The sequence below is a fragment of the Podarcis liolepis genome (assembly GCF_965112155.1).
Source record: "Podarcis liolepis genome assembly, chromosome: 4".
Taxonomy (NCBI): Eukaryota; Metazoa; Chordata; class Lepidosauria; order Squamata; family Lacertidae; genus Podarcis; species Podarcis liolepis.
Genome location: NC_139558.1, coordinates 7,528,373 through 7,600,461, shown reverse-complemented (window position 1 = coordinate 7,600,461; position 72,089 = coordinate 7,528,373). Strand labels below are relative to the sequence as shown.

At 41.8% G+C, this 72,089-nt stretch overlaps 4 long non-coding RNA genes across 5 annotated transcripts; 1 reads left to right on the top strand and 3 right to left on the bottom strand.

The window, feature by feature from the left end:
* Positions 1–3,509: 3,509 nt before the first annotated feature.
* LOC310705863 lies at positions 3,510–6,439 on the bottom strand. The gene is made up of 3 exons (XR_014525499.1): positions 6,315–6,439; positions 5,447–5,518; positions 3,510–3,717 (listed from the first exon to the last, which is right to left on the bottom strand). It is a non-coding gene; the product is annotated as an uncharacterized lncRNA (long non-coding RNA).
* Positions 6,440–37,981: 31,542 nt separating this feature from the next.
* LOC310706078 lies at positions 37,982–46,092 on the bottom strand. 2 transcript variants are annotated; one of them, XR_014525644.1, is made up of 5 exons: positions 45,988–46,092; positions 45,301–45,376; positions 45,021–45,161; positions 38,746–39,096; positions 37,982–38,175 (listed from the first exon to the last, which is right to left on the bottom strand). It is a non-coding gene; the product is annotated as an uncharacterized lncRNA (long non-coding RNA). The 2 variants fall into 2 exon arrangements; XR_014525645.1 differs by having other exon boundaries at positions 37,984–38,183.
* Positions 46,093–46,137: 45 nt separating this feature from the next.
* Positions 46,138–48,280, top strand: LOC310706063. Its single transcript, XR_014525621.1, has 2 exons — positions 46,138–46,340; positions 48,000–48,280. It is a non-coding gene; the product is annotated as an uncharacterized lncRNA (long non-coding RNA).
* An 8,064-nt stretch (positions 48,281–56,344) lies between these two features.
* Positions 56,345–61,000, bottom strand: LOC310706094. Its single transcript, XR_014525664.1, has 2 exons — positions 59,326–61,000; positions 56,345–56,924 (listed from the first exon to the last, which is right to left on the bottom strand). It is a non-coding gene; the product is annotated as an uncharacterized lncRNA (long non-coding RNA).
* Positions 61,001–72,089: the final 11,089 nt, after the last annotated feature.

Sequence of the window (72,089 nt, the reverse complement as noted above, 5' to 3'; positions counted from 1 at the left end):
ATTGCATGGTCAAAGTTGACAAATGTTCACATTCACTATTTTCACAGGTTGTTGTCATAAAGTGCAACGTTTTCTTCCCCTATGATAGTTATGTTCAAGTGAAAATCATTATTTTACTCAGTTATTTCTTCTTCTATCTTATGGAATTAAAAAAGCCACCCTGTATTAGTTCATCTCTAACTTATTTCTTTGTCCTCTTGCATTTCCATTTTACTCATTTGTTGTCCAAGGCTGGATCTAGACACATCAAAGAAGCATTTCAGAAAAACATGTTGTAAACTTTGTTGAGAAATCATGTTGGCAAAGATGAAAGTCCACATCGCCTTCTGCTGCCACAGTGTTAGAATGCATATAAAATGATTTTTCTTTCCCCATCTAGCTGAGTCCCGAGTTAAATTCTGACCTTGGTTTCCATCAGCATATTATTCACCAAGGCAATAACATTCCTTTAACTTTTCCATCACCACCATCAGAAAATTATTTCGTGCAATCAGTGTGCTGTATGCTATTTCCAACACGTGCATCCTTATCACTTTTGATCTGAGTTTTATTGCTCTTATTTTTGGCATCAAAGGGATAAATATAGCTGTTCAGTGGCTCATGTGATCTGTGGACTGGACAGCATCTAGCTGGTACAGCAATAGAAAACTTTCATCTTTCAGAATCCCCTCTATGTTTGTTTTGTTATCAACTCTGTCAAGCAACATTCTTTTTCTTGGTAGAAACCCCCTTGCAACACATAACATTATATTAATCAAGTCTTTACAATTTGTGATCCAACAGGCCAAACACAGACCACCATACATGTTTGTGGAAGGTAAGAAGAAGAGGGTATTTACTGAGCTCTTGATGGCTCCTGAGCCATTGACGGCTTAATGGATTACAAGATATGCATGCATTTGTGGGCACAGTTTGAGTCCAATGGGCCCTGAAGCTGTGGCTAGCAATCAGCTGATTGGCGGTTACAAGGGAGCTCCTTTGAAGCCAAGTAACATGTCAATCAAGGGCTTTGCAAACACCAACAATCAGCTGATCACTGAGACAAAGTGCTTTGGAGCCACTGCTGGAACAAGTAGGCATTGCTTAGCAAAAGTGGCATTGAGGGCCAAATGTGGAAGCCTGTCAGTCCTAATCAGGACATCATGCACCGCTGGCTTACCTTTTTTATCTCTTATCAATAACCTTTCCTTAGCACCTTGCTGCTTCAATAGAATTGGAACCAGATTTGGAGGTACCTCCTCAGGCAGAACATCTGAAAGTTCCTCACTAGCACTTTGCAGTAGTCTTTTGATCGAAAGGAAAACAAATGAGGCAAATTGAGAGGTTTTTGTTTGGGTGAAGCCAACTTTTTTAAAGGCCTGTGGAATTCCCATTCATTACTACAGTGAATGTTTTGTGCCATCTGTGTTACTTTGTAAGTCAAATGAATGTGGACTATGCAATGTCTGAGTTATCAGCAGAACACCAGTGATGCTCAGTAAAGGCTATCATCACCATCATCCATCCATCCATCCACCCGCCCATCCTCACCTTACATTATGAACTGCTCAAAATATTGAAAATCTGTGCCTTCAATTTGTATATGAAAGATTAACTTTAGGAAGCCAGATATTCTTCCTTCTGCATTCCAACATTATTATTTTTTTGCCTATCACACATCTTGTCTGGCAAAAACAAAGCAAAACAAAGCAAAAAAACCATTGGTACTTCTAAAATATTTTGGAAAGCCTTCAGGTGAAAACAGATTTGAATAGGATAATTAACCTTGACAGTAATTTCTTCATAGCTGAGCCAAATAGCAGTCGAAAAGATGAATTCAGTTTTCACAGAGTACTAGGTTCTGATGGGCTGGAAAGAGGCTATAATGTCTTCATGGGAAGAATATTTTCTCAAAACATTTTTAAACAAAGTACTAAGAAGTCTTCCAACATGTATCTTGTTAATCAATGGCCTGGAAATAAGCATGCGTCTCACAGAAAGTAAATTGGAAGAGAGGACTTGTTCTTCACAGTATGCTATTCAGGAAGCACTATTGAGATTATTTCTGAACCATCTTCAAAAAGTCAGAGCTACCCAGCTAGAGTTACAACAAGCACTTGAGATATCTGACATCATGTACACCACCATCTTTGATCTGCTGCCAGGCTGGATATGGCTTTAAAAGCAAAGAACAGATTTATGTAATCTGAAATATTCCTATCCCAAATAAAAGGCTTCTGCCAGTAGTACCAACACTATTAATTACACTCCGAGTCCCAGACTAGGAATATGGAAATGAATAGCGGTTTTGCTTCCAAAATGTCAAGAATAAAGCAGCCATGTGGGTTAATTAACACATTATAGCAATTAGAGTAAACACCTTCTATAAAATGTGGCTGTTGTGTTGTTCTCTCTATAATGTATTTGAGTCAATAGCCCTATCTCGATTTTCTCCTGAATTGACAAGGGGGGAAGTAGGGAAGAACTAGGTAGTTGCAGTGCCATCCCTGTTGGTGCCTCTGCTGCCCTCCACACACTTTTAAATTAATTAACCAATGTATTTATTTTACAAATCTACAAACTGTTTCACAGCCGTTAAAGCCATTGAAGCAGGGTACAGTATGATAACACGATATAACATGACCAAAGATTCCAGTTGCAAAACAGTAAAACCATGACTACAATTGTAAAACCATTATTCCATAAAATGGCTCCATCACAGTCCTGGAACAGCAGCGGTCTGCACCAGGGAGCTGGCTGCACTCACGGGTGCTCCCTGTGTGACTTGGCGCGCAAATTGTGCAGGGATCTAAATTGCACGGGAGCTTCCACAAACACAGCCGTCTCCTTGCTGCAGACGTTTGCCCTCCAATGCATTGAGGGTGACAAGAGCCTAGCATAATGATGGAATGGAGAGAGGGAAGATAGCAAACCCATCTCCACTCTCTTCCATGTGGTTGTCATCATGTGAGGGAATTGAATGTTCCAGCAGGGCCAGCTAGAATCATCCTTTTAATCAGGTATAGAGGTACATAGTGTACACACATAAAGGGAAGACAGCAAATATTATAAGAAACATTGGGAGTTCCCATGATATACAGAGACATGTTCTATACAGTGGTACCTCAGGTTATATAAGCTTCAGGTTACATACGCTTCAGGTTACAGACACCGCTAACCCAGAAATAGTGCTTCAGGTTAAGAACTTTGTTTCAGGATAAAAACAGAAATCATGTTTCAGCGGCGCAGCAGCAGCAGGAGGCCCCATTAGCTAAAGTGGTGCTTCAGGTTAAGAACAGTTTCAGGTTAAGAACAGACCTCTGGAACGAATTAAGTACTTAACCCGAGGTACCACTGTACATGTATCTGCTTACTTGTGGAATGTGTGCTCAGCTCTAACTTTCTAGACATGTAAATAGATGCAAGTGCTTATTTCTCGAGATGCCATGGCACAGTAGATTTCTGTCGACACCTGCTTTTCAAGTTTTCTCCAAAGGCCTTCCATCCACTTTTTTCAGAAAGGGACTCTGGGAATAATTAGCCAGGATGATTATGTCAGCTCAGCACAGTAACGACACGGAAAAATATGCCCGTAGTGAGATGTTTTAAAGACAGTTGTTTTCTTTGTCTGGTTTTCTAGTTTGTTTAGGGCTTAAAATTATCTCATTACCTGGCATAACCTGTTGTTGTTTTGCACAGTCCGTTTTATGATGCTGTCACCATTTGCATCTATATTTCCTGTATTCAAAATGGAAGTAAAATAAAAATGGAAGCAGGGAAGAGCAACTCCAGGAGATGTCTGAATGATTTACCACTAGGCATGGCTTCACTAAAATAAATCCCTTGGAAACAATGGTGTTTCTATGTACACTTAACAGTCTACATACTGAAGTGTCCATGGCCCACATGAATTCCCTCAAACTCTTGAATCTTTGGGGGATAGGCTCCACATGCCATTCTGTGGTCACGTTGCCTTGTTACAAAGGGAAAGGCTTTTCCTGCCCATTCTGGAAATACAGCTATGGAAACTCGTCTGACAAACTGCTTGTTTTGCTCTGTCCTTGGTTATATGCCAAAAGGTGGTGAAAACATTTTAAGTTGTAGTCAACTAAGTTTTACTTAGCACAGACCTATTGAATTCAACAAATGACTAAATTAGGTTAAATAATTTCAATGGGGCTATTCTGAATAAAAGCGAGATGAGTGCCGCAACTCCAGAGTCGTCCGTGACTGGACTTAATGGTCTTTATTCTGAATAAAACTCAGTTAGATACCATTCTCCACGTTTAGAACGCATTCTGGAGTGGTGTGGTTTTTCAAAATTGTGCTGTTTTCACTGTTTATAGCACTTTTTTGAAACAGGAATTCATTTACATACTTGTAACCATAGCTGTCAACGTTTTCCCTTTTTTAAGGGAAATGCCCTTATTCCGAATAGGATTCCTCGCAAGAAAAGGGGAAAATTGACAGCTATGCTTGTAACCAATCGTCAGTCATGAATGTCACTGAGTGGCCTTGGCCAAATTACCCCCAAGCATAACTTACTTAATGGGAAACCCGTTTTCTCCCCACACTCTCTACAATTTTCCAATCACACTTGGATTCATTAAGCAGCAACCATATTAACTATCTAAGACAGGGAGCAGTCACAGTTTCAAATGTGGGGGTGGATTGGTGTAAGCAAATCAATATCATGCACCCACCATCCAAAATTTAATTATAAATAAGTGTTGAAGATTAGACTGCTATGATTAAGAGATAGGGGAAGGCATGACTAATACCCAGACTTTGCAAATGGGCAAAAGTGACATAGTGCAGTTGCTTTGCTGTTGCAAATTTTTGGAAAAGGAAATCTCTCCTTGGTTAGTGCATTTTGCTTGAACATAATGGAAAACAACAGCTGCAGTGCTATAATTATGGGCATTTCAGCCATAAATCTATTCTTGAAAATGTTTCTCCAGTCACATTCCATTTTTATTCTCTATTTACTAGCCTTTTTATCTTCCTATTTTTCTTTTCGCAGCCCGAGATGTAAAACACAAGAGACCAAGTGCATTAAGCTCATTAATGTCAGCTAGGTTATAAACTAACAGATTCGAGGTTGATATGCTGACAGTGTAAGTTATGCAAAATACTTCAGTGCATTGAAAAGTATGTTTTAAGTATTTCTTTCAGTTGAAAATGCTCGGGTGGTATTTATCGTTTTGCAGTTCTCCTCTGCTTCTTTCTCTCTGTTTATAACAGCGTCAGTTTCAAAGCCAAAAAAGATCGTGGTTGTCATATTCTTTCAAATGGCTGATTGATTAAATTCTGAAGTCACTGAGCCCTCTGACAAGGTCACTTTGAGCTTGCTACATTTCTTTCAATGTGGCCATCAACCATTTGTACTTCAGAACATAATAAAAAGCTAGACAAGTAGCATGAAATACAGCTCAAGAATTAAGAACTTTATGCTCTGGTAGCTTACCTTGGAAACATCTGCACAACTGTGTGACCTCTGCTTTCAAAATTGAATATAATGACAGAGGATTAAATCCAGCTAGTTGTAAGAAGCAGATAGAAAACCAAGCATATTTTGTTCATCTGTTTACTCTTACACATTCTTCCAAAGAACTTGCCCCTATTTTTATTTTAAAAGGCAAGCCAATGGGGGAAACTACGCTGCGTTGTCAACATGGTCAATTCAATTGACATGTAACAGATTAGAAATCCAGGATAATTAATGCTACAATACTTTAATGGGCTTGAATTTGCAATCTGGTGCATCTAATGAACTTTTATGATTTATTTATTTCTGAAAAAGACATAAGGATAGAGGAAGTAGCCTTAAAACAGGTCCGATCTTGGTCCATCTAGGGTGCTTGATGACAGTAAAATATGCTCGATGGCAGTTGCTGAAGACTTAACAGACAATGTTGCTGGCATGAGCCTCTAAGTGGCTTTTACCTCATGCCAGATTTCCTAAACTCCTCCGGTGACAAATCCCAACTGTCTCTTTCACTGACAGTTGACTCCCAACTTGTCAGAACTTCCAGCCAATCAGAATCTGCTGTTATCCAGAACAATCAGGAAACATTGACATGATTCAAGCCCCACCTATAAATTCTCAAAGTAAACCACTTGGGAAGCATCTATATGAAGTGGTATAAATTATTATTTAAAAATAAAATAATAAATACACATTGCTTTGCGTTCTTCCTGTTCTGTAGCTGTCATTTATGCTTGATTCAGCCAGACAAGTCTAGCCACAGTCACAGACTGATGATTTTATTGCCTGGCCTTGAAGTCTAGAAGTGTCTTCTAGAAGCAGGGACTGGGATGATGATGATGATTACCTTGCTGCTCTCCTAGGAGGCAGCACAGAAGGGTTGATCAGTTCCACAAAGGCAACAGTCTGCACCATTTGGCACTTTGAGATCTCCAACCAGGCTTTGCAGAACTGAGGGAAACTACCCAAAGCCCTTCAGAGCCAGAATCCAGGTGTAAAGTCCTCCTCCGCAATGTGCATGCTAGTCTATGCAATATCTCTAGTAAGTTATTTATTTACTCATTATATCAATATCTTGCCCTTCCTTCCAGGGTGGCAAAGAAACAAATGATGAAATAAATATAATGATGATTAAAACACGAGGAAGGTATTCAGCAGACACCAAAGAGAGAACAGAGAGCTGCCACAACAACATGAAAGGCCTGATTCCTATAGTGTGCAGAATGGACCTTCTGATAAGAGGTGGCTGCAGGAGGCTTCACCTTCAGACCACCTTCAGAGTTGATTGGGTCTACAAGGGGTATCACAAGGGACACAGGTGGCGCTGTCTAAACCACTGAGCCTAGGGCTTGCCGATCAGAAGGTCAGCAGTTCGAATCCCCATGACGGGGTGAGCTCCCGTTGTTCGGTCCCTGCTCCTGCCAACCTAGCAGTTTGAAAGCACGTCAAATGCAAGTAGATAAATAGGTACCGCTCCGGCAGGAAGGTAAATGGCATTTCCGGGCGCTGCTCTGATTTGCCAGAAGCGGCTTAGTCATGCTGGCCACATGACCTGGAAGCTGTCTGCGAACAAACGCTGGCTCCCTCGGCCTATAGAGTGAGATGAACGCGCAACCCCAGAGTTGTCTGCGACTGGAACTAACGGTCAGGGATACCTTTACCTTTACCTTTCTTCCAGGTATCCTAGTCACAAGCTGTATAGGACTTTATATACCAATTAGCTGGGTAGCTAACTGTGCCATTATTTCATAACGTGGTGGTGGTTTCCTGTAACAGTGAGCAGTGGAGCTGCCACACTTCGCACGAGTTGCAGATCCCTGGATAAACCAAAAGGCAGCCCCACATAGAATGCATTGCTGTAATCCAACCTGGAGATTACCAGAGCACGGGCATTTGTGGTCAGACTATCCTGACTTGAACTGAGAAACATTTTACATTCTGACTACATGAAACTGCCCTCAGTGTACCATTGTGGATGCCAGATAAGCCTATACAATTGGGGATCTCTTCATGAGATCTTTATCAGGGAAGAGAAAGAGCTCTCGGGAATGCCTGCAATGGACACAGCATGAAATTATAGTGAAATAATCTTACTCATTTTTTCCCCTTTTGACAGATAATAGGCATTATTAGAGTCCCGAGACTCTCATCTTGCACCTGTGTGTGGTTTTTGAAAAAGAGAAAATTACTTCCCAGGGTTCCAAAAATAATTCTGCAAATGTGAGTTTAAGGCTGCAGTCCTAAGCACATGTATTATTGAATAGCTCCCATTTAATTCCCTGGGATTATTTCTGAATAGTCATGTGTGGGATTGCACAGCACATCTTTTATTTAGCTCCAGTGGGGATGTTTCCTTTCGGGAGTCTTTGTCTCTGCCCCACCCTTTCTCTCTCGATTTCTTTCCCTGAAAACTTCTGTCTCCCTTCCACCTATAAGACAACCATTAGAAAGGGCTTCCCAAGCTTTCCATAACCTGGGCCTATTATATATTTCTTAGAATAAGTGACAGAATTGGTTATAGACTGAAACATGCTCATTATTTTCTGTAATTTTCCTGAAAGTCTTCTAATGGCGTCTTTACATAGAAGACTCTGAGGGATTTATTCATCCTTGGGTGAGGGGAATAAAGGCAGTTATATAAAAAGAAAAGGTAAATATTTGATACTGCAGTTGGGAAGATTACAGTGTTCATGTTATATGTATACATTCCCTCAATTGACAGAAATGCTTTGGGTAGGCACTTCTCTGAGGTGCAGATCTGTAAACACAATTCTGAACACAACAGGACAAATGAGCATTTATGTTTATTGCTGGCAACTGGATGTTGCACTATATATTTCCACAAGACTGGGGCACAAAGTTAGTGGCATTTGTTGAAACATTCACTTAAGTGTCTTATTCTCCATTTTAAACATGAAATTTCAACAAATTCTCCGAGACAGTTCAGTATGTGGCTATATTCTGTTTTATAATACTGTTTTACTATTTTTATGTTGTATGTCTGTTATGATACTGCTTTACTGGTTTTATGCTGCATTATTTTTAATACTGCTCAGGCAATTTTAAACATTAGGCAGTTTAGGAAGGCTTTTTAAGAAGTACTAAAATAAAGGATGTCACATCACAAGACCCTTTAAACCCGAATGCCACATTCCCTTCCGGAAACTTTCTCAGGCACAGGCCAGATGCAAAAGCAGGCAGAACAGAGCCCTAGATCAGACATATCTCCATCAATTGCTACAGCTCTTCTAGGAGTTGATCAGGCATAAGATCCAGGCAACGTGGGGCGGTTGGCCTATGTGATTTGTGAAAACCAGTAATGGCTCGATTTCACGTTCTGTGCTGGTACTTGAATCTACCAATCCACAAAATCCATTTTTGCTCTCTGTCATATATTTTGTCTAAATAACCATTCTAATCATAACAATTGCATGGTTCTTGCTAATTCCACTAAGCAAGCTCATAATGGCATTTGTTGATTATGGCTAAATTCCTCAAGGTAATGCTGAGCTAAGAATGTGCACTGCAGACATCTATGGAACACACTCGTCTCCAGCATAGATCTATATATTAATAATTCTGTGAACACATATGTATGTAAAATATGGGTTATACAAGTCCATAAAAACCTTTAGGCTCAGACAGAGTAATCTGCTCATGCATTTTTACTACGTTTGCTACAGAATTGAACAACCTTTGTGTGAATCTAAATCCAGATTTCTGTTGAAGATTTCCCTGCATATATTTCTCTGCATATGATCCAAGGCAATGTTTTGCCAGAGGTAGTAACATTTTTTTTTGTAAATTACAATATTTGTAATGAAATTTATATGTGTACTGAAATAAAACATTTCTTTGAACAGATGTTTTTCAGGTGTTTTTCTGTTTTCTGTCCACATTGGGGGGGGGGATCACTGCTCACATATTAAACCACACACATACACAAGCTTTTCAGAATCTAGAGATTGTATAGTCCCCAAGTTAATGCACAGGACACAGTTAATAAGCCTGAGCCTTGGGATCAAGGCAGCTGCACAGTCCTTGAATTTTCCTGATTCAGTTCTAGGCACAGGTTCAGGGTAAATATGGTTTTCAGGGTGTCTTTCACTATTGGAGAAGAGAGGGTAGGCAGTTGGTACCTATTTTTTTCTCCATTCCACTCCAGAATCTGTGAGTCTTTAGTAGTAATACCAGCTCAGCTTACTCTCCAATCTGCTGCTGAATGCCAATTCAGCCCTTAATACAGGGGCCAGCAACCTTTTTCAGCAGGGGGCCGGTCCACTGTACCTCAGACCTTGTGGGGGGAAGGACTATATTTTGGGTGGGGGGAATGAATGAATTCCTGTGCCCCACAAATAACCCAGAGATGCATTTTAAATAAAAGGACACATTCTACTCATGTAAACACAAGCTGATTCCTGGACCATCCGCGGGCTGGATTTAGAAGGCAACTGGGCCGGATTCGGCCCCCGGGCCTTAGTTTGCCTACCCATGCTTTGATACAACATGACTCATCTGTGATTTCATCATGGATGAGGGGGCCAAGCTGGCATGCCTCACGGAGACCACCATGATACTTAGTGGTCCTTCCCCTGTTGCTGGAGGAAATCAAGGAGTTTTGCCTCAGGTTTAGCTGCAGAACACACATTTTACCTAGAGAAGGTTGCTCTCACACCTTGCATTAAAAAGGAGCTCAGGTTTTAGGAGCAGTGAAAGATAATTACCTGAAAAATGTAGAGTGACACAGCCACTGGCAAAGAGAAAGGGTGGGATTCACCAAAGAAACTACATCAGAATAAGTCCTGAGTGAGGACTTTCACTTGCTCAGCAGGGCTTCTCCATCCCCCCCCCCCCATGGCTCTTTGGGTCAGGGGAACCTCTAGAACACTGTATAGGGGGGGGGAGAGGATTGTTCCATCTGGCAAGCTGAAATGCTTGCACAAATGGAAGGTTCATAATAGAGCCACTTCTGAACCTAGGGAGGAGGTGGGGTTGCGGGCTTCACGCCCACCCCACGTGCGCGGGGGCTGGCTTCAGCCCCCGCGAGAATGAGGAACCCTGGCCGCGTCACCCACCCAGCCAGCCAATCGGGTAGCTGGGGGGTGGTGGCCTGCCCTATTTAGGGCCGGTGCGGCCGGGGCTTGCCCTCTTTTCACCGTGCCAGCCAGCTGATTTTCCCTCCCTCCCTCCCTTTAGGCAGGCTCCTGACTTTGCTATGGGCTTTGGTCGGTCACCGCAAGGGGCCTGGTAGGAATTTTTCCCAATTGGCAATTTCACCCGATCGGTTTTTCGCCTACCTTGTAGCAACTCGTCACAACTCCTCGGCATTGGCGGTTAGGCATTGGTAAGAAGGGGTTAAGAGGATGGGGGGAGGAAACGCCATCACTTCCTCCCAAAAGCTAAGGGTAGTCCATTAGAGGATTCGGGGGGGGGGGCATGGCCCTGTCCGAAACCTATGGAGGTGTGGGCCTAAGGCACGCCCCCGAGCGGTGACCCGGGGGAGCTCCTATGTGACGTGCCTCAGCAGGAGACTCCCCCCTTTGGTGTTAACCCATGCCGGTCTTCATGCAATCGGGCTGGAGCTGGTTAGTTGATAGGACCAATGCCTAAGCCAATACCTCTCATTCCTGAAATCAATAAAGTTGTGGCCTAATTCGCCCATTTAACCTTAATACTTGGTGTCCTATGTCATTATTTCTCCTTGCTGGGGGGGCGGGAACTCGCCACTCAATGCAACATTTAATTCCACCCAAAATATAGCTTGATGGATAAACAGCATGGATAAACTCAGTATAATGCAGTTCATTATCTTATATGCCTTTTGGCGTTCGTTTTGTGAATACGAGTGTGGGTGTTTTAAACAGAATCATATTGTTGCATCCAGTATCTGCATTCAGCCAGTGTTAACACTTTAAAGCCATCACTTCTAGGTTTACCAAGCAGATAATGCCATTAACCTGGGCAATTTAGCTCATGGTGCCCTTAAAATGAACAGCATTCCCTACTGTTGACTACTTCAGCAATTTATTTTCTACTAACCTGAACAAGATAAAAGCTCTCCACCTTTTAGCTATAAGCCCATTGGGACATGGTTCAACAAGATTCATTTGAAATAAATATCCACTGGTGTTGCTCATAATGTAAGCTAAACAATACACATTTTCACTTAATGTTATCGATTATCTTGGTGAGATGCATCTATTTAATTACCAATTATCATCTAAAGCAATGACTTCAGAGTGGGGTGTCATTGTGGGAGTGTTGTAGCACTGGTGAACTCAATCTCTCCTACAAATCTTGTTAATGTTTCTAATTAATGGTGGTGACCAGTTTCAGAACTGGGGGGAGAAAATTCTCATTCAGAAATCTCAGTCACATTACAAGCCAGGATCAAACCTCCTCTGAATTAACTTCCCTTTGAACAGGGCTATATGTTGATTTAACAGTACTGTTTCGTTTAACAGTAGGTTGCTCCTTATTTTTGATGTAAAAACTTTTCAGCCAGCCATAGATTTGCTGACTACACAAAGAGACTACTAATGACTAGTATATTTTAAGAACAGTCTAGTGGATATATTTTTAAATTTAAAAAATCCAGTGACTTTTATAAGTGTACAAATTGATTGTAAGGTTTGCAGGATCTCCCAGCTTGGAGATGCACATGTTAGAAAAAGCTTCAGCTTTTTCTATTCCTGCTGCTTCTGTACCTAAGAAAGGCCTAGAGTCTATTTCATAAAAGGCAGAAACTCTAGCCTAGGGTTGTAGGGAAATTCATTCAGTCTGCTTTCTGCAGCAGACCAACACGGAACCCCAATATTCCTAAACTTGTTTGTGGATCTGGACACAACTTCCAACTCACGTCTCTAGATTATGCAGTGCCATTTCATTATTCAAAAAGGGCACACAAATATGGATTTTACATAAAATATGAATACAAAATGTATCTTTTATGAAGGAATGCACTGAAAAGCACTGATAACGTATATTTTACATTAAAAGTTCATAAAAATGCATGCAATCTAAATATGGACTTTTGGGGAGTGCTTTCAGAAATCTGCAAAAATGGGATGGAAAAGACCTGTGATTGAGCACCAGCAAAACAGAAATGGACACAATCTATTTCTTCTCTCGCCTAGGAACAAAACACTGAAGAGAGTTAAGGCCTGTGTAGTTGCCTGAAGTTGACTTTTATAACCAGACAAGGGAAATCTATACCTTTTGTTTAATTGCATAAGAAAGGTTTTCTAATGTGATGATGCCATCTACTTTAATGTTTCAGATATAGTTACAATACGTTCTTCACAACACTGAATTCAAACAAAAATTCACCGTACTACCTGAATTCACCATACTACCTGATCCCAATAATGCTTGTGTAGAAGTCACTCAAAGTAAGCTTGTTGGAATTTACTTCTGAGTAAACATGCATGTTTTCCCAGTAGTGATATTTGGAAGTGAGTGCTGGACCATAAAGAGGGCTGATTGCTGAAGAATTGATGCTTTTGAATTATGGTGCTGGAGGAGACTCTTGAGATTCCTGTGGACTGCAAGAAGATCAAACCTCTCCATTCTGAAGGAAATCAGCCCTGAGTGCTCACTGGAAGGACAGATCCTGAAGCTGAGGCTCCAATACTTTGGCCACCTCATGAGAAGAGAAGACTCTCCGGAAAAGACTCTGATGTTGGGAAAGATGGAGGGCCCAAGGAGAAGGGGACGACAGAGGACGAGATGGTGGGACAGTGTTCTCGAAGCTACCAGCATGAGTTTGACCAAACTGCGGGAGGCAATGGAAGACAGGAGTGCCTAGCGTGCTCTGGTCCATGGAGTCACGAAGAGTCAGACACGACTAAATGACTAAAACAACAACAAACATGCATGTAAAGAATATGTGCTAGTTAAAGCACAGAAATATCATTACGTAGACTCTGAGCAGAATAATGCAAATGTTTTCACCTATTCTGAATTCATTAGCTCTAATATGTTCTTCCATTGCCAGGTATCCATCAGTGTGGTGGCTCAAATTAATTTAGGATGAAAAATGCTTCTACCCAGACAGCAATGAATCCAAAACCTGTATCAATCTCTCCTCCTCTGATTTCTCCTCTATTAAAAGGAGGAAGCCTAATGAACTCTGTGTAATTAAAAGCTCTCACAGCTTGACAACAACTAAGTCCACCCCATTGCTACTTACAGAGCTTTTTGGAAAATGATCAACCTTGAGGTAAAAAAAGAGAGAAGAAGACGAGGAGAGAAAGATGTTACTAGAACTACCAAGATCATAATTAAAGTTGCAGCCAGAACAACTGGGCACAATTGTTAATATGTGATACAAGTGAGAGAAACACTTTGCAGAGTCTGTTACTTGATGTAAGACCAAGTTCAAGCTATTGCTTTCAAGTTCTGATGTCTGCCTGCAGGAATGTGTGTGTGTGTGTGTTTAAAAAACTTTTATTTCCCTTGATTTATAAATAGACAACACCAAAACTCTTTCCAGAGGAAAGTAAAAGATGGTTCTGTTGAGTGTAGTTTGGGAAGGTTTCTCCAGTCTCTTGACAAATTATTTTAATGAGCTTTATAATGTGCCGTGTTTTAGAATGGGCTTTTTTTAATATATAAAGTTTAAGAGACTGAGCTGTGAACCAGAACATCCCTTCTGCCACGAAACTCATTCAGTGGCCTTAAGCAATATTCTTATCAACTTCAGGCTACTATCAATTCCACCTCCTATCTGCAATATGGAAACAATAGTTTTAATGCACAATGCAGAGTTTAGGTTAGTAACATTGAGACAATATATATGAAAACACTGAATACTCCATAAAGCTAGATGATGGAATGATTTATTATTATTGTTGTTGTTGTTCCAACTGGTCCTTAGGTATTACATTTTATTGATGCCAGCTATGTAGCTACCTAATATTATGAACCCGTCATGGCACAAATATTTACAATTATCTGGATTATAGAATGAATTTGACCGGCTTATATTGCATGAGTGATTTATGAATTAAGTGCTAACCTCTTCCCCCAAATTCTCCATTGGCTCAGAAGGATTACAAAGTTGTTCTTAGTGTGTGGACTATATGAGGCAGGATTTCTAACCTTCCACATTTAAGGTGGTGGTTTTGAAATAGCCTAAAATGACCCCTAATATGAACACATATCATGCGTTGGGCAATATATATCCCAGCCCCACTATATGTAGTGTAGCACATCCTTCAATCTGATTTGGGTATTCCATATCTCAGAACTTTTGCTTACCACTAAGCAGAGAACTAATGTCATTTGTCTGGAATATAAGAAGCTGCTTTAGGTAAAACTCATCATTGTTAACAGTGGTTGATGGGCTCCTAACTGGCAATGTAGGGGACTGAACCCTAGGGATGCAAACCATGTGCTCTGCTACCACTGAACCATTGCCATTCCGTATGAAAGACAAGGAACCCTACAAATACAATTAAAACCTTTAGGCTCCTGTTCTGCCCTATGGTATAAAAGCATAAGAAAATAATTTCACAAGGCATTAGCCAGAATCCAAAGGTATATCATCATAACCCTTTAAGTATCTAATTCCTAATATTGTATTCCACCAAGAGCAACACAATCAAATTGGAACACTCAATTACAAAGTGGAATATGCAATTCCATTAAATGAAAATCACTGCCATAGAGGCAGAAGCGTGGAGTGTCTGACAATCATAACAAGTTGCTCATTTCTACAGAACCACATGTGGTATTGGTTCTTTCAAAAGTAATATAAAGCAAAACAAAACAATTTTTGCACCCACATCAAATCTACCATCACCGTCATGCTTCTTTTAACGAAACTCTCTTAGAAATTCTGAAATCTTCATATTAACTAAAATTACTTAGAAACAGTGAACTGTTCCCCCCCTCCGCCCGCCACTACAATAAATCAGAAAACACCAGCTGAGGCAATTGCATGTCCTTCCTGGCTACAACCCAAGGCTGCAATAAATTCATCTGGATGCTTTCAAAGATGCAAGAGCTGCCTTAGATGGCAGGGATTAAAAAGTGTTTCTCAGCAGGTCATTCTCATATCTGATCATGGTGCAAAATAAAGACACTCAGGAGGAATACAGTAAAGGACTCCCCATCAAATATGAGACTTTATTCTGCAGTACTTTGATGTCTGGGCTTGTAGCACAGTTACCTAATGATGGATCACTGCCTGTTGCCTTCTGATTGCTATTTGATAGACCTCAACATGCACCCTTGCATTTCTCTCCATCTGTGTAATCACTGAAAGGGAGGAAGGCAGATCAGGCACCAGCAGGTTAGGAACTGGCCATGGTTCTGAAGGGCCCCTTACTGCCCGGGCCATACCACCATTTTCAGCAACAGACTGTACTGCTGTTTTTGAACAGCAGCCAAGCTCAGTTTCCTTCTGTAGTGGTCACCTTCCAGTTTAAGTCACCAAAATGTAATGCCCCACCTCACATATCTGTAGTCCAGATAAAGAAAAGTAAAGTGGCCCCTGACCATTAGGTCCAGTCGTGACTGAATCTGGGGTTGCGGTGCTCATCTCGCTTTATTGGCCGAGGGAGCCGGCGTTCGTCCGCAGACAGCTTCTGGGTCATGTGGCCAGCATGACTAAGCCGCTTCTGGTGAACCAGAGCAGCACACGGAAACACCGTTTACCTTCCCACTGGAGCGGTACCTATTTATCTACTTGCACTTTGTGCTTTCGAATTGCTAGGTTGGCAGGAGCTGGGACCGAGCAACAGGAGCTCACCTCGTCGCAGGGATTCAAACCGCCGACCTTCTGATCGGCAAGTCCTAGGCTCTGTGGTTTAACCCACAGCGCCACCTGCGTCTCTCGTAGTCCAGATAGGATTTACTAATACCTTGATATGTTAGATCACATTCAGTTTTTGCCAGTGCACTAAGGAGAAGTTCGTTTCTTCTGTTCTTCATTTGCCTATTTACATTTTTAGAAACCACTTTCCCAACAAACTATTTCCCAAAGTGTTTTTTTTTAATAAAAATATACACAAATAAATAATCTATAATACAAATTTTAAAACCAAGTTAATAGCAGGTGTTTCAAACAATACACATTACTAAAACTCACATTAGTTTATATTATCATACCCCCGCCCCCAAACTTACCCCACACACAACCAGACTAGAAGAGATGTTAAAAGCAACAGTAAAATTGTCAAGGGCATGTACAAAATTACACTAAAGAAGTTCACAACAGGATTAAGGTAACTTTTAGGTAAGACCCTCAAGTCTCTCTTTGTGTGTGTGTGTGTGTGTGTGTGTGTGTTTTTAAAAAAAAACCAAAGAAATACCTTAATAATTTTCTAAATCCAAATGATTACAGGCCCTTTGGGTAATGGTGTTCCACGATGAGAGTGCTGCCACTGAAAAGACCCTGCTTTTGAGCAAGAAACATATTTCCAAACGAATGCTTCCAAGTTTTCATAAACATAATTCATTTTCAAACTGTAAAATGTATTTTCCTATTTTTAAAAAAGTAGAACTATTTTGCAAGTGATATACTTGTCTAACTCAATGAAACAACAGGGCCCTATACAACAATAACATTTTAAAGATAATGCTAAATGTTACAGTAATAATTAGCAGCCTTCACTATTGCATGTAATATTTATTTTTCCTAAGTTCTAACCTTACCCTTATTGCCCTTCAAACAGTTTTGTTTCCTGAGCAGCTTTTGTTTGCACAATTAAGTTCACAAATATTCCAGAATCCCAGCTCTACCCATGCAATGACCTGTAACATTACAGAAGATTGAGTAAAATATGGGGGCAAGAATGAATAAACATTCTCTGCAATTATAGGACAGTAAATGGACCGTTGCTGATCAGTATTATGGCTATGTGAATTTCCAAAGTGTTTCATTTGATAGGTTTGCTAGAATGTCCACCAGATAAATACCTTGGGTGCACAAACAGCATTTGTTCAAGGAGTCCCTGAAGCACTGACTCACTATATATAAAAAGAAAGCAGCAAAAACAATTTGAAAATTGTCCTTGTGCGAAGAAGAACAGCTATTTTGACAGTTACAAAAAAGATCAGCATTTATATAGCACTTTAGAATCTTTAGTTCATTCACATGGGCTGCTTCATGGTAATCCTTTGTTGTTGTTTAGTCGTTTAGTCGTGTCCGACTCTTCGTGATCCTATGGACCAGAGCACACCAGGCACTTCTGTCTTCCCCTGCCTCCCGCAGCACTCAGGGCTGATTTCCTTAAGCATGGATAGGTTTGTTCTTCTTGCAGTCCATGGGACTCTCAAGAGTCTCCTCCAGCACCATAATTACATGGTAATCCTTACAACAACCCTATTAAGATAGGTGAGTCTGTTTCTCCTTGTGTTGCGGGTGAGGAACTGAGATAGCATGACTTTCTGAAAGAGAGTGACTTGCTTAAGGCTTGCTAGGGAGTTCACAGAGGAGAGAAGACCTGAAGCATGGATGTGCTGTTTCACAGGAGGCTCTTAACAAATTGTGCCTGGAGAGCAGCCAGCACTCCTATCAATGAACATTGGCACCTAAGAGGTATGGAGCCCCCTTGGGTGGGTGAGCCTCACTGCCACACCTTCCAGAGGAAGAAGGCAGGCAAGTGAGTGAGAGAAGGTGTCTCTTGGCCACCATTGCCTGCCCTGTGGCGTCAAGGAGACAAAAGGAGGGTGAGGAAGAGGGCAGAGGTTGCCTCTCCCCAAATCTAGAGCTGGCCCTGTTCCAACAAAGCAGGTCTCTTTCTTCAAGGAGCCTCACTTGTTATTTAGGACATTCCTAGTTATGTGGCCATTTTGGAGAAATACAGCTTGTATAGAAATGATGGCAAATCTATTCTAAGGCTTCCCTCAGGGTATTTGGAATCAATCCTGGAACTGATTTTCAAAGGGGTGGAATATGAATTGGTTCTGAGTTTCCAGACATGCTTTAGTTTCAAGGCTAGGTTTTGAATTTGTTTACTTGTTCATTCTCAGGGTTTTTTTAAAGTGTTATATAGCTAACTACACTAAAAGGCCAAACTAAAGGGCCTAACTTCACGACACTAAATGCAATGTTGCCATCAGGGTTTTGTTTTAATTTGTTTTAATTATTACTAGGAAGTGGAGGAAACTTTTATCAAGCCCACAACATGCAGAGAAATGATATTCCTCTTTTGTCAGCAGCCACGATTTCCATGGAAATTGCCCCCTCACTGCAGTTAGTGATAGGAAAAAAGGTCCCATTAGGTGCCAATGCAGCACCTATCCACCACCATTGTTAAATTAATCCCGTCAAAACTCACATCATCAGCAATGAACTTACTCCATATGTTGCAGTATCTGGCTGTTTAAGATCATTATATCTGCTCTACTGTATTCTTCTACCTAGAATCATAGAATCATAGAGTTGGAATAGACCACAAGGGCCATCAAGTCCAACCCCCTGCCAAGCAGGAAACACCATCAGAGCACTCCTGACATATGGTTGTCAAGCCTCTGCTTAAAGACCTCCAAAAAAGGAGACTCCACCACACTCCTTGGCAGCAAATTCCACTGTCGAACAGCTCTTACTGTCAGGAAGTTCTTCCTAATGTTGAGGTGGAATCTTCTTTCTTGTAGTTTGGATCCATTGCTCCGTGTCCGCTTCTCTGGAGCAGCAGAAAACAACCTTTCTCCCTCCTCTATATGACATCCTTTTATATATTTGAACATGGCTATCATATCACCCCTTAACCTCCTCTTCTCCAGGCTAAACATGCCCAGCTCCCTTAGCCGTTCCTCATAAGGCATCGTTTCCAGACCTTTGACCATTTTGGTTGCCCTCCTCTGGACACGTTCCAGTTTGTCAGTGTCCTTCTTGAACTGGGGTACCTGTTGTTATAATAGATTTATTCTAATATAAGAAGTGCTCATTATTCTCAAGAATCGGCTAGGAAGGAAGGCTATAATTATTTTTGTAGCGAGGGCTTGGATCTGAACTGATCAGCTGGTATCACATACCTGGCAGGCCACAAATAATTACAGCAACCTAATTTTGTCTGATAGGATGTTCTGTATTAAAGAAAGCAGAACACCCAACAATTGCATCGACTATTGTTGGGGTCGTCAATATGGTGACCATCACCTCCCTTGGAACTCCCAAGATTTCCTGCCCCACCTGATTGTTTCTAGATAGGGTAGTATTTCTCTCTGTGTATATTTTTATACACTGAGCTTCAGGAGAAAAACTCCAGTTTTCAGCTACCCAGCCTTTTAACTTTCTTCTCCCCAGAATCTCTCTCTATGCTCCAACACCACCTAAATCTGTCCCAGGATTGAACTGGAACTCCAATGGACAATGGCTATGCCTCCACCCTGACCCTCTGGTTAGGACTGGTATTACAAAGCATATCTTAGTGGGAACAGCTGAGTTAGGTGAAGCCCACCCATCTCAACTATTCAGGTCTCAGCAACACATGCTGTTGGTTACATTTCTCTGTTAGCATTTATTTATTTATTTATTTATTTATTTTATTTATATATCACCTTTATGTTCCAAAAAGGCTTTAAAAAGCCTGTTTCATCATCATTTTATCAATATTTTGTTATATGTATCTCAATTTCAATTTATGAGTTAAAGTCATTACCACATTATCTGCATATAGTTTAATTTTCTCACTTTTTATTGATTAGAACTATTTTATTTTTATTTTTTCTTGATTGCTCACACCAGCAAAATGGCAGATTAGGAAGGATGCTTTGAAGTAATGATGCTTTGCTCTACATGAATCTTTACTTTTTCAGCAGGGAAAATAATAGGAAAAAATTATTGGGGTATGCCTGTTGTTTTACTACTTCATTTTGGCCAAATGGCTTACCCCATCATTGCCTAATTCTGATACTTCATTTCATTTAATAGTTCTTCAATAGTCATTCTGAGTGGAACAACAACTATGATTATAGCAAGCAATTCTGCCTTGTTATCAAGAATAATGCCTATCCTCTTAAGTAAATTGTTTTGTCTCTAAGATAATACTTATTGCAATCTATCCTTTTATCCATGTATGATTTTACAAAACAGCTTACTATTCATATTTATAATATGGGTTAGTTAATTTGGAAGCCTACAAGTTAATCCTTTTTGCTGGTGTAATACTTTCCTCCCACTCTTTTATATCTAATTAATCAAAATGAATTTGTGAAAGCTCGGACAACCTGCAATTACTTGATTCTGAACTGCAATCATGTTTACAACATTCAGCACTGCCTTCTCATCCACCCTTGCCCATTCACCTAGCATCACGGTTCTCCCTTGGGTCTCAAGCCCAAAGCAACTCCGCCCACAATGGCATTAGCAACTGCTTTGTTCTTTCTCTTCTCCCCCTCCAATGAGTTCAGGTTACAAGCACAGTGATTCTACCCATTGCACCACCAGGCTGACGGAGTAGGACCTGTTCCCCCCACCCTGAAAAGTCCTTCCATTGTGCCACATAACATGCTTCTCACCCCCAGAGAGATGAACTTGGTGTCATTTAGGTACCATGGAAACACCATTTTCTTGTGATGTTTATAATGCTGCTAATTACTGTTTGGATTTTATTTTTTTTAATTGTTGTACAAATAACCCCATTTTCCTACTTATTCTGTTTTTGGTGTTTGTTTGTTTGTTTGTTTAAAAAATATATCGTATATATTTGTGTAAAAGTCAGTTAGAAATGTTTTAGGGAAATATGTAAGAAGCAAATGTACTAATTTTCAAAATAGTTTTTTGTTTTGTTTGATTGTGTTAATTGCGTTTGGTCTTGAATAACAGTTTTAAAACATGGCACCCTAATTAGTAGAGTAAAATACTTCTTTTTGGATCCTCTTCATTGACCTTTTGATGACTCCCTAGTGAATCACTCACCCGCTTTCGGCCTTTTTGTTAAAATTGTTATTGTATGTTGGTGGACTCCTAGAAAGGGTTTCTATGGCTGCAGTGCTATACACAATGCCCTGGGAGAATGACCCATTGAACTCAGTAAGCCATGTATAGGGCTCTTTAAAAGACACATGTGGGCATCAAGTACAAGCCTGCCAGTTCATATTCTGTGAAGCCCACCGTGAACTGCTGATAACAGGTTGTAAGAAAGTATTACACCAGTAGCAGTTGGTGGGTCACATTCCCCCTGGCTCAAGTCATCAATAGGATAGCAAAAGTTGCTTCAGTACAAAAGTATGTCGGAAACCACAATGAAATGGATCTAGAACATGAGGACATTGCCTGAACAACCTGTGTGTGTCCACCATGTGGAAGCCAATACTGTGGGGTGGGTATAGAGAAGTCACAATACAGTGATATTACATTGTTATGGGTAGATGAGTAGGGTTGAATCCCTTCATAGAGCCAAGCTTTTCATAGAAGGATCTTGAAATAATAACTACTCAAACTACATTTAGTTTTGATCTTGACCTCAAAAAAAAACAACAAAAACTTTTTATACTTTTTGCAGAAAATATTATTTTCCTTTCTCTGTTCCCTTAACTTTTTACTCAAGCAACTGACCAACTGATATCCATAATTTGCCATGGAATAATTCCTAAACCTGCCTTGTGCAGAAGGCAGTGTGTGTTTGCCTCATACTTGGTGGCTGCAGCACAAGATATTCATGAGAACTGGTGAAGGTTCCTCATTTTATAAGCACAGTGACACTTCTTAGTTTTGGCAGCGGCTGAGACAAGTTTGAGGATGACATTCTATTCAGAAGATAGATAGCGATGAACTTATCTTCAGAAGAATGCCAACCTTTCCTAACACCAATAGTTCAGTAATTTATATTTCCAGGAACCATAGCCAAAGGGCATTTTGGATTAATTTTTCTGTGTGTATCCAATGGTGCCCAATCTATTATTTATCCATAAAATAATCATTAATCATTGCAACTGTTTTTTATCAGAGATGTACCCCTCAGAATGCCCCAGGTAATTTCATCCAATTCTAGGCAGGTATTCACTCCATCACTGGCGGCTGAGACTGGATGCAGCAGGGTGCAAGTTGAAGACTGCATAAAGCAATGGCTTAGAAGATGGAAGAACTTGCAGTTTATTTTGGCTTTGCCCAAGGCTCATTCAACTATCTGCTTGAGTTCTGTTCTTGTTTCAGTGGAAGTCCAGCTGAGGCTGGTGAATATTTCTTTTTCGCTGAGGGAGGGGGAGAAAGCAAGCAAAGATCAGAGCCAAATGTCACACAGCCTCCTATTACAGGTCAGTGGGGTATTCACGGTCCATATTCATTGAGCTAACTGATATATGTAATTGCAAGAATGATGTTGGAAGGTTGTAGTTCAAATATAAAATGAGGTTTCGAACACTGCAAGCCCAAATTCTCTTGTTCTTTAAGTGTACCAGTGAAAATGTCTAAACAAATCAAACAGAAAGAAAGCAAAGAAGGTATGCAGGGAGTATACTGAGAGAGGCTGAATTCACAGTCTTTCTCTTTCCTCAACTTACTGCTGCGACTTACCAGCCTTAGAGCTGGTGTAATATCTTTCCCTTATTGAAATACCGTACTTTCCCGTGTATAAGACCAGTGGCGTAGCGTGGGGGGTGCAGGGGGGGCCGGCCGCACCGGGCGCAACATCTGGGGGTTAGGGTTAGGGGGCGCAAATTACTTGCCTTGCCCCGGGTGCTGACAACCCACGCTACGCCACTGTATAAGACGTCTCCATGTATAAGACACCCCCTATTTTGGGGGACTGGAATTTCAGAAAATGGGGGGAGATGGCAAAAAGTTGTTGAGCTTTATTTGTGGAGGATTGCCCAGAGTTTTGTTTGGGGTGGATTACCGGGGGTTGTTGAGTTTTTTTAAGGGGGGAATGCCGCAAATCACTCACGCAGAAGCTGCCAATCGCCCGCCCAATTGCCGCAGCACCAGCCAATCAACACCACCCACTGACGTAGCAACCAATAACACACACAATAGCCTCTAAAAGCCATGGCAGCAACCAATCAAACGTCCTACCTATGCACTACCCATGTATAAGACAACCACCACTTTTTAGCATGATTTTTAAGGAACAAAACCTAGTCTTGTACATGGAAAAGTACAGTAAATGGAAAAGAAACTTTTTCTCATGCATGCACACATGCACACGCACGCACACACACACAGGAACAGTAAAAGACATGCCTCCCCCACTTCCATCATACTAGCACAAGCCAGACAGGACACAGGAAAAGACAATTTGTCTACATTTGGTTATTTGTTCCGTTCCACCCACCCTCCCCCCCAAAAGTCACTTGCCCTAATAGTCACATATCAGTTTGCTGAAACTGGTGGACTTAAACATACCTAGATTTGTTTCGGAACTATAGTCTAATTAGTGTCTGGTGTTCAGCAGTGTTTCATTCATTGTGCTTTGTGAATTCTGAAAACTGCTATTTCTCTCTCCTTTACACAATAGCTAGCCATGTTTCCCATCTTTCAAGTTACTGTTGCTGTGAAACCAACAAGATTAAGGTATAACACTTGAACTCCATAAATAAATAAATAAATAAATAAAGAATTCTCCCTCCACATTTAATAGTAGGAGTTTTGTGAGTTCAAAGCATAAAGACTCTAGTATCCCAAGATACATCAAAGCAAATGAAATGTGTTCTTTGATCTTCAGAACTTACAGCTTGCTTATATTATGCAAGCGGATTCTTTAGTAGGGGGAAATGGTCTGTTTGACCAGTGATCACACAGTCGTTTCATGATACCTTTTAATTAGTTAGTTAATTATTTAATTACATGTCTACACCAGGTTCTCAAACCAACAGGGCATTTAAAGTACTGCACTATAAAATACAGCCATGAAAACCTCAACGAAGTCGAAATCCACTAAAGCAATAAGCAGCAGTAACAGCCAAGGAGCAAAGGACTATGCCATCTCTCCAGTGACTCAAAGACCTTTCAAGACGCAAATGTATTGCATAATCCTCTGCAGCAGCAGAAGGAATGTGGCCAGGTGGGCTCTGTCCTCCAAGTCTGTTCACAATCTACAGTGGGCAGTGTTGCGGACAGGTATTGGGCCATGCAAGTGATCCAGCAACGGGCAGGTAGAATCATCTGGCTGCTGACTATTAGCCAATGCCAGCAGACCTTGGGCAGGTGTTTGCCTGGTGGTGGCCAATAGGAACGCTTGGGCCTGCTCCCAAGAGTCATTAAATTGTGGCCTGCCCGGCCGTCTTCCCTGCTCTTCCATCCCTATTTTCTCTCCCAAACGATGTGGCTAAAATCATAATCTTGCTGTCCCTAACAAGCTGGGAGGAAGAAAGACTTCAATGGGAGGCACAACAGTTTTGCCTTTCTCAATGGTTCAAAAATGGAACAAAAATGCCTTTCAAAACATTCTCCGTGCAAAATTAGAAAGCATTTTGACAATTATTTTTGGTAGGAAGGAGAAGGTATAATCCTCCAATAGGTTTTTTCCCCCCTCGGAAAATTCTCTTTTGAGAAATTTCAACTCACTTATCAGAGGACAAATATGCCCTGTCCAAATCTTATAGCAAACAGACCTGATTCACCAATCTGCAAGTTTGGGTTTGAAGACGGTACACAAAAATGTGAATTTCACAGGGAAATATATTGATAAATATACAAGAATGAGTATTTTAGGGGGAAATGGCATATAAAATGTGTTCAATTTAAATGTATTTTCCATACCCCCCCCCAAATACAATATAACAGACCTATGGCTGAGCACACTGAAAATGGACACAAGATAGAGATGGGATTAAATATCCAGGGTTTATACTGATCGAGGAAGCAACGGGCTGAGAGAGGTAGACTGGAAGGAGGAAAGAGAAAATAAGCCTAATGCTTATTTTAATAATATTAAAGGTAAAGGTAAAGGGACCCCTGACCATTAGGTCCAGTCATGACCGACTCTGGGGTTGCTTTATTGGCCGAGGGAGCCGGCGTACAGCTTCCGGGTCATGTGGCCAGCATGACTAAGCTCTGGCAAACCAGAGCAGCACACGGAAACACCGTTTACCTTCCTGCTGGTGCGGTACCTATTTATCTACTTGCACTCTGATGTGCTTTTGAACTGCTAGGTTGGCAGGAGCAGGGACCGAGCAACAGGGGCTCACCCCGTAGCGGGGATTCAAACCACCGACCTTCTGATCGGCAAGTCCTAGGCTCTGTGGTTTAACCCACAGGGCCACCCGCATCCCTTTTAATGATATTACACTAATACTAAACAACTAGGGGCTGGACCCCTGCTCATTCCACTCACCAACCCCTGCCACCCCCCACTATATTAAACCACCAGAGCTTCCCTTCTCACCCCATGCAACAAATAAGATTGCTTTTAACCTTCCCAGTCCCATTTCTGAAGCCAATTCTCCCTTCTTTTCAGCAGCTTCACTTTGCACCCATTTCTACCTTCACCTCCATGTCTATGCCTCCTCCTCCTTTTGTGCAATCCCCTTTCCCACAAGCCACCTCCATGGTAACTTCCTGCATCAAATCCAGGATTGTCATGAAGCACTGCAGGTTATCCAATGGGAGCAATGCTCTGACTTCATGCAAATCCAGTACTGTGATGTCACACTACAAATTCCCCAATGGGGGCTGTGCGATGACAGCCTTACATTTTTATGTATATAGGAAGATACTGAAAATGAATCCTCAACTGAACCCAAAATTCACAGATGGCAAAACAGGTAAAGCTATTTCACTAAATATTCTCCAGGGGTGAAGGAGCTCAAAAAAGGGAAACTTTCAAAAACATGTCAGAATATTCTTTCCTGAGAAGAAACTTTCCCAGCTCTAGCTGCAAATGCCTAGAATTGAGCTGGGAACCTTCTGCTGTGAAACATGCACTCTGTCACCGAGCACTGAAATGATATAATTATGGCAAATTAATATGTATGGAGGAGGGAGGAGGATCTGGGCAGCAGGCCCACCCCTCTGACCTAAATGCATTCAATTAAACATCTGCAGAAAAATAATGCATAGCCCCCTGTATATGCATAGGGCTTTCTCCAGATCACACAGGGTTATCAGTATATAAACACACATGGGCCCTTCTGCTATGCTCTTTAACTCTCTCAGGAATTTAGGAAGTTGCATTATATTGAGTCACGCCATTGGTCCATCTAGTTCAGTATTGTCTCTGCTCACTGGCTGCAGCTTTCCAGGGTTTTAGACAGGACCTGTGACCTTCTGAATGAAAAGCCAGTGCTCTGCCACAGAACTTCAGCCCCACTTTGTATGTGTTGGGGTCAAAGTCTCTCTTTCTAGGGCAATGGGGATGTGCTTGCCCCTTTTCTCCTCTTGGTGCCACTTCGAGTATTCCCTGATAAATCGTATCCTCCCTAAAAGAGGGCACATGTTGCGGTGAGACCTGCAGACTGATTGTGGGTGGGTCTATTGAATAGCCACAACACCCGATTGGTAGGTCCCTCATTGCTGGATTTAATCTGGCCAATGGGGTATAGTCTAAATGGACTGAGGGACCTATATAAACCCTTGCACATGTCCCAGAGCTTCCTCTTTCAGCTCGTGCATCGGAACACCCGCCCACCTCTCCCTAATTTTAGGGCATTTTGTGATTGACCTTGCTATGCCCTTGTGTGTCGTCTGTTGTTGGGACAGGGGCACGGCAGGAATTTTCCCCACTTGGCTGTTGCCATTTGGGTTTCACCTACCATGTAGCAATTCATCACAACTTGTAAGGTTGTGGATAGGCACTGGTTCATGTGATAGGGATGGGAGAACGGTCTCGCCATCCCTATGTGAAGGGTATTCCGTTAAAGGAATCCAGGGACTCAACTTGGTTTGGTCAACCCCCGAGAGGAGTTTGTGCCTGTGCCTGAGTCCAGGGGAGCATCTGGGGAGTGAACAGAGTCTGTTCCCAGGCTTTTCACCTGCCTCAGGTGTTCACCCTTGGCTGACCTATGATAGAGCTCTGGGTCAGCGCTACCTGAAAGGGTTAGGGAGCTAGTCGAACCAGAGCCTATGCAACCACTCACTTTTCTGTAATCAATAAAGTTGTAGCCTAAATTCTGCCAAAAACCAAAACTAAAATTTGAGTCAAACGTGTCTTTATTTAGGGGGGAGGTCTCTGGGTCTGAACACGCAAATGAGTGAAAAGGGGGGGTACATTTTGAGCACTGCAAAAACTCCTTCCTCAAATTTCCCTCAGTACTTCCCCCAGCTGTGAAGATGAACAAAAAAACTGAACACCACACTCTTAGGAAGTTTCTCAAATTGCTCCTCATACAAAAGGTCAGAGTGTTTTTATGTCTGGTCTACAATGGGAAATAATAAACTATAACAGATTTATGCATGCATGCAATCTGTCAAAGGGTTGTGTGCACTGACCGTGCTCTTATTAAACTGCTTATGGGGTAAGAAAACAATGGAAGGGGACACTTTCCTGCTACATGGGAAAAAATGTAAAATTCTTCAGCATTTGCGGAAATTCATGGAGGAATTCTGAAAGGTGGAAGCAACCTGGGAATCAGATTCTAAGCACTACACTGAAATAAAATGAGGAAAATCACAACTTTTCTTTCTCTTTTTTGCTCACAGCTTACAAACCGAGAAAGAACTGCAATTCACCACATACATTATTCACTGGAAATTATTTAGCTTGGCTCTGTTGGGTGAGTCATGCTTAGGCTGAGTGGAAGGTTCTGAGCACTCTAGGAAGCATATAAATTATTTGAACTCAATGTAAAATTCATGGATTTATTCTCTTTCTCACCTAACTTCTCCCCAAAATCTCCGAGATTCATTGACTTCAGATCTGTAGGCTAGCATATCTGATGCAACAACATCAGAGTTATCTTCCTGTGTATTTTGTATGTATGTATGTATGTATGCATGCATATAGGGATATAAAATCCTGCCAAATGTGACTACATTAAAAATTTACACTGGTGAAGGTGGTGGAATTTCTAATCGGATGTTATCATACAACAAACTGGTTGTAGAAAAGAGAAATGATTCCTGGGGATTTTTACCATGGCAACTGGGGATAGTCTGCTCTTATAAGAAATCAGCACCCCTTCATTGCGCTGGCAAAATGCTTTCTAAGGCCTGTGTAAACATCAAACTAACTTGGGTCCCATCAAGCAAAACACAACCTACCAGCCATATATTATAGCCTAGACAGCAAAAACAAGAGGTTTAGTGAACTCACTAGCTAGATAAATTTGTCCACTAAAGTTTGTTAAAGATTGAAACCTAGCCATCTCCCCCCTCCCCCGCCATTTTCCTAAATAATAGTGAAAACCCTTTTTGTTTATCCTTTAATAAATTCTCTTGAGAGGCCCATACACTTTGGACTTTTATTTTTGTGTCCATGAAAGTAATTGACCTTGTGCAACAACTTCTCCTCATGCAACAAAACATCCCCTCCTTCTCCTCTCCCTGCTTGAGGGTTCCCCCGCCCCAGCCCTCCACAACATTTTGAGCAGGGCATAGGAGGAGGTGTGGGATAATAAATTTGGTTTCACAACTGGAAATTGTTCTGCAAGCATAATGGCTTTGTTATATACAACTCTTAGAGATTATTTTTATTTTAAACTCACTTTTAAATATCATTAGCACATCCCCTATTGTTTTCCTTGCTGCAATTGTGCAACAATAGATAATGCCTTTCTCTCCCCGAAAACCCAATTGGTTCTATCTGTAATGATTTATCAGCAAATTGTAAAGACATATTTATTTCACCAAGCCTTTGGGATGATGTAAGTGTTGTTCCCCTGCCATGAGTATGTGTTCTGGTGCTTCTATTTTTTGCTCTTTTTATCATGGCATGTTCATATTATTTTATATTGCATTGTTTTAATAATTTTAAGCTACCTCGGTGATTAACTTGGTTGAATCTACTGGTATGTAGATAAATGAGCAAATCTCTTAAGAATGTGATCAAGAGTTGGTTATGTTCTGTTTATTTATATAATTTCTATGCCACTTTACATTTGGCTCTTTTGGATAAAATACATATTTTTGTGAACACTTTCCCCACACTGAAACTGCATTGCAAAATCCAGAGAAGTGCATAATTTGAGTACATGCTGTGTTCCAATCTGCAAGCACATTTGGGAGTGTTGAATCAGATCGATCCACCATGGGGGGGGGGGGGGAGAGAAATTAAACAAATTCAACCCCCATCCCTGCCATATATGGTGGTCCACACAAAACTAGATATTGAATTTTCCTGTTCTACGGAATAGAACTGGGAAAACAAGAGTTCTAGCATGCATCTGGCAGTGGCGTAGCATGGGTTGTCAGCACCCGGGGCAAGGCAAGTAATTTGCGCCCCCTAACCCGTGGATTTGCGCCCCCTAACTCTAACCCCCCGATGTTGTGCCCAGTGCGGCCGGCCCCCCCTGCACCCCCCACGCTACGCCACTGGCATCTGGCAGAGTCACCACACACAGTTCAACTGGAGAGTCACCAATGCCATGGTCACACCGTACATTATCTCACTGTGATATCCCTTTAAACAGTCATGCCTTCCCTCTAAAAAATTATGAGTGCTGCCGTTGGTTAAGGGTGCTGAGACTTGTTAGGACACTGCTATTCCATTTCCAGAGCTACAGTTCCCAGAGCGGTTTAACAAGCAACACCTCGTCACATGGAATTCTGGGAACTGTAGTTCTGCAGGAGGAATAGGGGCCTCTTAACAACTCTCAGCTCCCAGAATTATTTAGGGGAAGCCATGACTGTTTAAGGTGGCCTCCTAGTGCTTTAAATGCCTGGCTTGAATGTGGCCCAAGGTGTGCAGGCCTGTTTCATTTCTTGTTTAATGGCTGCCCTAATGTTCCACATTGCATTACTTCAATTTATCCTAATTTAAAACTAAAGTGCCCTTCTTAAGGTGAGGGTGTTTTGGTTTGTTTATTTGTTTTCTTAAAGACGTACGTGATGACTGTTTGATTTTGCAAAGTCCTTCCTTATGTACGGCATCATTACTGCCACTTGGCTTGTCAGGCCTTTCTTGAAAATGAAACTCTGACTCAACAACTTTGCCCTTGGTTAAATAAATAAACCGTAACTGTAGTTGTAACATCATTATCAGAGTACGAACCTGAAGGTCTGCTTAGGATTTATTAGGGCTACACGGCCATTACCAATGCTACTTAAACTTTATTGCATTCACCTTGCTGCCTAACAGCATGTGTGCTGCTCTTGTGTCATTGGGAGAAGACTCAGCAACTCCTCCAGTTCTAGTCAAATACAGCTTTCTCCTGTACTGCCCACTCCAGCCTTTGTGCTTTGCTGAGCTTATCGTGCCTTCTCCTTTTATAAAAGGGTGCCATAGGTGGATTTTTTTGGTGAGGCAAAACCCACGGCAACATTCAGAAGTTTGCCCTTCTTTAGTACAGTGGTACCTTGGGGACTCAGGTGGTGCTGTGGTCTAAACCACAGAGCCTAGGGCTTGCCGGTCAGAAGGTCGCGGTTCAAATCTCCGCAACAGGGCGAGTGCCCGTTGCTTGGTCCCTGCTCCTGCCCACCTAGCAGTTCAAAAGCACGAAGTGCAAGTAGATAAATAGGTACCGCTCCAGCGGAGAGGTAAACGGCATTTCCGTGTGCTGCTCTGGTTCGTCAGAAGCGGCTTACTTATGCTGGCCACATGACCCGGAAAAACTGTCTGCAGACAAACACTGGCTCCCTCGGCCTATAGAGCCAGATGAGCGCACAACCCCAGAGTCGTCTGTGACTGGACCTAATGGTCAGGGGTATCTTTACCTTTACCTTGGTTTACAACCATAATCCATTCCGGAGATCCATTTGTAAACCAAAACAGGTTGTAACCCAAGGCGCACTTTCACCAATGGGGCCTTCCCCCCAAAATTGTTATCCCCAAAAAATGGGTTGTAATCCAAAAAAAGTTTGCAAACTGGGGCACGCACTTCTGGGTTTGACGTGTTTGTAATCCAAAACCAAGGTACCACTGTACTGTTGAAAGATATGTGAGGATAACGATATGTGTCCAGGAATCAAGGTCCTCTGTTCTAGCTATGAAACCTTTCCATAATAAATATTTTAAAAATCCAGGACTTTGCACCAAAGTGCTAATGAGCAGCACAGGGCCAGTCTGCAGTGTGGTGCGTGAATCCATAGCTGTCAACTTACAGATTTGAAAATAAGATTTAGATTTAGGGAAGCTTTTAATGTTTGATGTAACCAACAGATTTAGGGAAGCTTTTAATGTTTGATGTACCATTGTATTTTAATATTCTTTTGGAAGCCGCCCAGAGTGGCTGGGGAAACCCAGCCAGATGGGCGGGGTATAAATAATAAATTGTTATTATTATTATTATAAGGGACCAGCAGCCTTGAAAATAAGGGACCTGCAGCCTCACCTGTTCCAGGTACTCGAGTCTTCCTGTCCTCCTGCAGTCTGGTCAAATTCATGCTGGTAGCTTCGAGAACAATGTCCAACCAACTTTGTAACCAGAGGTTCAACTGAATAGAATCTGAATCACATGCACCACAAGGCCTATGCAGCCTCAACTTAAGATGGCTCCCCGGCCTGGCTTTGCACTGCAAAGTTTGCAGCAGTACGTGCAACAAAATGGCGTCCAGCATTCAAAAACCCCCTCAGCTTGCATTAACTAGCTACACACAAGGCATGCAAGCTCCACCCCTAGTCGTTTTTAGACTTCTTATTGGGTGAGCAACACAGCCAAGCAACACAGTTGGAGCCTCCCTTCTCCCTGGCCAGCAGGGAGGGAGGGAGAGGAGCTGCTTCCTTTGAAATTTTAAGGGACATCCATCAGTAAGGGACAGCAGCGGGACATGGTGCTGGAATAAGGGACTGTCCCTTCAAATAAAGGGCACTTGACAGCTATGTGTGAATCTCAGGTAAGAGTGCGAGTGAGAGAATGGGGTGGTCACTACAAACAGCCTGACTCTACTGAGAGAGCCAAAACAGGCATCTCTGAAGAAGTAACCTCAAGTTTATGAGCAGATGTCAACACTGTGATAAACATTCTGCGCTTGTTCCTAGAAGTGAAAGACGTGACTAGCAAATGCTTTATTTTCAGCTCAAGGCTGAAAGGCACCTGGAAGGATGCATTTATGGGAGCACAAATACTGGAAAGTGTCCTTCACTAAGCTCCACTTTACATTGCTTAAGAACAAGAGCTGCTATTGAAATCTCCATTAGTCAAAAGGTGGCTGGTGAAGCATCTCCTCACAGGCCAACAGTGCATGGGGGGGGGGGAATCCCAACTGAGATGCTATTAAGCCATTTCTCACTCTTTCTTCCTTGCCTTCAGCCAGAGTATGGATCAACCAATCGCTTCCTTTTCATTACATCTACAGTGGAACCTCGTGCTACGTACCGTCCTCCTTACGAACGCTTCAGGTAACGAGCTCTGCTCACCCGGAGGTAGATGCTCCTGGTAGCGAACTTTGCCCCAGGTTGCGAGCGGAAGTCATGCTCCGGCGGCGCGGAGGCCCCATTAGCTAAAGTGGTACCTCAGGTTAAGAACGGTTTCAGGTTAAGAACAGACCTCCGGAACGAATTAAGTTCGTAACCGGAGATACCCCTATATTTGAATATGCATGGTATTTACACAAACCTTGTGCAATAATTAACACGTTTTTATAGGCACATATTTTCACCATCTTTTAATCCTGATCTCTCCTTTGATTCAATCCGGCATCCTCCTTGGCTCTCTAACTTTCTTCTCTCCTGTTCCCTCCCTTTTAGGAATCAAATTGAATCCCCTTGAATAAAATTCTGCATTTCCTGCTTTCTCTTCGTCTCCTCCTGACCAGCTAGTGTGCCTCCTTTCTCAATGGGTTTAACCTGATAATTTCTAGTGTAACCAAAGGCCTGTCTTTGAAGATCCGTAAAGGTAAAGGGACCCCTGATCATTAGGTCCAGTCGCGGACGACTATGGGGTTGCGGCACTCATCTCGCTTTATTGGTCAAGGGAGCCAACATTTGTCTGCAGACAGTTTTTCCAGGTCATGTGGTCAGCATGACTAAACCACTTCTGGCGAACCAGAGCAGCGCACGGAAATGCCGTTTACCTTTCCGCCGGAGCGGTACCTATTTATCTACTTGCACTATGTGCTTTTGAACTGCAGGAGCAGGGACCGAGCAATGGGAGCTCACCCCATTGCGGGGATTCAAACCACCGACCTTCTGATCGGCAAGCCTCAGCTGGTAGGGCAAGAGACTCTTAATCTCAGAGTCATAGGTGCACACCTCATGTTGGGCATAAGATTCTTGCATTGCAGGAGGTTGGAGTAGATGACCATTGTTGGCCTACAATTCTACGATTTATTGTTGTTGCACTATTATATAGGTATAGTTTAACCACAGATATCTGAAACTGCATTTTAGGATTTGAAATGGCACATGGACTTGTGGGAATAGACAGTCTGATTCATGGATAATTGCATATGGTGTAAATTCATAACATCTGAAAATGACTTTTTGCTGTGCAGATTCCTCAAGCATCCCAAAGCAAGAGGAAATACCCTGCTCATTCTCTTATTCTCTTCGCTGCCAGCCTCACACACTTTGCCTGAACAGAAATATAAACAGAGATATATAGTTTGCATACTGGGGACTTGGATAAGATGGGTGCCATCGGCATACATCTATCTGTGATCTGGAGGCCCAAGAGGGGGTAGTAGGGGGAAAGGGTGGACAGATTCTGTCCACATCCACATCATATATTTAAAGCTCTATGGTACCATTTTAAAATAGCCATGGTTTCCCCCATAGAACTATGGGAGCTGTAGTTTGCTAAGGATGGTACAATGGAAGAGAATGAAAACAGAGAGATTTGCAAAATTATCTATAGTTTCTATGAACACTTGTGTGTCGCTGTGTGGCAATTAAAGATCAGCAGTCTGCAGATTACTTCTAAGCCTTCCTCGTTCAGAGTTTGCTCTCTGTGTGAAATCTTTTCTTCCCGCAAGGAGATGTTCCTCTTTAAGGCCTTGCAAATACATAAAGACCAAATTCAAATTCACTGATTACTGTAATTCACCTGGTGGAGTGACACTTGAATAGGTTTCAGTTTTTAGCATTCCCCCCTCACCTGTAGATTGCTAGTCATTCTACTGTTAAAATACCCCGATGCTATTTAGTGACCTATGATATTTCTATTGTGTTTATTAATCATAGGTGATAAGTGGAAAGACTCATTATCACAAATTACGTTTCTCCCCCAATTGCCTTTGGCAATGAATGCATTTTACATAATTGCCTGATAACTGAGGTTCAATTTTTAATTAATAGAATCCTGTGTAGGATACAGGGCTGTAATTGGGGAAGGACAAGTGGATATAACCACCTCACCTCACTTGGAACAGAGGTTTTTCCCACTGTAAAAATGGGGCGGGGGGTATATATGCATCACAGAGACTAACATGTTTTTAATTGCAAAACATTGTAGCTCCAAAAACAAGGGTTTCCATTTCGAGAATTGGGCCTTAGAATAGGAAAGAGAGAGAGAGAGAGAGAGAGAGAGAGAGAGAGAGAGAGAGAGAGAGAGAGATCAGTGCAGTATTGTGCCCCATCCCTGTGCCAGTAATCCATATTCCATCCCTGAGCCCCACCTAGGATCACCTGATTAAAGGAAGGATCCCAAACTCTTAAAATATGATTGTGAGTACTGCAAGGAGTTGACAGGAAGAATGAGTAAACTTAAAAGGGCGATTATTTTTAACGGTTGTGTCACCTTAACCTGCCAAACTTACAATGGGTGACTAAGGGCTTGTCCTCATTTCCGCTAGTCCCATGCCTGGGAAGCATGGGTTCGAGTGGTTTTCTGTTTGCACTTCCACTTTGCCTGGGAAAACCTGTTCTTTAGCGCTGAATCGAAGCAACCATCAACCCATGGAAAACCCAGTTGACAATTGCTCTGATTCAATGGTGAAGATTGGGTTTTTCCAGAGGGAAAAGGGTGGGACATGTGTAAGGTGGAATCTAGACACATATAAAAAACACGGTGAAAATGCTTTTTTTTTAAAAAAAAAAGTTTTGAAAAATAGATTGAATTTGTCATAGCTCACCATCGCCATCTAGTGTCGCATTTGTATAATGCACTTTACAATACACTTTAAATGTTTTATTTGCATCTGTATAGCTGAGACCTAAGTCTGGATGAGCCCTAAATGGTATGGTTCTTCCCAGCCTCCTCAGCTTTTATGGTTATCACCCTTTTCACACATGGTTGTCCTTTTAACAATCCCTCCTTTACCTGTCACCATGCAGATAAGATTGCCAGGTGCTTAAAGGGTATAAGGGTCAAACAGAAATGTGAATAAGGGTGGGTGTTTTTTTGTGGAGGGGTCTCACAAAACAATTGAAAGTCTGAAAACCTCCACCTTATATCACTGGATCTCTTTCTAGTTCCACAGTTCTTCCCCTCTATGGTTCTATATCAAGAGCACCAGGATGTATAATACGCCTGAATCCTGCTCGAATTATCTCTCATGGTTGCAGGCACAAACTGGGGAGGGCTCCATAAACTCCCAGCACTCCCAGTGTCCTGTTGTTCAGTTCTTCCAATTGCAGCCCCTCGACTACTGTTATGGGTGGAAGAAGTAAAATATGAAGTTGTCCAATTCATTGTTTGTTGCCCTGTCTTATTTTACCCTGTTATTATGAAAAATGTGCATCTTTTAAAGCAGGGATGGGAAACCTGTGACCCTCCCAGATGTTACCGAACTGCAACTCCCAGCATCCCTGATCACTGGCCATACTGGTCAAGGCTCATGGCAGTTGAAGTCCAAGAACATATGGAGGCCTGCAGACTCACCATCCCTGCTTTAAAGTGTTGATTTGAAATTCCAGCCTCTTGAGTAATATTTTATTCATTTTTTATTGAACCTCTTTGATTTGCATTCAACATACAAATTAAAATAATAGAGGAGGATGCTCATAGTTTGTGAAATATACCATGTTTAGGATGATCTGAAGAGCCTTCTCAATGATTCAGATGCCAAGTGAAAAGCAATAACAAGATTTGTTTTACAAAACAGCCCTTGAGCACACACCGCACTTCAATTTGATAAACACTAAAGTATTGCATTCTGTAGTGACACCATTCATGCAGGTATATAATGAGGGTTAAATATCACATTTCTCAGGCTGTCTTTATATATTCATCACCATGTCTGCCATTATATGCTTCAGAGTAATAGCTTTCAAAGCAGAAAATACTATTTTATTTTCCAAACATATCACTTTCAATTGCCTTTTAGCATATGGTTACCAGACATCCCCACTTCCCGGGGACAGTCCTCAGATCTACAAATCCATCCCCAGGAAAAATCCATCCCCGGAATGTCCCCGGATTTCATTTAATGTCCCCGGATTTATATTTTATTTTTAAATCATTTTTATTAGTTTTTAGCATATTAATTATCATTCATACAACAAAACTTCTCATCTTATACAACATTTTTTATTGTATACACCTCTGATGATTTTCCGTTCTTATCACTTATTATGCATTTCTTAATTTCATATTACCTTTAATTATCTTGACTAACGATCCTCCTCATTGTCTTTTTTTTGCAATATTTCAAATAATTCACCTTACAAAACTTCTTGCAAACCTACTAGCGTAATCTGATCATTACAATTACTTTTCAAATAGTCTGTAAATTTACTCCAGTCTTCTGAGAATCTCTGGTCCCGCAGGTTTCGAATTCTTCCTGTTTGTCTAATTCTGCATAGTCCATCAATTCCGTCCTCCATTCTTCTTTTGTCGGTAATTCTTCTTTCTTCCAATTTTGTGCCAATAATATTCTTGCTGCCGTCATTGCATATAAAAATAACTTACAATCCTTTCTGTTTATATCATCACCTACAATGCCAAGTAAAAATGCTTCTGGTTTCTTAATAAATGTATATTTCAACATTTTTTTCATCTCATTATATATCACCCGGATTAATATTTTAAGTGTCGTAGATTTATTAGTTGGGTATGAATGTTGCGTGATTGGTTCAACGACACAAGACACATCATATGGGGACTTCCGGCAAGGCAAAATGGCGGGCGCCATGGCAGTGAGCAGCTCCTGAAGCCAGCCAGAGCCAACTGCGCTACCAGGCTGGCTCCGGGCTGCTGAGGCTGCCGCTGCCACCACCACTGGCGAGGGGGAACCAGGGACACCTGGCACGTCAACTGGGGGAACTGCTGACACCCCCCCTTGACCCAAATTGAGCCGGGTGCCCGGCGATTGCCCAGTGGCGCTCCTGGGCCAGGAAAACCCCAGAGCCGACACAGGGAGACATTGGAGAGGAGGAGGAGAAGGAAGAGAGAGAAAGATGAAGGAGAAAAAAGGGGGGGCAACCTTGCCACGCCACTGCCACCACTGCCAATGAGGAGGAGAGGTAGGAGAGCACTGGGAGAGCATGGACACACGGCTGAGCCCAGGCCTGACCCAAGCCTACTCCATGGCAGCTAGTGCTCCAAGAGAGCAGGCCAGGGCCCAGAAGAAGGCCACGCAACAGAGGAGACCACAGAAGAGAAGGTATTACTTTTTTAAAAAAAAATAAAATAACTTTTTTAATAACTTCTTTTTTCTCTTTTTTATTTTTTTTTAAAAGGTGTCCCCGGATTCTTTGAAAAATATCTGATAACCTTCTTTTAACCTGTCCTGTGCTGGGGAAAATGGTTTCCAGCCCCTGCCTTCATTAAGAATGTGGGGAGGCAGAAGTGAGGTTCTGGTTTGGATCTGCACTGGTGCCCACTGGTTTCATAATGTTCTCTTTCTGTTTCTCTGCAAAAGAAAATAATAATCTAGTAAAGCATTAGGAAGAGTGCCGGATGGATTGCAATGCTGTGTTTGCACCATGCTGACCTTGCAGTTGCCTTCCTCCTCCCCAAATGAGCACCATCACAACCCTCCTGAGAAGTTAGCATCTCCACCATAACGTGCCACCAGCTACTAGTGTTACTGGGTTCTAAGCTATGCAGGCTTGCAGTAAGCTCACCTTGCTCCCAGGTGTTTTGAAATCAACAACTGTTACAGACTTCAGTTGCCAAAATCTCCTTTACACAAGGAACTAACGGTAAACCCATAGTAGAGTGAAGTGAAACCTATGCAAGGCGAGTTGGGGGCAGGGGCTAGGGTGTTAAAATGTTTTCAAATTTTTAAAAGCAAGGACCTGAGGATGAGAGTCTGTTAACCTTTGCTTTTTTCAAAATGATCCTTCATTGCTCGTCATTGCTTCTTAGGTAGTTTCTAATATGTTACTTTCATCACTCTTCTCTCGCTTTATTCGGCCTCCATTTTTTATAAAAAGCCTTTTAGCAGAGACAAAAAGTTAATAGCCACTTACAAAGTCCATCAGCTGCTGAAGTGTCTTCTTAATAATAGCTTTAAAATTGTTAGTATTTCTCGCCTCATTTGGGGGGGGGGGTTGCCTTTTCCATTATTATTTTTTTCTGGGGCATTTGCTCCTAAAAAAAATTTAAAAAAATTATGCAGTTGTAGGGAAAGGCTTTACTTCAAAACATCAAAATCAGTATATTTATTTTAAAAGTGAAGCCTCAGCTTTCCTTCTTTCAACTAGTGGCAATAGTAATTGAAACAGCAATTCATTTTCCCTTGTAGAACTGATGGGTGTGAATTGGGCCAATCAGCTCATCTTGCATAAATCTTTGCTGTTTCTTCTTCTTTTCTGTGTAATCTGAAACACAATTATACTTAGTTCAAATGCAACTAAATGTAACTTTAAAGTTGTGGAATGCCAACGTAGGAAGGAATCACCTTTAACATTCAATTAATTACTTTTCTTTCCAAGAGTTACAAACTATTTATTTAGTTTTCTTCCCACTCAATCTCAAGGGTTGAGCATGGATTACGTTCTGAGTTTCAAGCTTTATTTAATTGAATCAGTGCATTAATTGAAGCTCAGCTGATCCTCACTGGTGCCAAGGAACTCATCTCACTCATTAGGTTACATCTGATTGAAATTGCAATGTAATGCAAAGATTTCACTGTTTTATTTCATTACAGCTTGTTATAACTAGGTTGAAGCCTGCCACCTAAGGAAGTTTTTATTTTCTTGACTTCTAGCCACTGGTTATGTCAGTCACTAGATATTGAAGAATTTTCAGCAGGAGCAGGCAGAGAGTAAGTAGCAAGGACAGGAGAACATTGGGGTTTCAGCAGACGGCAAGAATCTAAATACCTGGAAGCTCCAGTCAATGAACAACAAAGCAACAAAACAATACTTTAAAAAAACTAATTAAAACATTAAAAACCTGTCTCACCTTTAATAAATATAAGGCAGTCAAGGGTTTTCCACTCTACCACCATTTAAGAAGTCTTGCTGCCCTTTCAGGTAGTGGCTTGGCTGCCCAGAATGGCCTGTTGGCACCACAGACATTCAGTCAAGCAGTTAAGCTCACCACAGGAAGCAACTGTGGTGTTTACTTGGCAAACAGAAACACAGATGCTATAATCCACACTATTTACAGTTGCTACAAGGATTTACTCTCTGAGCCCAGAGAGGGTTCTAGTTTACAAAGTCCTTCCTTAGTCCACACAGCAAGTGCAAAGCCCGGTTGCTAAGTTCTACAGCTGCCTTAGCTCTCTCAGTCCAGAAGTCTTGCAAGTTGTCCAGCATCCCTCAGACAAGCTCTTCACAAAGTATTCCATGCTTTCACAGGGTCATTCCATCAGTCTCCCATCTCCAACAGATTCTGCTGTGCTCCCCGACTATGAATGCTGTAACTGGAGTTCTTTTCTACCCAGTGGTACATGCAGGTTTGCCCAGCAACACAGATAAGACAGCCGCAAAATGCTTGCAGCCGCACTTGGGGGCGGGGGGGACGGACGACATTTCTGCCAACTCATTGTGAATTAATTATTTTTCTCACTTTTCATTTTCTTTTTTCCTCAAGAAAAATAGAGTATATATATATTTAACATAAACTATTTGTATATACAATATTATGTCATTTGTATCTGAGAAACACATAACAGTCCTATAGCTCATTCTCCCTGAATATCTCACCTAAAACAGCTCACCTTTGTTTTGGAACAATGGGGAATTAAGCAAGTTCTTTCTCCATACTTCCTGCTCTCCTCTCTCTCTCTCTCTCTCTCTCTCTCTATATATATATATATTCTGTTTTACAATTTAAAATACTCATTTCACATCCTTAAGATATCAATGACTTCCGTTCTTCTCTTTCCATGGTTCATTTTACATATCAGAAATCCCTGCATATTTTACAAAAACTATACCATTCAGTATTCCATTATTGCATCCATCAAAACCTTATTTATACTGTTGAATTTATCTTAATTCTGCTGGCGTTTTGAGCTGTACACAATTATTTCTCGTATATTCAGTAAACATTTTCCCTTTTAAAATAATTTATATTAAGTTTTTGAAAAAAAATTATACATATAAAACAAAACCATTTCAAAAATTAAAATACAGAGTTCTTTCAAACCCTTAGACCTCCCTCCCTCCATGGGTTCCATCTTTAAGATTAAATTTACTGCATCTTTTACCCTTATCTATCTATTATATACCCCTTCATGGATCACTGCCTTGCCGTGGGGAAGGGGCTTGAATAACTCAGAGATGCTATGAACTATGCCGAGGAGGGCACCCAAGATGAACAGGTCATAGTGGAGAGTTTTGACCAAACGTGATCCACCTGGAGGAGGAACCGGCAAGCCACTCCAGTATCCCTGCCAAGAAAACTCCATGGACAAAGACAACAGGCATATAAAAGTTATGACGCTGGAAGATGAGCCCCTCAGGTCGGAAGGTATCCAACATGCTACTGGGGAAGAGCGGAGGACAAGTACAAGTAGATCCAGAGCTGATGAAGCGGCTGGGCCAAAGCCGAAAGGACGCTCAGTTGCGGATATGCCTGGAAGCGAAAGGAAAGTCCAATGCTGTAAAGAAAAATCATAGAATCATAGAATCATAGAGTTGGAAGAGACCACAAGGGCCATCGAGTCCAACCCCCTGCCAAGCAGGAAACACCATCAGAGCACTCCTGACATATGGTTGTCAAGCCTCTGCTTAAAGACCTCCAAAGAAGGAGACTCCACCACACTCCTTGGCAGCAAATTCCACTGTCGAACAGCTCTTACTGTCAGGAAGTTCTTCCTAATGTTTAGGTGGAATCTTCTTTCTTGTAGTTTGGATCCATTGCTCCGTGTCTGCTTCTCTGGAGCAGCAGAAAACAACCTTTCTCCCTCCTCTATGTGACATCCTTTTATATATTTGAACATGGCTATCATATCACCCCTTAACCTCCTCTTCTCCAGGCTAAACATGCCCAGCTCCCTTAGCCGTTCCTCATAAGGCATGGTTTCCAGGCCTTTGACCATTTTGGTTGCCCTCCTCTGGACACGTTCCAGTTTGTCAGTGTCCTTCTTGAACTGTGGTGCCCAGAACTGGACACAGTACTCCAGGTGAGGTTTGACCAGAGCAGAATACAGTGGCACTATTACTTCCCTTGATCTAGATACTATACTCCTATTGATGCAGCCCAGAATTGCATTGGCTTTTTTAGCTGCCGCGTCACACTGTTGGCTCGTGTCAAGTTTGTGGTCAACCAAGACTCCTAGATCCTTTTCACATGTACTGCTCTCAAGCCAGGTGTCACCCATCTTGTATTTGTGCCTCTCATTTTTTTATTTTTTTATTTGCATATTTTTTGCAAATATTGCATAGGAACCTGGAATGTAAGAACCATGAACCTGGGTAAGTTGGATGTGGTCAAAAATGAGATGGCAAGAATAGATATTGACATCCTGGGCATCAGTGAACTAAAATGGACGGGAATAGGCGAATTCAGTTCGGATGAGTATCATATCTACTACTGTGGGCAAGAAACCCGTAAAAGAAATCGAGTGGCCCTCATAGTCAACAAAAGAGTGGCGAAAGCTGTACTGGGATACAATCTCAAAAATGATAGAATGATCTTGATACGAATCCAAGGCAGACCTTTTAACATCACAGTAATCCAAGTTTATGCACCAACTACTGGTGCTGAAGAAACTGAAATTGACCAATTCTATGAAGACTTACAAGACCTTATAGAAGTGACACCAAAGAAGGATGTTCTTCTCATTATAGAGGATTGGAATGCTAAAGTAGGGAATCAAGAGATAAAAGGAACAACTGGCAAGTTTGGCCTTGGAGATCAAAATGAAGCAGGGCAAAGGCTAATAGAGTTCTGTCAAGAGAACAAGCTGGTCATCACAAACACGCTTTTCCAACAACACAAGAGACGACTCTACACATGGACATCACCAGATGGGCAGCATCGAAATCAGATTGATTATATTCTCTGCAGCCAAAGATGGAGAAGCTCTATACAGTCAGCAAAAACAAGACCTGGAGCTGACTGTGGCTCAGATCATCAGCTTCTTATAGCAAAATTCAAGCTTAAACTGAAGAAAGTAGAAAAAACCACTGGGCCAGTAAGATACAATCTAAACCAAATCCCTTATGAATACACAGTAGACATGAGGAACAGGTTTAAGGATTTAGATTTGCTGGACAGAGTGCCTGAAGAACTATGGATGGAGGCTCGCAACATTATACAGGAGGCAGCAACGAAAACCATCCTTTGCAAGAAAGCAAAGTGGCTGTCCAACGAGGCCTTACAAATAGCGGGGGAGAGAAGGCAAGCAAAATGCGAGGGAGATAGTGAAAGATACAGGAAATTGAATGCAGATTTCCAAAGAATAGCAAGGAGAGATATGAAGGCCTTCTTAAACGAGCAATGCAAAGAAATAGAGGAAAACAACAGAATGGGAAGAACCAGAGTTTGTTCAAGAAAATTGGAGATATGAAAGGAACATTTCGTACAAAGATTACCATAATAAAGGACAAAAGTGGTAAGGGCCTAACAGAAGCAGAAGACATCAAGAAGAGGTGGCAAGAATACACAGAGGAATTATACCAGAAGGATATGGACACCCCAGGTAGTGTGGTTGCTGACCTTGAGCCAGACATCCTGGAGAGTGAAGTCAAATGGGCCTTAGAAAGCACTGCAAATAACAAGGCCAGTGGAAGTGACGGTATTCCAGCTGAACTATTTAAAATTTTAAAAGATGATGCCATTAAGGTGCTACACTCAATATGCCAGCAAGTTTGGAAAACTCAGCAGTGGCCAGAGGATTGGAGAAGATCAGTCTACATCCCAATCCCAAAGAAGGGCAGTGCCAAAGAATGCTCCAACTACCGCACAATTGCACTCATTTCACACGCTAGCAAGGTTATGCTTAAAATTCTACAAGGAAGGCTCAAGCAGTATGTGGACCGAGAACTCCCAGAAGTGCAATCTGGATTTAGAAGAGGCAGAGGAACCAGAGACCAAATTGCAAACATGCGCTGGATTATGGAGAAAGCTAGAGAGTTCCAGAAAGACATCTACTTCTGCTTCATTGACTATGCAAAAGCCTTTGACTGTGTCGACCACAGCAAACTATGGCAAGTTCTTAAAGAAATGGGAGTGCCTGATCACCTCATCTGTCTCCTGAGAAATCTCTATGTGGGACAAGAAGATACAGTTAGAACTGGATATGGAACAACTGATTGGTTCAAGATTGGGAAAGGAGTACGACAAGGCTGTATATTGTCTCCCTGCTTATTTAACTTATATGCAGAATTCATCATGCAAAAGGCTGGGCTGGATGAATCCCTAGCCGGAATTAAGATCGCCGGAAGAAATATCAACAACCTCAGATATGCAGATGACACAACCTTGATGGCAGAAAGTGAGGAGGAATTAAAGAACCTTTTAATGAGGGTGAAAGAGGAGAGTGCAAAATATGGTCTGAAGCTCAACATCAAAAAAACAAAGATCATGGCCACTGGTCCCATCACCTCCTGGCAAATAGAAGGGGAAGAAATGGAGGCAGTGAGAGATTTTACTTTCTTGGGCTCCATGATCACTGCAGATGGTGACAGCAGCCACAAAATTAAAAGACGCCTGCTCCTTGGGAGAAAGACGATGGCAAACCTAGACAACATAGTAAAAAGCAGAGACATCACCTTGCCAACAAAGGTCCGTATAGTAAAAGCCATGGTTTTCCCAGTAGTGATGTATGGAAGTGAAAGCTGGACCATAAAGAAGGCTGATCGCCGAAGAATTGATGCTTTTGAATTATGGTGCTGGAGGAGACTCTTGAGAGTCCCATGGACTGCAAGAAGATCAAACCTATCCATTCTTAAGGAAATCAGCCCTGAGTGCTCACTGGAAGGACTGATCATGAAGCTGAGGCTCCAATACTTTGGCCACCTCATGAGAAGAGAAGACTCCCTGGAAAAGACCCTGATGTTGGGAAAGATTGAGGGCACAAGGAGAAGGGGATGACAGAGGACGAGATGGTTGGATAGTGTTCTTGAGGCTACCAGCATGAGTTTGACCAAACTGCGGGAGGCAGTGGAAGACAGAAGTGCCTGGCGTGCTCTGGTCCATGGGGTCACGAAGAGTCGGACACAACTAAACGACTAAACAACAACAAAATCTATTATATAACCATAATCACCATTTTAAATTTCACATTACAAGTGTCTTTACATCCCTGACAAAGTTTTTAACGGTTTACAGTGGTCTTTTAACTTACGTTGCCATTTTTCTTTGGTAGGGACCTCACTTGTTTTCCATCTTCGGGCTAACAAAACACGGACCGCAGTAGTAGCATACATAAATAACCTTTTCTGACACCTGGGAATTTCAGTCTGAATTATCCCCAACAGAAAGGACTCTATTTTGGGAGGGAAAGTACATTTAAACATTTTTTTCCAATTCATTATGGATCATTTACCAATACTCTTTTACCCTTTTACAAGTCCACCACATATGAATGAATGTTCCCTCCACCTCTTTGCATCTACAACACTTACCTGATTCAGTCTTATACATCTTAGCAAGCCTACTCTGAGTTAAATGCCCCATGTCAATCATTTTCAAGTAGTTCTCCTTCAAAGAATAACATGCTGTAAACTTCAAGTCACTTTTCCAGAGTTTTCCCCAGAGGTTAAAATATATATTGTGTCCTATATCTACTGCCTGCCTTTTGTTTCCCAGTCTAATAACAGATTATATATTTTAGACAAAAGTTTCTCTTTGTTTTGTAGAAGTTATTTTTTGAATTGTGAGCTTTGGTCCAAAAACCCAATTTTTTCCTATCTAATTTAAACATTTCGTGTAACTGATGATATTGTAACCAGTCCGTAACATGGCTCCTTACATTTTCCATTGATTTCAGTTTGTGTCCCACAGCAATTCCCTGTAAGCTGCCCACTGTTTGTCCATATTAACTCTCTTAATAGTAATAGCCTCGACAGGAGATAGCCATAAAGGTGTTTTCCTTTCCAGCTTTTCTTAATATGGGCTGGTAACTGTTCCTGCACTGGCTGTTCCATGACATTGGCAAAGCTATGTCTTGAATCAGTGGCAAAGCTTTTTAGTATTGATTGACCTTGACCTCAGTTTTTATGGGTACTGGCTGACAAACCAATCTGCAGATCAGATCAAAACTACACCCATATGAAAACTTAATATAGCTCCCAAATAAACCCCTTCATCACCTGCTATGAGCATCCATCATGACAGTGTGTAGACTTGGTCCAACTGTTAGCTATATCAGACTTTGCCAAGACTTGGAGCTTACACTGTTTGTGACATCATGAATGATATCAGGATGTTATGTTTGCATTCAACTAAGCTGTTTCCATGCCAACAGCAGTTGCCAATAAACTGCTGCAAGGAGGTAACCATCAGCCTGACAACTAGTTCAAGGTTTAATTTTGTTTTCATAACCTAAGCTTGAAGAGTGGTTACGTATATATATAAGTTGAAAGCTGGCTTCTAGTACTTAAAATCAAAACACAGTGATCCGGTGAAACAAGGTGATCCAAAGAAAGGTATGGTCTCACTTGCTGTGAGTAGGCTCAAATGTGATCCAGTTTCACAAACAGAATCTATCGTAGTAATAGTGTTTATATTCATGATAGCTCCTTGACTATACAGTACATCCTGTTCTGAAGATTTATTAATTATTATTTTACTCATACCGGTTCTTTGTTTTAAGTGAATGTCCCTATAATATGAAAGCCCATGGATCACAATAATATTTTTGACGTGGTTTATTCTTGCATCTCACTGCATGGTTTAATGCACTTGCTTCGATGGGAAAATTCGGCTTAACACTTTGTCAATATTCTAACTCAACTGAAACCAAGGTTATTCTAGGACCAAAATACCTAGGATTAAAGAGGAGGGTTCATGTGCTTATAGACTGACACGTTCTCTAAAAAGCACAGTAATTACAAATTAAGTTCCCCTGGCTTAACAGAAGCAGAAAGTAGATTATGCAGACTCACATATTGTGCTTGCTTATAACTTAGCTCCAGTACATCCCCATGTTTTATTGGTCTTTCAGTTCCAGTTCTTTCACTGAAGATTAGGATCCCGTGAGGGCAGTAGCTAATGAGCTGCATAATGGTCCCCTGCTTTCTCTTTATGTTGGATAACATAGAATAGTGATGTCCTAGTGATGATGAGTGGTATGGGGTGGGGAGTGGTTGATGAATTGAAGGTGTATGGAGCCAAGAGAGGGTTGTCGCACTCTGGTCCTGTTCACAGGCTTCCCATAAGCATCTGGTTGATCCCTGTGAGAACAGTTTGCTGGACTAGATGGGCCTTCAGACTGATCCAGCATAGCTCTTCTTATGTTCTCTGAGAGTCACAAACGTTGGGAGAAAATAATAATTTCATAAAACTGTATTTTCATTATTCCATTTTCTCTTGAGTCTCTGACCTAGATAAACTAAAAGGGCCTGTACCTGCCTTTTACAGTACAAAATGAGCTGCTTTTAGGTACTGTACATAGTGAATGCCTAATCCAGAACACTGAAAAAAATAAACTGTTAGACTCTATGGTGGCCATTGTAAGCATGAAAAGAGAATTAGCTAGGCATGGCAATTGTGATTATTTTTGAATTGTTTTGTAGACAGATGAAAGAGAATATTGGGGGGACATGTAGTGAACAGGAAAATTAGTCAAAGTCTTAATAAATAAAGACACTGAAAAATGGTTATATGTAGTCACATGATATTATGATAAGGGCTGATCTGAAGAATCAAATGATTTTGATTGGTTCAGGATGATGACATTGGGTTGCAAGTATTAAGTTTGCTGTGATCCTTTGATTGGTGAATAGAAATGACATGTGTATTCTGGAAATGTATTTTTAAAAATTGCTTTGTATGTGGTTCTTTGCAGCCTCCTTCTTATTTTTGAGGCTGTCCCTGTGCACATTTGCATTTCAATAAAGACCTATCTTTTCACTTGGAGCTCGCATCCTTTTCTTCTGGGTTTCTGTGAGTGTACGCTCCAGTCTGGAAACCCCCTTTTTAAATTTCTCCAACGCAAGTCAGGGGGCATACAGTAATAGAACTAGTCCATACTTTGAGAAAACATACTTAGGCTATACATATTCACAGATAATAGAAACTAATCATTCAGGAAAGATTTTAAAGTCTTGGTTTAAGAGTCATATATGTTGCTATTACTCAGTAAATGTGGCATCTTTTCTAGGGTTGGAAAAGACTACTGTACAATCTTTGCCTCAAAAGCAAAACAATATCCAAACTTTCAGTGGTGTGGAGGATCAAAGGAATTGGACCACGTTGCGGTTTATTTCTGCCTAGAACTTGACTTCTGCAACTTGATCTTACAGAAGGCTGGTTACTGAATAGCAACAGATGCTACATGGCAGATCTGAGCATATTGGTGCATTTTGTGCATCCCACGCTGTACCTGCACTGTACAACATCTAGACAACAGTTCTCAATATAGCATTAAAAGCATTGACAAAAGCTGTAGCTATGTTTGCTTCAATAATGCTTGTATAGGTGGCCCAGTTCTTCAGGGGTTGAGTTGTATAAGCTTCATCTACTGCTTTGTGTATATAATTAGGCTATATTGATGCCTATTTGTCCAGACCTCAGTGGCTTTAAATCTCTGTAGTCTTCTATACCATCTATCTTTTTAAAGTGTTTTTCTCCTTTCTTCAAACTGCCTACTGTCCCATTGTCAAGCTTATCTTTTATTTCCCAGCTACATTCGTAATCATTGAAGTATCATCAGCGGTGTATTTCCTTCCAAATCTACATTTAAACTTTGTTTAAACTGAGCATGCTGTGCCTTAAATTCCAGTTCTAAATGCCCTATCCAGGTATTAAAGCTGCATTGAGGTGTTTTGTACTTAGATAATTGATAGCTTAAGTTCCTGGCTGCCTTCATACATGCTGTTTCTATGGGTTCATTTCAAGGTAAGGCCTCGTCAGCGCGAGTAATTCTAGGTTTGTTAGCTGAAAGCAAAACTGAATGTAATTCATCTTTTATTGTTGTGCGGTGTATTTTTATCTTCCTCCTCCAAAACGATTCACACAGTTCCAGGTATTTCAATTCAACTGAGAACTGTATGTAGTTGTTTAGGAGGGTGCCATGGGGTCTCTCTGTTTTCTTAAGTCTCCTGGGTCACCTTAGCAAAAGGGAACACAAGGCAAACAGTTTGAATAGCAGTAGCAATTTCCCTAATTAAAGAAATAGCTAGAGTTGTCATATCCACGTGCCGTAGCTGTATGAAATGAGCTGGAAAGCATTAATTCTTTTACAAATTGGCTGACTAAAGTCAGGCTGTTTTGTTGCATTAGACGATACATCACCATATTCATAGCCTACACATGGCAACCATTTAGAATGGGCTTTTATGGAAGCTAAGCATTACTCACTGCCTTTGCTAAATAATTGATGCCCAAGATGTCGATCTGCCTAGCAATTTAATTCAGCAAGGTTTCCAACTCTAAATAAATAAAAAAAGGTGAGTCAGGCCAGTTCAAAGACTTGGTTCAGGTTCAAAGTTCTGTGAATGGAGGAGAACAGTTTATAGCACTGTTTTAGAGATTCTTAAGAGCTTGCACAAGAGGACAGACATCACTATAACAGGTAGATTTTGCAGCATTTCTCATTGTTTCAATTGCATAGGTTCTTGTGAGAATGGAATAAAATCCTTGCAGAGTTTAGTTGTACTTGCACTGTGCTGTAAATCAGGGAGTGAAACAGCCCTTCCATTTTTGGAAAAAGACATTTTCTGCAGCTTTTGCTTTCATTACATAGTATGTGACTCCTTGCTACCAGGGAATGGGTGGCAGCCCACAAGGGGCCGCAACCGCCGACCACCCAATGCAGCCACTTTCCACAGCTGAGTTTTACAGCATCACACTTCTTCTGCCCCAATCTGACATAAAAGTTGTCATGCGACTTAACTTACTTGTGTTTTCTTATCAATACTCTGAATTCAACTTTTACCAAATGGTAACCATATACCAAGAGTTTGTGGTCGGTGGTTAAGAGGGGCTGGCCTGTTGGTGAACACATTTTCTGGGACCCCTGGCCCCCATGTGGATGCTTTTTAGGCTCCAGCAATGACCCTTTATATCTCCCCAGACTTTTACCCTCACATATATATTTTTAACTCTCTGCTGAATACCGCCTCTTACCACTGAAAATGGCATTACTACATTTATTAGTTGTTGGAATTTGCTCTGGAAATGATGAGTTGAACAATATATTTCTAATAAAATAAATACCGGTATTCACATTGACAACATTGCATAATTTGGCTTGACAACCTAATTAATGACTAATTTGATTTAATGACTTCATAATGTGGAACAAAGGGGGAACATGGCGTGGCTTTTCCATGGCAGCTCAGCTGTTCTATAAAGCACCGTTCTGTCCACTGAAGACTTTCAAAATGATTTGCTCATGCCTAGTATTCCGTATATATTGTAGTACATATTCAACAATATTTTTCACAACATTGTATGATTCCTGTATGCGTCCTACTGGGGGGGTGTGAGGAGGGAAATACTAACAGAAGAGGGGGAAATGAGGCACTTTTGTGAGGGCAGCAAATAAAGGTCACTGTAACTTCACATAAACAAGGCTTTTAAACCAGCAGCTTCTCACATACTTTGATTATTTTTTAACTGCAAATTTTATTAATATTGTTCAAGAGAAGGCACTGCAATTCTGATTTATGTGACAGAAGACGGGGAGCAATCTTTTTCAGTAGCTTTAGCTTTGACATGCACTTATCTGCATGGTAAGCCTTAATAAATCCTGAGTGCCTAGTTGTTTATATCAAGCATTGTTTCCCGAACTAAAGTAAATAACACAAATGGTCTCCAATAGATTGACTGCCCACAGAGGAATCTAACCTTTAAGATGATGTGTGGGGGGAAAGTGGTCATTTGGCAGGAAAAATTCCCTGCAGACGAAAGATGCCAGTATTAGCAAATGAATCCAAATGTTCAACAGATGGTAAACTGAATAGGGTACAGCTGGAATTTTAGTTCTTGTCTGGGGGAGGTGAGAACATAGAGGCAAAAATGCAAAGGAGGAATAATAACAAAGTTATCTTGAAACAATGGTGAAACAAGGTCACACTAAATCATATTAATAAGGAAGGTAACAGTACTCCACTGGATTAATTTGGTTTTCAAATTATGGTATGACCTTTGGGCATCACGTATGGCATTCTAACACAAGGCAATTCTTTGTTACAAGTTAGATTTCTCTCCAGTAAATTGTCTCAAAATTATGTTTGCATGAATATGTATTTTATATTCCTACATGCATACAAAACCCCAGATAGCAAAACATATACAAGCAGTTACATTGGTTTGCCCTTTGAATCTGGAGCATGTAATATTAAATTTACCCTTGTTTTCAACTTAGGATTTACTAAATGATTTTAAATACATCAACAAGAAATATCAACATGGAATTTTAAATGGAGCAGGAAAATGTTAATCACTAAAAATATATGCCACCAGCCCACTTTTTCTTACTATTGCTCTCTACTGCTTAATGTCACATCCTTCATTGGTGGGAACCAGTTTTCAGTAAATATAAATTGTAATTAGTAGGCACATTACTTTGTTATTTTAATTGGGATTGAAACATAGTGTCCAAGATGCTCCTTCATTTCCTTTTAACAATGACTCGTTTCTTGTAAATTATATGTTTTTGGGTGGTTTTTTTGGGGGGGGGTTTACAATTCCTTTAGTAGATCAGAGATTTTGTAATTTAATGCTATTTAAATATGATGTATTTCCTGTATTTTTCCTGCTGAAGGTTTTCACTCTCTTCAAACAGGAACAACTTGCAGCAAGTACAGGAAACAAACAAACAAACAATATGTTGTGCCTTTAAAAGCTGTGTAGCTAATGCAAATTAAACAAGGCAAGCCTTTTCTAGTATGAAAATACTGGAATACTATATGGAATACTGTATGGAATACTAGAATACTATATGGAAAGCTTCACCAGTTGGCATTATGTCTGTCAGACATCTTATTACCTCTGTGAGGTCCCTGATTTACCTTTGGACCTTATACCTTAGCACAGCAGCTTGTAACGTTCTGATTGCTGGGGGTGGGAATGCTAGTTTGTTTTGCAAAAGGACAAACTTGAACTAGTTCCTTTTTGGACAGGATGAAACTAGTTCTTCTTTAAAATGAACTTTCCCGCCACATGGTCAACTGAAGCTTCTTTGATTTATAGCTCTAACTTGAATTACACCTAGTGAATGCTATCCATGTCAGTGCAAGCCCCTTTCAGTAGCTGTTTTCAGAATCTGAAGAAGCCTGAAATTGCATGGTCTCAGTGCAGGGCAGCAGATACCATCATTGGAGGCAGTGCAGTAGCTTCATGCTCCAGCACCAGGGGGGGGGGGGGAAACAGGCAGGGGCGGGGCTGGTGTGCGTCCCATGGGTGGGGCGCGCCACCTGCAGGGGCGGGGTGCCCAACGCGGGCAGGGGATGCAGCCACAATGGCACCCTGGGGATTGCGCTGCCGGGTGTGATGCGCTCCTCCCACACTCCTCATTCTCCGCCAGTGATTGGAGGGAAGCAGCTTGCAAAGCAAGGCCCCAGATTCTGAATGATGGCAGGTGCACTTATGCAATCAAGGAAGAGGAGGAAGGAAGTTCACTGCTCTCTGTGCCAACTCCTCAAATCGGGGGGGGGGGTGCCATAACTTAGTTCTTCAGCAATCCTGCTTCCAGTCTGCTTTGTTGCTTCATTTCTAAAAACTCAGCTCCCCATTGTTAGGAAAATGCCAGGGAACTGGGTCTTTCCCTCCGAAGCAGCCCTCGGGATGATTCATCACTCTTCTGTCCCGAGTTGCTACTGCGACATATATCTGAAGATATATGCACACACAAACATAGCCGAGTTCATAGCAGACGCTGGACTTGAGGTGTAGAATACTAAGCTAATTTATGATGTACAAGATCAAGTGTTACAGAACAAAGAAATCATGGCTCTTCTCTCCTTCTCGTCCGAGAGAGAACAGAAAATGCAAAAGCATAGAATCATAGAATCATAGAGTTGGAAGAGACCACAAGGGCCATCGAGTCCAACCCCCTGCCAAGCAGGAAACACCATCAGAGCACTGCTGACATATGGTTGTCTAGCCTCTGCTTAAAGACCTCCAAAGAAGGAGACTCCACCACACTCCTTGGCAGCAAATTCCACTGTCGAACAGCTCTTACTGTCAGGAAGTTCTTCCTAATGTTTAGGTGGAATCTTCTTTCTTGTAGTTTGGATCCATTGCTCCGTGTCCGCTTCTCTGGAGCAGCAGAAAACAACCTTTCTCCCTCCTCTATGTGACATCCTTTTATATATTTGAACATGGCTATCATATCACCCCTTAACCTCCTCTTCTCCAGCATAACATAACGGAACAGTCTAACTCAACTTATGTTCTCATGACTCCAACAGTGTGGAATGTCAACACAGACATGTGATGGAAACAATCACACATCAGCAGTGGGAAGGAATGAAATCCCAGCACCCATATGTACTTGCTTATACTCCTTCTGTAGCTCTGATTGTTCAACACCACTTTCTCTGCCCCGCTGAAAACTCTTAAATACCCCATCATGGCCATGACAGCCTTCTTTAAAACAATCCTTGGTAAGAACTGAAAACAGAAAGACATGCTGAAGCTTTAAAAAAAAAATCAGCATTTCTCGGCGAGGAAAAAGTTGCACCCTCTTTTTCTTACCTAGAAGCTACAAGTTGGATATGAAGGCATCAGCCCTCCCTCAATTAGGTGTCTACTAAGCAACTGGTAGTCAGACAAAACTTCTGAAATTGGGCCCCCCGTTTAATTTATGGAAAATACTTCTATGTACCCAAAGTGTTGGTTTCTTAAACAACATAAAAATACATGAAACTAGTGAAGATTCAGGACACCTCAACTCTAAATACCCTTGTCTGGACTTTTTGGAGGAAGCTTGAAGTTCCTGTCAGTGACTCTTATAACTCAGCTATAAATATGTGGCAAGAAGAAAGTGTTGCAAGGCCTAGATGAACTCTGACAGAAGAGGAACTTAAGTTACAACCCATCTATTGCTAGATGAAATGCTGTTTGATGGCTTCCTTCCCAGTAGAAAGCCTTATAAATATATAGCCAGAATGAGAAGATACTGCCCTAGAAGTCAGTACTAAACTTGTGTGCAGAGACCATTGAGCTTTACAAGTGAATCTATAGTTCAAACTAATATAATCTTCAGAGTCTTGAACGTATAAAAAGGTATGGTGCTGAAAGGAGAATCATTTAGTGTTACCATCACATTCTGTGCTTCACTTTTTTCCGGGGACTAAAGCACGTATTAGGTTCAAAGCACGTATATCAACCATCACTTTCACCTAACATGTGCAGAACTTCCAGTCACTTGTCATGTACTGTAGCTGCATCCCCTGGACAGGAGGGCCCTGAAAAATATATTGGTGGTTCTTCCCCTGAAAAAGTAGTCTGAAACTTCTGGGTTGGCATGAGGGAAGGGGATTCTTGTGCCTCTAACAGTTGCATGACAAGCATAAGTCAATGAGTTAAGCCTTTACTAGCATTTACGGGAAAAGTTTAACCACGACTGTAATTATGTGTTATGCCATCCCTGCCCCCAAGGCAGCCATGCTGCTGGTGGTTTTTGTTTTTTGCCATTAAAAGTTTTGTGGTTTTGTTGTTTTAATGCAAGTTGTTTTAACTGTGACATTTTTGTAAGTCCTCCTAGGACTATCTGGTGAAGGGGGGCTGTAAGTACAGCTAATAAACAAACGTTAATGGTGTCCTGAGTGAAGTAGTAGTTATAATTTCTGTTCTGAATCTGTGCCACTTAACTTCAGTGCATAACCCACAAGTTTTTAAATTATACAAAGGAGAGAGAAAATCTATTTAATCTCTGCAACAACCATTACTCTATAAATACCCTCCTCTTATTTGACTTATTTTCTTAATTAACTTCATGTATATATGTCTTAATGCACAGTTCAAGTGAGCATAATAAATCATTCACTCAAATCCGCAATTGGTACAATGAATGTTAATACAACCATTTATTGCAATGAATAATTGCTCTGTTCCAGAAATCTATGCAGAGGTTACGTATCTCTGGAAGTTCTCTCCCGTGCATCAGGTCCTCTTGGAAATGGGGGCAGAAAACTAAAGAGCAGACCAGGGAAGAAGTGAATTGTCTTGTGTGTGAGAGAGAGAATTTGTCCCCCAAAAGCACAATGTTTACTAACTTCCCAATATACAAGCAGCAGAATTAAAATTAGAATTTCAATTGATGTGCGGCCTGAAGTGAGATTCAGCAGAAGTACGAAGTTCCTTCTCATCTGATGAATGTTATGAAAAGTGCAAAGATAAGGCTGCAAAGTGCAAGGTCTGTAGAATGCCCTCCCTTCCAAGGTGTGCCTGACCTAGTCAGCCTATACATCATTTAATTGTATGCCCCCCCATGGGGAAATACCCGAGTCACGTGACAAGACAATAGCAAATGCTAAGCTCTTGATGCAGTCTCACATTTCTGCCTCTATGCATGCTATGTTTGTCAGTCTCCACATGGGGTAAGCAAATGCTAGGAGGTTTTTTTAAATTAAATTATTTTTCAAATCTATCCATTGTTTTTCAGCCAAAGTGACATGCAATCATAAAAGACAAAATATAATCAGAAACAATAAGGAATCAACAGCTTGCTATGCAGAAGAGAGCACAATCAGCTACAAGATCAGGCAGCAAAACCCATAATCTGGTATTAAAAGCCTGCTGAAACAAGATGGCATTCACATTTTTCTACTCGTTAAGAATTAAATGGTTAGTGGAGAATCGGAAGAGAAAGAGTTCTAGAGCAAGGGTGAGGAATATTTTTTAGCATGAGAACTGTTGTGCCTTTTGGGGCAATTAAAAAAAAATTGAAGGGGCACATGCCATTGGTTGGCAGGGCCAGATACAAAATTGCGCAGAGCAATGAATGTTATCATTTTTCTGGTAGGCTAGCGTCTTCACAGTCACACTCACTTCCTTGTCCTCTATCCAGGTGAGCAAGAAGCTTTATCAGAGTTCCAGGCACAATTCAGCCAGGCAAAGCAGTTTGGTTCAAGAGGGTTCATCTTGCCCATGGGCAAGATAAAGAAGCCCTGGGCCTGAGGTTCCCAATCTGTGTTCTAGAGTTTAGACACCACAACCAAAAAGGCCCTGTGCCACATCCACACCAGCCATACTTCATATGTTGGTGAAATGCAGAGCCTCTCTAAAATGGTCGCAGTAGGCTGCAAGCTACTCTCCCAGTTTCAGCCCAACCTGCCATAGGCTTTAAATACCATTGGACAACTCTGCAAGGTTGTTGTAAATCACCTAGCCGTGGTCCCTTCCAACTTGCAATATTGAGGTAGCGAGCTGCATTTGCTTTGAAGTGTGCATTAGCGATGTTATTTTTTAAAAAAGCGATTTCAATTAAATAAGAATGACTTTATGTCGGATTCTCAGTTTCTTTAGAAGTAAATTAACACACACTCATAAAAATTGTGTTGCAAGCCATTTTTCATAGTTAACAGTGTACAATATGCATGCATAGGGTTGTAACCTTCCATTTGTATTTCTTCAGCTCTATCTCCCCCACTCCTTGACATTTTTTGTTAGGGCAGATATTCCTGCAGGAAATGTCTGCCTTTTTCTTGCTAATGAAATCCCCCTCTGCTAACACAGCGTCGATGGTTCTGCATGGACTCTTTGATCCCCCTTTAAAATTGCCCATATTTTAAGAACATTTACAAACAAGGGGTGGTGGTGGTGAGTTCTTTAAAGAGCAGAGCTGCAGTTATGGTTCCTGGAGGTGTTATTATCCAGGTAGCAGACTATGATAGAGTTGATGTGGTGCTGCAGCAAAAGAGGTAAAATGAGCCCATGGTTATATATTTGAAATATGACTTTGGAAATTTGGAGTTTCTTCCTAGCTTCTGTGTGATCATAAGCAAGCTACAAATGACCTAGTTTAAAGAATCTTCAACTAGTTGTGGGTGCTCAGTGCATTTGAAAATTTCATTCCCTGCCATCTTCTTTTATAGCAGAGATAGGCAATTTCTAAGCCTTTGTCTTCGCAAACCTGCGTACAGAAAAGAACTGGATGTTATTCTCAAAACAATCGTTATTTTTGCCACCACTGTGAAATTCAAGAGAAACTTCACCAATTTACAGTTTTATTCATCTTATTTTCCTTTTATGGGCATTCTGGAAACACATGAATGGCCGACATGTGGTGGTAGCACTAAATAACATGATGTTTATAGGCTAACCTTACATTGGTGATAAACTCCTACGGATTTAGCATGAAATCGCCAGAAAAGTGTCATCTTAATACAAAAGTATAAAAGTACAAATAATTAAAAAATGACAACAGAGGAGACACTGAACATAAGAGATGAAAACACGAAGTTACAGGAATCCAAGTGGCAATAAAACAGAAGTGATTATTTAAGCTTAAACCTATGCTTGGACACAGTGGGCTCATCCACACTTCTGCTTGTCCCTAGAAAGCATGGGACTGAGCTGTTTTCTGCTAAACACATGCTTTCTAGGCATGGGTCCAAGTGCCTTTCCCCTTGTCCCACTCATTTCCCATGAAAACCCACCCTTTAGCACTAGGTTGGAGCCAACGTTAAGCTGGAGAAAATATGAATTGCTGTTGGCTCCAACTGGGGGAAAGCAGGGGGACAAGAGGAAGTGTGGATATTCCCAGAGCTTTAAAGCTTGGACCTGTGCTTAGAAATGTGACACAACATCAGATCAGAATTCTAAACCAGCAGGAAGCCTTGACAAGTAGAGAAGACTCCGTGCACCAGACATTATTCCTCCAGCTTAGGAAGAGGGTCAGGGGACAGTCCTAACTCTCTTGTCTCTGCTTCCCTTCACCACATAATTCCCCCTATCCCCATTAATCACTGGAAAACAAGGAAGGGATTTATCTTACCCCATTATTGCCCTTTGGTTCTTCCAACACCTGCTTTACCAGAAAGTATATCATTTTAACTGGAGCAGAAAACATTAATAAGATTTATTCGTGTATTAATTGTTGAGTTAGTCACAAAGTTTTGATCAGGGCCGTCCAGTATGAAAGGTTTTTCGGCTGTTGCTGCTGTTGCTGCTGTTAAGTTATGCATGCGTGTGTCCCCACCCCTCCCTCCAAGCATATAAATTTTGTTCTTTTGGCCAGTCAAGAACATTTTCTCACAATCATGAATGCAGATTAGCATTACCTCAACATACTTCATCATGCATTTTGAATATGTGCTAGTGATTAGAGACTCAAAATGCATGTGGCGCCTCAGGCATCTGCTGAAGGGGAGGGAAGGAGGAGGGGCAACTGCAAAGCCACTAGCTCAGAAGTGAGGGAGATAAAACAGCAGAGCACCTAAGGAAAGGCAACCATTCTGCCATAACTATTGTACCTACGTCAAAAGCATTTACTATATATACCCTATAACAGCTGCAACAATGTCATCAACACAGACCAAACAACCTGAAAACTAGTTGTAACTGGTGGGATGGTGGCACAGGAGGCAGGTGCCCAACCAGACGAGCAACTCAGGAGCCCACCTGAGGATGTGAATGTTAATTTGAAATATATTGGTTATATCTCTTTCATCAAATTAAAATAACACTCACACCCACAGTCCATCACCAGAAATGCAATCTTGCCCTTCTGTGCTCATACATACAGTTTTCTGACGTTACCACTGAAAATTCAAGCAAGGGATTTCAGCGTTTGGCATGCTTACTGAGCACCTGGAACCATTTTGTTGTGTACAGCAATCCATCATCATCACTCCAGGTGTTGAAATATTGGGCTGATATAAGTCACTAGACTTGTGCATTGTGGCTATAGAGTACAGGAGAATTTTCATTGTGGCAATAGCAACCAAGTTTTCCATGATTAAAGACCGTATTCAGTAGCTAATTCAGTAGCTCCAGTCAAACACTGTCTCTCTCAGCAAAGCTTCCTATTCATGAAGATAGCAGTGCAGAATGCTCCCCCAAACCCTTCTTCACCCAGGCTTTAGTGTTGGTGAATTCTGCCACCCCTTTTGCCACCAAATGCCACTTTGTCAAGAGCTAGTGCAGCCTAGTTACAGGGGAGCAACCTTGTCCTCTAATAAACCAGGCAGAGAGGGGTGCTTCCACTACAACTGGCCCTGGCCTTAGTTCTGATTACTCTCTAAAACTATTATTGCTAAGTGGCTGAATGTCTAATAAAGATCAGCAGAAGGATTGAAAACAGGATCACTTCCTCCTCCTTAGGCAGAGTTTTAGCCTATTCTTTAAATTGTTTTAAAAACAACAACACAAAACCTCTAATAACAAAATACAACATTCTTACATTCTTAGAACAACTTTCTAATAAAATTGTATCATTACGATGTCAGTATCCCCAAAATGTAATTCACACATTTTGTTATTTCTGTACTATCTGGTTCATTAAGAGCTGCATGTGATTGATAGACACTGACTTTTTTCATTCAGTTCAGTAACCCACAACATTTAGTCAACCATGCCTGAAATGAGATAAAACATTTCTTTCAATCTTTTAACACTCACCATACTTCGAACAACAAAACATAATGACTATTGGTTCCAAAATTTAGCCATAAGTTAACGGAAATTAAATAAAGCACCACTTTTACTGAGGAATAAATAATCCTCTGACTTTTCTTATCCCATCTAAATTGGGTGATCATTTTCTACAAACTTCTCAAAATTATATATTGCATTATGTTAGGATTAATGTAGGTCAAAGGGAAAATACATTTAAATGCCCATGATCTAGCACATTACAAATATTACCACATTCTCGAAACACAGAGATTATCTGCCGGATGCTTTGGATGCAGTAAAATGAATCCCATTTTGGACTACGGGTAGGACAAGTCAAATGTAAAAAATGAGATGAGTGGCACTCCTTTTACACATTCTATGAAAACATGGGCCTGCAAGTAGGTCTGTGTGTAATGTCCCATTTCCTTACCTCTTTAAAAACATGGTTTCCAAATGTGCAGAGAGAATCCTATACACACACAGTTTATGTCTTGCTGGTGTTCTGTCCTTAGAAACAACATGGTAGAACTGCCAGAGTGCTCCCATTCACCTCTTGTCCATTTAGCCTATGCACTTTGAATACGGAAAGAAGGCTAAAGATCCCACCATGTTGGGATGCTGCCGGGGAGACGGGGACATCAGGCAGGCCTCCAGCCACCAGCTGGACGAACTCCGGTCTCCCTTGGAGCAGCATCAATCAGCGACTCATAGTTTCAGAAGCCTTCAGAAACTTGAGCACGCTCTATCAGCAGAGTGAATAAATCTTTACAACGGAAGTGGCGGACAGAGAAATGTGTAAGCGTTATTTACAGGCGTTTATTCAGCATAGTTCAGGAACAAAGGAAAAAACATGTCTGCTTCCCTTTGTGTCCAAGCACACAGCAGTATAGCAAAAGCAATATACAAATGGAAGTTCCCAGCAGACTGTGCTGGAAGTAAACAGGCATGTGACACACAACAGTCATGCCTGTTCCTTTTAAGGTGGAACGGAACTATATCCTAACACACCTCTCTTCCTAGAGTTGTCCATCACAGATAGGACAAAATTCCTCATGAAGCCCAAGTTCTTGACAATATAGTGGGCAGCTAGTTGTTGGTATTTCACTCCTCCCATTGCAAGGATCATCTGATCCTATTGTTTACTTTCTGTTCCGTGAGAAAGGAAGCCTGTCTGTGTGACCTCCATCTCTGGTACTATTGTATTTTTCCTTTCTCCTCTGTCTTGCGACGAGACAGGATGTCCATATGAGAGCTGCTCCTCTCATACATGTTTGTTATGTTCTTTAATCTGTAATTAGTAGAAATAAAGTAGGTATGCCCAGATACCTCCTCAACTCTGTCTGCGCGGTTTTACTGTGCTAAGACCATGAGCTCACAAGAGAGCAGCTGTGAGCCCCAGAACACCAGGACCCCTTCCTGGGAATGCTGCGTAAGCTGTTCCAGTTGCCAGAGGAGGCCATGGGGCCTGCAAGAGTGTTCCATTACTGGTATCACATGATTTTCATCAGGAAGGTGTCACCATGTCCGGGTGACCTCATTGCTTTGTGACAGAGCCTTTGTTAGTCCTCTGACTCACAAATGGGAGCTTGTTTCCCATTGCAGGTTTTCTCACTGGCAGTGAGGGGATGCAACATCCCTGCAGCCTTTAGGCCTACAGCCAGGGATGGAAGCTAGACTGCGGTGACCTTCACCTTATTTCTGTATCCACAGAGGAATTGCCAGGGGCAGCATTGTTATCTTTGGTTGGGTGTAGAAAACAAACTCAGTCAACTGACAATGGAATGAGGGGTTTTTCTTTACATTTGCACTTGAAACAATAGCAACAGGATGCTGAAAGTCATGGCGCAACAAACAAGCAGAATGGACAGAGTTCTACGGGGCTCCAAACCAGCAGAGGGCCTGGACTTTTAGCTTTCTTTTCTTTTAAAAAGTAAATTATAAGTTGTGGACCAAGGAGCTTCTAGGGGTCCAGCGCATTTTCCTGCTAAATGCTGTGTGCAGGAAGAAGCCAGCCCAGCCCTATTCCAAGAAAGACAGTAGTGGAGGCAATGGTCACTGTGTCTCTGGGGCCCAGACCCTTTCTCCACTCCTCTGCATAAATTTACCCCAATGAATTAAGATTTTCAAAATTTTATATTATTCCCTGAGAAGCAGGAATTACCATATTGGTCAAGATTTCTTTTATTTTAAAAGGGTGAGACCATGATGGAGGAGGCGTGTGGTTTGAGGAGGAAACAAGGGGCCCACAGATACCCAGTGCCAAAGGACCCCCAGAAAACTGGAGCCAACCCTGGTTTCTTTCCAACACAGTGCTGGGGCCCAATTCATGTTCTACACCAGTATTGCAAGGTATACATCTAAACCCACATGCATGTCCACTGTGCACATAAATCCTACACATACAAGTGAGAGTTATGGAGCCTTTTGTAAGGAGTCAGGATGTGTGTACATTAGAAAGACACGCATACATTTAACCTTTATGCTTAATAAAGAACTTGTCATGCCACGAAGTAGAAAAAGCAAGCCATGGATCTGAGATCTGTGTCTTCTGTGAGAGTTAAGCTTGTCAGCTTTGTCTCCTTTTTAGCCTGGTCCTTGGACCCTTGTCTGCATAAAAGAGTCCACAAGAATATCCTTGCAGTTTTATTCTTAAAAGTCTTTGTGCAAAACATGATTGGATAACTATACACACCAGCACTAACCAACCAACCAACCCAAACACCAGCCTCAGCACAAACTAACATTTCTCACTCTATATATACAACTTGGTGCAGACCGTGAGTCATGCTGACCCAGCTTTATTTGCATTAAAGAAACAGCGGCCATTTTAGCCGTGACAAAGCTCTCCCTTCAAAACCCCATGATGGCAAGGTAGCAGAGTCTCTCAACCGCTCTTTTTGTCTGTGGTCCAGAGACATGTAGAGCTGATCCTTGAGAGAGTTTAGCAAAGAGGTGTCCCATTGGAGCTGTGTGATAACTAGTCATTAAAAACCTAGGGTCTAAGCTTAAAATAAAGAGTACAATGCCTTGGTTTAAGGAAGACAACGACTTTATCACTGTAATTCCTGACTTACCTTAGAACAGTGTTTCCCAACCGGTGTTCCGCGGCACACTAGTGTGCCGCGAGATGTTGCCTGGTGTGCCGCGAGATGTTGCCTGGAGGGAGGCGGGTGAGTCCAAAAAAGGTTGGGAAACACTGACTTAAGTTTCTCATTCAAAAAGGAAACGTGGGTTAAAGCGGCGCCGCCGCCTCCCACTCACTTTCCTGCTCTGGCTTCCCTAACAGTTTTCCGAGTTGCGTCACTGGATCCAGCCCCCTTTTCCACAGGTGACACGGGGCTGGAGGGAGGGAAAGAAGGCTTTACGTCGCGCACAAAGGCAGCCTCCTAGAAGCGCTCTGGGCCGGCGCCGTTTCGCCGAAGGCGCCGGAGGACCCCCACCCTCAGCTCCTTCAGAAAGGAAGCCCCGCCCCTCGGCTCCCTACGCCGCCAGGCAGCTCAGCTGACTGACGAGGACGTTCTGCGGCGGCGGCGGCCGCACAACCACACAACCACCGCAGTTGCTGGCAGCGTCCGCAGCGCAATAAGTAACAGCGCCTGGTGCTGCCAACTCTTTCTCTCTCTCTCCCGCCCCCCCGCCCCCAAGCTCTCGCGCGCCCCGCATCAACATCGCCGCGCGCAGCTTCCCGAGCTCGAGGCCAGCCGCTGCACGCACGCGCCGGCTCGTCATCGGCTCCGGTTGTTGCCTTTCTCCGCCGAGGTCGGTGGACCCCGAGCCTAGGCTTCCTTCCCGCACCCCGCTTTCCGAAGACCGCACACCAGTTGGGCCAGTACATATTCCCCTCCCGTGACTGGAGCGGAATAGCCCTTTCTCTTCTTCCCCAACCCTTGTCGTTGGAGGAGTCCCTCAGTCCCTTGCTTTGCTGCCTCCTCCCCCCCCCACCCCCAAAGCTTGGAGGTTCCCCGGCAAGGGGGAGGGGAAAAATTGAAAGTTACACTTTCGTGTGTCCCTCCCGGCGTGACGCTGTGCGCTGATGTCACGGGGCTGTAATGGTGGTGTGCCTCGAGATTTTTTTCATCAAACAAGTGTGCCTTTGCCCAAAAAAGGTTGGGAAACACTGCCTTAGAAGAGCTCTTACTTGTCTGTTTGGAGTTGGTTCCCACTTACAGGAGGCTGAGAAATAGTAAACAGACTTTCCTTGCAAATACAAGGATTAGTGCTCTGATTTTTCCTGCAACTATTAGGGTCAGGATGTTCACTGATCTTTCCAGGTCATGCTGGAGATAGGTACTTGTACCTGGATCACAAATAGTTCGTAAGGGGTATATTTTATATTAAATTCATGCCAGCTGTTACAGTGCCATGATCCATAGATATAAACCATGTGAACTGTCCAGATTAGCATCCATCATTATAACAGACCTGGGAAATCCTCTTGGTATCCCTACATGTCAGTACTTCAGTTAATAAGCTTCCTAGATGCTTGATGTACTATTGGCCTATTTTCAGTAGAACATTTCTAAAGATGAGTACGTGTCAAGATGGTGTTGAAGGGCTGCTTGAATTCTGAAAGAATTTTACAACAAGCAAACAAATCAAAGATCAACTTCATCAGAAGCAACCTCTGATCGTAAAACAATCACCCATGAAATAGACATGGGCTTCAGTAAAGGACAAGTGTTATAGGATGGGGGAGAGAGGGTGGGGTGGCTGCTTATGTAAGCAAGTGTATGCATGGGGTTTTTGTGTCAGTATCACTTAGGTATGTTCTCTTTCTATTCACTTGTTATGTTTCGCTACAGTGCATAGAACACCAACGTCTCACAACAAATGTAACTGATCTGTAGAAAACACAACTTAGAATCATAGAATCATAGAATCAGAGTTGGAAGAGACCACAAGGGCCATCGAGTCCAACCCCCTGCCAAGCAGGAAACACCATCAGAGCACTCCTGACATATGGTTGTCAAGCCTCTGCTTAAAGACCTCCAAACAAGGAGACTCCACCACACTCCTTGGCAGCAAATTCCACTGTCGAACAGCTCTTACTGTCAGGAAGTTCTTCCTAATGTTTAGGTGGAATCTTCTTTCTTGTAGTTTGGATCCATTGCTCCGTGTCCGCTTCTCTGGAGCAGCAGAAAACAACCTTTCTCCCTCCTCTATGTGACATCCTTTTAGATATTTGAACATGGCTATCATATCACCCCTTAACCTCCTCTTCTCCAGGCTAAACATGCCCAGCTCCCTTAGCTGTTCCTCATAAGGCATCGTTTCCAGGCCTTTGACCATTTTGGTTGCCCTCCTCTGGACACGTTCCAGTTTGTCAGTGTCCTTCTTGAACTGTGGTGCCCAGAACTGGACACAGTACTCCAGGTGAGGTCTGACTAGAGCAGAATACAGTGGCACTATTACTTCCCTTGATCTAGATGCTATACTCCTTTTGATGCATCCCAGAATTGCATTGGCTTTTTTAGCTGCCGCGTCACACTGTTGGCTCATGTCAAGTTTGTGGTCAACCAAGACTCCTAGATCCTTTTCACATGTACTGCTCTCAAGCCAGGTGTCACCCATCTTGTATTTGTGCCTCTCATTTTTTTTGCCCAAGTGCATGTGCTTTTGTAAACAAGGAAAATCTCTCTCTCTCTCTCTCTCTCTCTATATATATATATATATATGAATGGAGGGCTCTTTAATCTGATACTTTAGGTACTTATCATATTTTGTTCTCTGTTTCTTTGTTGAAACTATTCCTGAAAAATTCAGGCTACCTTCAAAGATAATGGGAAAGTTCTCCATGAGTTTTTACAGGGATTGTTGTAGCCAGTGACGTTTGATTTCCCCACCCACCCCAATAATCACAAAACAGGGAGGGGGATTCCTTTGCTGCCTTCCTCAATGGCAACATTTTATGAACTTGAATCCTCAGAGTGACTTTAGAAAATGTATTGCCTTATCACCAGTAAATAAACCAATACTAAATTCTGAAGCAAAAACAAAAGAAAAAGTTTCATATAAGATAATATGGGATATAGGCTTCCCATAACTACCGTTTCACGTAATATTTCATCCAAAGTTTTAGAATTATTAGCATATTTTCTATTTGTTATTGTATATGGAAAACCTGATGTAAGGTGGTGTACATTTAACTCCAGCTATGCTAAACAGAAGGTTCAGTACCAAGAACCTATTGCTGATTCCCCCTCCTGCATCCCAGCTTTTGTTGTAAGGCATCTTTGCCCAGACTCAACTGGTTTTAATAGGTGTCTCTAACATTTTGAAGACTAACCACAATTAAGGACCAGCTAATTAAAGTATTAGACAAAGTTGAAATCATGTCATGGACTAAAATCATCACAGGCATGGACTTGGAAACCACAGCTTCAATGACAGAAAATGTAACCCTATTTATAATGCTCATATGGTCTGAAGCTCAACATAAAAAAAACTAAGATCATGGCCACTGGTCCCATCACCAAACAGAAGGGGAAGAAATAGAGGCAGTGAAAGATTTTACTTTCTTGGGCTCCATGATCACTGCAGATAGTGACAACAATCACAAAATTAAAAGACGCCTGCTTCTTGGGAGAAAAGTGATGACAAACCTAGACAGCATCTTAAAAAGCAGAGACATCACCTTGCCGACAAAGGTCTGTATAGTTAAAGCTGTGGTTTTCCCAGTAATGATGTAGGGAAGTGAGAGCTGGACCATAAAGAAGGGTGATCGTCGAAGAATTGATGCTTTTGAATTATGGTGCTGGAGGAGACTCTGGAGAGTCACATGGACTGCAAGAAGATCAAACCTATCCATTCTGAAGGCAATTAGCCCTGAGTGCTCACTGGAAGGACAGATCCTGAAGCTGAAGCTCCAATACTTTGGCCACCTCATGAGAAGAGAAGACTCCCTGGAAAAGACCCTGATGTTGGGAAAGATGAAGGGCACAAGGAGAAGGGTACAACAAAGGACGAGTTGGTTGGACAGTGTTCCCGAAGCTGCCAACATGAGTTTGACCAAACTGCAGGAGGCAATGGAAGACAGGAGTGCCTGGCGTGCTCTGGTCCATGGGGTCACGAAGAGTCGGACACGACTAAACGACTAAACAACAACATAATGCTCTGTCATTCAGACGTTAACTGTATTATGCTTACTAGAAATAATCTAGTACTGTTAATATTTGTGGTACCATCTCAAAGGCTGTCTCTACTGACATGAACCAACCTGGACTTTGCAATCATCATCTGAGGCCCTTGTTTTTGTTCCATAAGAGGCCTGGAAGCTGGCAGTAGGAGAAAGGCCTTTACACTGATATCTCCCCACTCATGGAATTCTCTCTCCAGGGAGGCTTGCGTGGAACCATCTTTGTGTAGTTTTAGGCACCAAGTAAAAAGGCCATTGATCTGATGTCCTTTCAAGTAGCTATTGTCTCTTTTTGTAGAGCAGAATCTGCTAATTCTGTCTTTTATTTGTATTGATTTTTGAAGGTTTTTATTGGTGGTTTATTGTAATTGGTTTTAATGATTCTATCATGTTTGTAAGTTGCTTTGAGTCATTTCTGCGACTAAAGCAACCAATAACTATAATGCTAATATTATTATTTTGTATTGATATAATAAGAAATAATGTTCTTTAAAAAATGAACTGGTTGCTATATAGTAGGGTAGATAGAGAATTAGATGGGACAAAGTATTATACCACAGCTTTTTGTGTTCATATGATGTTAATGCTGATGGTATCTCCATAGCATGTATGCACAAAATGACATTTATATTTAAATGTTTTATTTTTCTGACTTTTGTAGATTTCATTGAAGGTGGTTGATATAGCCAAAGGGAGAGCAGTTCCACCGTTCATGGATTCAGCTCACATCCAGGCTTTTAAGCGGTTTACGGGTCTACTTTAGTGTTCTCCTAATCTCTAATTGATTTTCCTGAATGCTTTGCATTGTTATGCTTGTTCTGATTAATTAACTTCCCAACCTTTTCAATGTAATCATGATGATCTCATTAAAAAGGCCTATCTAGTCTCTTTCTCTGTGGTGGTCTATTTTCTTCAAAAGTTTACACTGAAAGCGAATGCTGGTTATGAGTATACCAACAAATGCCATTCATGACTTTGCGCTAAAAAAAGGTTCACATTGGTAGCCCATAGTAGGACATAGGATATCCAGGAGGAAGGTAATCATAGCAACTGATATTGGAAGAACTGCTGTGAAACATCTGTTTCGGGTACAGGTATGTTATAATACAGACCTAGCTCCCATTACCTGTCTACATGTCTGTCTGGGCCTCCCCCCCCCGATCCTTTCAGATTTTCCCTTTTCCTTAACTTCAAATGAGGTGCTAGCAACCAGTGGCGGAGGAAGGGGGTGGGGTGGGGGCCTCACCTTTAGGAGCCATCTCTGAGGGGGTGACAGGAAGGCACCCCGTGGGAAGCTTGCCCGCCAACCCCGGGCATAGCAGCGTGAGCCGCCATTGCACTGCCACAGCTGCGTGCAGAGGATCCTGCCACTGCAGCCGCGAGCAGAGGATCCCGCCGCCATCTGTATGGCGCTCGAGTGGTGCCGTCAGCAAACCGCCCGGCGGTGCATGTGCAGAGACACTATGTACGGCGCATGTGCATGTGCCATACGCAGTAGCGCCGTGCATCTGCCGTACATACGGTGCACACGCATGCACGCCAGGTGGTTTCCCGCCCCCGACACCCCGCACAGGGAGCCGGTAAGCCTTCTTTCGCCCCTGCTAGCAACAGAAAGAAGAAAAACCTTCCTTCTCCTGCTTTCCTGCAGCTTTGTCCCATTCCACATGAGATGGAACCATTGGAACCACTGGTTCCATCTACTGGTTTCTTAGAGTATGAACATGCCCTTAAACTGCAGCAGCAGGAATGTACAGGAATGTTGTTTCCACATCACCAAACCTCAGTCTACATTATTTTGAGATGAGAACATATGCCTACAATTCCATTTTGTGTCCATTTGAAGTTTTTAAATGTGTAGGAGACTTAGGGTATATATCCTGTCCCTTCCCTGTTGGCCGCCAAGGTCTGAAGGTGGCTTGCTAGCATGAACACACTTAAAAGACTCATGGCTGAGAAGACCAATCAAGCAGGGTTCCAAATTCCAGGAAGACTTGTAAGCATGTTTAGGCAGAATTTGCAAAATCCCCCAGAGTTCAAGAATCCATCAGATTCGAAGAACTTCAGAAAGTGACCATTTTATTTGAACGCTCATGCCTGAGGGTTGAGGAGAGGGTATGGGGCAACTAGTGCTGGAAGACGGGAGCTCACTAGGAAATAATATTTCCACATCCACTCTCCAGCCTTTAGGAAATCAAGCCCTGGGGCAATTTGAGAAAGTGTAACATGTCTCATTCACTTTCTGGATAACAATTTGAGAGAGCACCATAGTCGTCTTAGTGCAGGGATGTCCAGCCAGTAGATTGTGGTCTACTGGTATATCCCTGGCTGATCCCAGTAGATCGCTGGATCCTTATCATGTACAAAAAGTTACAGGGAAAAAGCAAAACAAAAACTCTGTGCAATCCTCCCCCCAAAAGCTCAACAACTCTGGGCAATCCTCCCACCCCACCCACGCTTTTCCTCCCTCCAATGACAATGGGTAGATCACTGCCAGTTTTTTTTATACTGGGAGTAGATCACAGTCTCTTGGGAGTTGGATATGCCCTAGAGGTGTCCTAGAGCTTATGAGGTCCTGAGATAGTAAGGGAAGCCTCAGTGTAAAGGTTGAAGTCTCCTAGCACCTCCGCCCTGGAGTTTTCCAACACACTGCTTGCATCTATGGTGCACTTCTGCTTCCTTGGAGTGGGGCTGCACTTTTAGCCCTGCTCCTCAATGTCAGATCTCCTCAAACAACGGTAGAGACCCCAACACGTGAGATCCTGGTGTTCTGTGCAGGTGTCCTGATCATGCAGAGACTCTACGTCAGTGTTCCCCAACCTTGGGCCTCCAGCTGTTTTTGGACTACAATTCCCATCATCCTTGACCACTGGTCTTGCTAGCGAGGGATGATGGGAGTTGTAGTCCAAAAACAGCTGGAGGCCCAAGGTTGGGGAACACCGCTCTACGTGACAGCAAGAGATCATGTGTTTAGGTTCCTCTTCAAGCAACTGCAGTTTCACATCAAACTAGTATGTGCTTTTTTTGAGAAAGGAGACACAAAGTCCAGGACAGGACTAAAAGCACTGCCTCACTATAAATAAACACAATTGTACCCTGCACATAAGTAGCATATGAGTAATGTGTCTCCTCATTAGCTGAAAGTTCTCATCACTGAAAAACAGCTTAAAATTATCTTTTTGTAAGACATATTTTTTCTGAATCATCAGAGATCCTCCCAGTTCATAGCAGGTGTCTTCAGTTATGACATATTCCACCTTTTTCAGTTCTGCTAAAAAAAATCTTATCATTTAATCATTCAATATAAATCCAATGGTTAATTCACAACTGTCTTTTATATAAAGAAATAAACCTTTAGAGGCTGAGTAGGTAAGAATAAGTTCAAAGTTTTCTAAATCTTAGTAATACACGATCATGGAAAACCATTCTTCCTTTAGGCCACATGGCTTTGTGAGAGTAAAAGCATCATTCTAAATGCATTGCATACAGAGAAAGTATTGATATCGCTAAGAAAAGGGCTTGCCTGTTTCTTTTCTGAATGTCACTCAGCAGCTTTAAGTGCCCACAGAGAAAGGGAACCCAGCAGTTCTAACTAATCAAATACTTATGCTCACCTGTAATAAGAAAGTCATTTTCTATGAGTTTTTGGACCACACAGTGGTGATCTTCTTTTGAATAAAAGAGAGACTGAATTTGGAATGTGGGAGATTAAAATACAGAGTTCTGATTCCTTAAAAACACAACTGGGGTGAGAACTGATTGAAGTGCCATGGAGGCAGAGAAGAGTTTTGAAAACAAAACCGTCTTAACAGGCAGATAGATGCCTGTTAAGATGCTTTTCTTGATACTGAAAACCTTGAATTTTACTACCTGGAATCAGTGTAAATATAGTTGAGATAACATTGGAAAGTGCTTTCTTATTTATCTTCTGAAATGTGTCAGATAACTTTGTTTAAGAAATAAAACAATCTGAAGATGTCCACTGCATACTGATTTTGAAGTGACCAGGAACATCAAACATTTACTGTTGGCAGGTGTGGTGCTAACATAATAAAAGCTCCGCTGATCAAACTAAAGGTCCATTTAGTCCAGCATCCTGTATCTCACAGTGGCCACCCAGATGCCCACAGGACGCCCCTAATAGCCCCCCCCGCGCTGTTGCTATGCAGTAACTGGTATGTAGAGGCATGGGGCCTCTTATTCCGTAGGAAGTTAGTACAAAACCCTCATGAAGAGTAGTCAACAGCCTTTATTGCCATGTGTTTCTATATAAATTCATCTAAGCTGGTGGTCCTCACCACATCTTGCGGCAGCAAATTTCATCATTTAGCTATGCATTGCCATTGCTAGCTGAAAAGAAGGAAAGGAATTAGCTAGAAGTCTTTACAGATTGTGCCCTGTGGGGTTTTCTTTTTTTTTTTTTTAGAATTTCTGAATTTAGATGCTTTTGTTAGCAATGACAGTGGTAAACTCCACAGTTTCTGGGTTGGAAACCTGACTGACACAGAGACAAATGCTCTCTCTTTCTCTCTCACTCACTCACACACACACACACACATACACACACACACACACACAGACACACACTGCATGTGGAGAGAATTTCCTCAAAATCCATGTTTATTTACATGGATCGCACAGAAGTCTAGCAATAACTTGTATTCCATTTCCACTGTCTGTCTTTCTGTTCCATTCTGGAGGGCTCATCTGCAAACGAGGCGGGTGGGAAGGGGAATCTTACTTTATATATACTGCCAATTTCCAATTTAAAAGCTCCTGCGGCAGTCTTTAGGGCAGCTGTATCCCTGCTTTGGCACCCTTCTCCTCCATTATTCAAAGCATGAGAATGGTAGACAAAAAGAATGAGAAATAATAATAATAAAAACCTCTCTCAAATCTACTCCTCATACACACTGTCTCTCCCTACTTGAAAGAAAAGGAAGGCGTTGTTTTAAGGGATTGGGTGCTGGCTGGAAGGCCTTTGGGAAGGCTTTTGGACTGAGTTTGAATGTGAACAAGGGAATAATAATAATATTATTAATTTGAGTGGTATACAAAATCTAATAACATGAATAAATAAATTTAGGCATGGATAGGCCTAAATGTGATTTCTATAAACCATGGTTTTCAGAGTTGTTTCTACCCGTTTCCAAATTATGGCTAAACCAGAAGCTCCACCTACATGTAATATTAGTCATGACTATGGATGAGGAGAAATTGAATTCAGTTCACATTTAAAAGTGAACCTATCTAATTTGCACTTTCTGAAACAATATGAGAACTGGAATACAGCCATCCTTTGAAATTTGCACTTCTCCTAATTTTGCAGTTCAGTTTGTCACCCAACCAAAGTTAACCAATAATCATATACTGGGGTAAATTGTGCCTAAAAATGCACATGCTAATCACTGGAAGGACAGATCGTGAAGCTGAGGCTCCAGTACTTTGGCCACCTCATGAGAAGAGAAGACTCCCTGGAAAAGACCCTGATGTTGGGAAAGATGGAGGGCCCAAGGACAAGGGGACGAGATGGTTGGACAGTGTTCT